General features: G+C 42.6%; 3 protein-coding genes across 3 annotated transcripts; 1 reads left to right on the top strand and 2 right to left on the bottom strand.

Moving 5' to 3' along the window:
• The first annotated feature begins 22,087 nt into the window (after nucleotides 1-22,087).
• On the top strand, nucleotides 22,088-37,482 carry LOC149322287 (uncharacterized). The gene is made up of 8 exons (XM_089538611.1): nucleotides 22,088-22,423; nucleotides 24,657-24,740; nucleotides 26,505-26,593; nucleotides 31,938-32,123; nucleotides 33,014-33,151; nucleotides 33,547-33,739; nucleotides 34,074-34,259; nucleotides 35,929-37,482. Exons 1-8 carry the CDS (start codon nucleotides 22,096-22,098, stop codon nucleotides 35,931-35,933), a joined length of 1,209 nt encoding a protein of 402 aa, XP_089394737.1. The 5' UTR covers nucleotides 22,088-22,095; the 3' UTR covers nucleotides 35,934-37,482.
• Nucleotides 35,640-43,326, bottom strand: LOC149322286 (transmembrane protein 235-like). Its single transcript, XM_089525549.1, has 4 exons — nucleotides 43,104-43,326; nucleotides 38,614-38,694; nucleotides 38,131-38,268; nucleotides 35,640-36,166 (listed from the first exon to the last, which is right to left on the bottom strand). Exons 1-4 carry the CDS (start codon nucleotides 43,324-43,326, stop codon nucleotides 35,934-35,936), a joined length of 675 nt encoding a protein of 224 aa, XP_089381675.1. The 3' UTR covers nucleotides 35,640-35,933.
• A 6,887-nt stretch (nucleotides 43,327-50,213) lies between these two features.
• Nucleotides 50,214-67,548, bottom strand: LOC149322285 (baculoviral IAP repeat-containing protein 5-like). Its single transcript, XM_089538622.1, has 4 exons — nucleotides 67,369-67,548; nucleotides 61,794-61,903; nucleotides 50,790-50,907; nucleotides 50,214-50,468 (listed from the first exon to the last, which is right to left on the bottom strand). The coding sequence occupies exons 1-4, from the start codon at nucleotides 67,480-67,482 to the stop codon at nucleotides 50,385-50,387; spliced, it is 426 nt and encodes a 141-aa protein (XP_089394748.1). The 5' UTR covers nucleotides 67,483-67,548; the 3' UTR covers nucleotides 50,214-50,384.
• Between the last annotated feature and the right edge of the window lie 4,025 nt (nucleotides 67,549-71,573).

Raw genomic sequence — 71,573 nt, 5'->3', positions numbered from 1 at the left:
CATTTTAGAAAACAGAATTTTCTTCTCCAGAGGCATTGGCTTGGCAATCTGCAAAACAAACTTCCTCTCTCATATCTGAATCACATGCTGTTTTAAGATTGAGGACTTTATCACATAAGCCTGTTATCTTGCAGCAATAACCGTTTTTTTTAAGGAAATGGAAACATATGAGAGGGTGCCGAAAAGTTCCCAATATCTGAGCATAATTTTGTCACTGTAGCTTAAAAGAGTGTTCTTTTGTATTGTAAATTACCCATTTCCAGAATCAATTTTGGGGGCGGGGTGGGGGCAGGGAGTCAGATCAGTGATAGATCCATGTCAACAAAAAGTGTGGAATTTTCAAGTGCTGAACTCCAAGCTGTCATGAAGTTCCTGTTCCTTCAGAAGACAACTCCAAAGAAATCCATGTGTGTATAATGCAAACATTGAATGACATATATCTATCATAACTGTGAAGGAGTGGTGCACCAACTTTCAGCTTGGAGATTTTGAGATCAAAATCTCCCGCCCCCAAAGATACAGCAAAGTCTGAGTGGCCTTCAACAGTGTCAGCTCCTGAAACTGTTGATTGTGTTCATGACCTGATTTTGGCAGATCAGCAAATTTCAGCTAAAATAGTTGCTAACACTAGAGATATCTCAGGAATGCATTGAGTTTAGAATTCATGAGTTGTTGGCTATGCCAAAGTTGTCAGCCAAGTGGGTGTCAATATATTTGAATGCTGACCAAAAGCAAAATCGAGTTGATAACTCCAAATTGATTTTGCAGCATTTTGAGCAATCTTGTGACAATATTTTGGAACTACACATCACTATTTATGAAACATGATTACATTACTATGATCCAGAGACCAAACATTTCTTGCAGTGGTGGCACCCAGTTTCTCTATGGCTGAAGAAATTCAAGGAATTCAGGACTCAGAGTTCAGCCAGAGAGGCTATGGCCACAGTTTTTTGGGATAAGGAATCTATTTTGATGACTTACTATCTTCAGAAGGGCCAAACAGTTGATGTAGAATATTACTTAGATTAAAGGGAAAATAGCAAAGAAAGCTGCACAAAGGTGTTCCCTTTATGCAGGGCAATGTACCTGCTTACAGGCAATGGGTATTTTGAAGAATTTGGGGCTTTAATGCATACATCATCCACTCTACTCAATAAATCTTGCTCCATTTGGATATTTCCACTCTCCAAACCTTAAAAAGAGTTTGAAAAGAAGGAAATTTAAAATTTTGAATGATTCAGAGGTGATAGCAGCAGCAGAGCAGTATTTCAGAGACCAGACGCAAGAATATTTTTGGAAGGGTTAAAGAAACCTGAGAAATGATGTGCCAAGTGTGTCAACCTTGGAGTGAATATGTGGAATAGGATGTAAGTTGCATGGCTTTAAGTCATTCCCTTCTTGGTTGGTCCAAGAACATCTGGAGGTATGCATCATTCCTTCTCTAGAGTGACTACAGAGGAACCAATTCAGTTTCAGATTCTGGTGCGAGGATAAAGAGCTTTAAATGTTTACCCTCTCCTGTGACCCTAATTCAGATGTGGGACCTAATACCTGCACATTTTTATTTCCCCCAAATGATTTATTTCTATCAATTACATTTTGCCAGTAAAACTGATACTGTAGGTGTGAAGGCTCTGATATGAATCACAACCTTGATGGAGGCAATTTAAAATACAGAGAGAAGCATTAGGTTCTCTGACTGAATTAGGTCTCCCTGTACTTACTCTAGAATGAGACAAACAAAGACACAGCTGTTGTCTACATCTTTAAAGTATCACTTAGTTTTGGCCCTTTACATTTGCAGCCTGTTGCTGAATCCCCTTGAGGAAGGTAATTTTGTTTTCTAAAATACACTGTGCCTTAATAAATGTAGGCATTTCTGAGAACTGTTTCTCCCCTGGATATTTGCTAGTGTGATATCCAGATGTAACACAGAATGGGACTGTGGTGGTTTCTGCAGTTGTAACAAAGAAAGAATTTGATTATTCAGTTAAAGTTGATTGCCACTAACTCGTAACATTAGGACTGTTAATAATGCAACTGCTGAAGACTCATTATCAGCTCACCATCACTGAATATCCCAAACTTATTATCTCTGGCATAATAATTTGTCCATTTTTTGATGAATTATTGAGTCTGTGCAGGAGGAGAACCTTTGGCTTTCTCAATGTTTTGGACTTCAGCTCCCATCAGCTCTACCTAATACAGCCATTGGTAACATAGAATGGGAGCTGAAATCCAAAATAATGTAGAAGTCCCACAGTTCTCCTCCCTTGACATACAGACTATTCTTTTATCACACATCTGCACTTGATGTGTGTGTAAAAAAAAAAATCCTCGATGATTGGATAGCAATGATACACAAGACCAGAGTTCCCTAGATATGGAAACTAATTTCGAGGTATAAGCTATGTCCTGAACTTATTCACATGGGACATTTTTTTAAGCAGAGGATTTTAAAATTTGCATATATTAAGATGAAGTATATACATCTAAAGGTTTAAAGGTCATGTAATAATTTTACTAGGAGTCAGCATGATATATATGTTTTGGGCATTGGACTAGGACTCTTGCAGACCAGAGTTTGAATCTCCACTCAGTCACAGAAACCCTCTTGGTGATCTTGGGCAGGTCACACATTCTCGACCTTAAAGGAACCTCTTCTGAATAAATCTTGCCAAGGAAACTCTATGATAGAATTGCCACAAGTCAGAGTTGACATGAAGGCACAAAACAACAATAATGTTGCAGATGGATTACTGACAAAAGAAGAGTTCAGCTTTAGCTGTGACAAGATGGACTCCTGTAGGTTTAATAAAAGAAAGGTAGAACCTTTTGGGCAGAATGTTTTTTGTTGTTGGCAATGGGGAAGGCTGAGAAGGACTAACTTAAGTGAGGTTACCACATTCTACATTGGAAAATGGTTGCACTTTTTGAAAATAGTATTGAAAGGGAGATTTGCAGAGGGTCCTGTTTTTCTTACCAACATTGTACAAAACAGAAATGGGGTTAAAGTGTCAACTAAATTAGGAAGGCAAGCCCTGGTTCACATGGAAATAGGGGTAGGTAGAAAGTCAACAATTCACTACTCTTGGCCGAATTTATTTATTTTTTTGCCCACCTTTTGGTCTATACTTTTTCAAACTGCAACTCTCCAAATTTTGCAGCCAGCATGGCCACACTGAGAATTGTAATCCAAAAATATTTATTTACCAAGCTCTGACACAGACACATAAAGTACAGCATGTTACTATTTCTGGCATTCCTGGGCTAAAGTTTGTGTGGCATTTGGGCTTGTGTGACATAACTCTCTGCATGCGGAGGCATGTGTCGATTGTGCTACATGATCCTCGGGCTGAATGACAATGTTGCACAGCAGAATAGGCAACTTATTGCACAACTGTAAGAGTACTACTGTCAGTTTCAGCAGGGCAGATGGATACCCATTGGCTGAGAACGTGCATCTGCATGGATCAAATGCCTGACTTCACTTCCATGAGCTTAAACTGACTGTGAATGTTGCACACTGAACAAAAATCCCTGGCTACTTGTGCATGCATAAAACACCAACAGGATTCTGGGTATGGTTTTCTTGAAGGAATGGTGTGGTGTGGTCAGAGACATAATAAATGTAATTGACTAAGTTATGCCTTACAGACAAAACGCAGAGCCACATATCCTCCAGCTGTCACAATTTTGCAGGGACAATCCTAATTAATTCTCTGTCATCTCAGTTTTTCAGCCGCTTTTAAAATGTCCGAATTTCTCTCTCCTCCTATATTCCACCTTTGTTGTCAGCTTAATTCAATTGCTATAAAGTGAGTTCGAAGTGCAAAAGCAGTACAGTCAGCCCTCCATATCCACAGATTTTTTTATCTATGGATTCAAGCATCCATGGCTTGAAAATATTTTAAAAATATGTAAATTCCCAAAAGCAAACCTTGATTTTGCCATTTTATGTTCTTCCTCATTGATAATTTTTGCCATCATGACCACACTCTGATGTTGCTTAGACATGCATGTCCCACATGTGTTGTCATCTGTGAAATATTAAAGGGTATAGAACCACCTTGCTAAAGCTAACTTGTATTCTGAATGCATCTCTTCATTCTAGTTGCCAGAGTGCGTGAGTGTGCCTCTGCATTCATTTCCTCCTTGCAGACTTCCCAAAGCCATCTCACTGGTCATTGAAGGCCTAGGAGGCTTGAATAGCAATAGCAATGGCATGTACATTTCTATACTGCTAATCAGTGAACTAGCACTTCCTAAGCGGTTTACAGTATGTAAGCCAATTGCCCCAAACAAGCTGGGTACTCATTTTACTGACCTACAAAACGATGGAAGGCTGAGTGGACCTTGGAGCCTTCCAGGATTGAACTTACAACATTGTAGCTGCAGGACTGGCATTTAACCACTGCACCACCAAGGCTCTTGTAGACAGAAGCCTTTGGTCTACTCCAGCAGGGCTTTTCTTAACTTCCTACTTAAGCTTTTATACAGTCAGCCCTTCACATTTGTGGCTTTGACTTTTGCAGATTTGATTATTCATGGATTTGATTAATATGTTCGCTCTAGGAAGCTCTGGGTTCTCCAGCATGACTCTGTGGTTAACTTCTACAAAAAGTCATGCTGGAGGACCTAGAGATTACTAGACAGAACACTTCTCTAGGCATTTGTAGGTCCTCCAGTGCAATTCTGTGGTCAGCTTCTGGCAGATGTTAACCACAGAGTTTCACTGGAAGACCTAGAGATTCCTAGAGAGGTGTTATCTCAGATAAATATACAGTGTTTTGTTTTGTTTTGTTTTGTTTTTTAATTTCTACTTTCACAAGTGTCCTGTGCCCCTAACCCCAGCAAATGCGGAGGGCCCGCTGTATTTAGATTTGTACTCGCCATCAGTACCATTCCTAATTGCAAACAAGAAAAAGCACCACTAGAGAGTTAGGAAAGCAGAATTGTTGAGAACAAGTCTAAACTGGGAGTTATTCCAGAACTGGAATTAAGAAGCAGATGAGGAGACGGCCTTGCTTTCTCCCACAAAATCCTCATGTGCGCTCAGGTACATAGTTGCTGCTGCTTCATCATGTAAACACCCACAAGGTGATCAACCCACATCCCTCCTCTCTGTCTCAACCTGCTAAGGGTTAAGGAAATGACAAATCCACCCCATCCCCCAGCACTATCCGCTATGCAGCCAGGGGAGGGGCTGTCGGGAAACCCAGATTTCTGCAGGGGTTTTACTGGAAAAGTTGTTGTGGCAGGTGGGAGGGGGTCGCCATAGCAACGCCAAAGGCATGAACAGGTTAGCGGGTGGCACACTATGGGGATCAGATTCATCAAAAACCAGGCCCAGCCCTCGGGGGCTGAGGAAAAAAGCAGCAATGTTTAATTTCTAAACACAGAGAGGTGTGATGGGAAAGCCAAGACTCTCTAGGGGTCTGGCTATGCTCACCCAGAGGGAAGGGAAAGGCATTCTGTACTACTCTTCATTAGTACTACTACTAGTACTGGTACAAGTCCCGCTAGTGAATATATGCTGGCGGGGGGGGGGGCACAACTGGATTATCAATGATGAAATTAGAGCAAATGCTACAAGGTTAGGGTTGCCAGAATGAAAAGTGGAGACCGCTCCTGTGTCTTTAATGGTTTCTTTTTAAAAGGTCTCCCTGTGCTCCACTATTCTGAAGAAGGAAGAGCCCTCCCTCCAATCCATCTGCCTTGGTCCAGGCCTTAGAGGGAGAGAAGAACCACTGGACCTCATCCCCTTTCCCTCCATCATTCTCTTCTCCTTTTGTTTCGTGTCTTTTAGATTGTAAGCCTGAGGGCAGGGAACTGTCTGATTAAAAATAATATTGTAAGCCACCCTGAGAGCCATTAGGGCTGAAGGGCGGGATATAAATACCTAAATAAATAAATAAATAAATAAAACTATCAGCCAGTCCCTAATATAATATAGGGACGTGGTGGCTTACTGGTTAAGATGCCAATTCTGATGATTGGAAGATCAGGAAGTTCAAGGCTCGAGTGCTGCATGATGAGGTGAGCTCCTGTTACTAGTCTCAGCTCCTGCCAATCTAGCAGTTTGCATGCATGCAAAAGCAAGTAGGTAAATAGGTATCACTTCAGCATTTGATGCAGTCATGCTGGTCACATGACCACCAAAGCAGTCCTCGGACAACACTGATTCTTCGGCTTAGTAATGGAGATGAGCACCACACCTTAGAGTTGGTTACGACTAGACATTCATGTCAAGGGATTACCTTTTCATCTCTAATATTCCATTTTTGGGTAAGGTCCTGGAGCACGTGGTGGTCTCTTTCTGGATTAGACAGATTATCTAGCTCCATTTCAATCTGTCTTCAGGCCTGGTTATGGAATGGAGACAGTTTTGGTCATTTTGGTGGAAGGTCTATGCAGGGAACTGGACAGGGTTGTGGTATCTCTGTTGGTTCTGCTGGACATCTTGGTGGTTTTTGATACCATTGACCATGGTATTGTTATAGATTATTGCTTATAGATTACTTTAAAACCAATCGTTGCCATAGCCGGATTGTTGCCGGATTGGCGCTTCCGGCTAGAGATGTTTGGATGCTCTGGCGCTCTTACGTCACAAGGCTGCACCCCGCGTGGACGGGACTGCAGTCTTATGACATAATGCAGCCTTATGACATTACATCATGAGGCTGTGCCTCATGTGGATGGGGCCGCAGCCTTATGACATTAGGGATCAGCGAATGTGGACACTGAGCCACACCAAGCCCTTATATTGCCACCGCCACGCCACTTCGCGCCAGTATGTACCAGCCTAAAGTGAAGCCAGTTTTTATAGTATTTTGAACAAAGAAAACTGCAAATCACATTTCATTGTTTACACTGAATTAAACATTTACACCCCTGTATTTTAATTGGATATTCACATATTACACCTAACATGTGTCACTATCCCTCGTGGGGTACCCATCAATTAATCTATTATCTTCATGTTTTGTTTCACTGTCCTCAAACTGTCTGTGCAGTACTTCCTTTTATTTGGGTTAAAATCTTAAGTTAGGAGCCATTTCCAAATTGTTTACATTCCAAAACAGAACATTTGACATGACCTAGAATAACAATCCTTTGCTCTCATTTCAGCACTATAATTTTCAGCTCCTGAGCATAAGTAAAATTCTGAATTTTAACCATTCTACCACAGTTTCTTTCTTGGAGGATCAAACTCAGAAGATGGTGCTGGAAGACTCCTGGTTGATGCCATGGCCATTGGCCTGTGGGGTCCCTCAAGTTTCTGTTAATTAACACCTACGTGAAATTGCTGGGAGAGATCATCCAAAGTTTTGAGGTGCTGATGACACCCAGCTTTATTTCTCCTTCCCAGCTGATTCCAAGGAAGCTGTCCAGGTAATGAACCAATGTCTGTTGTTAGTAAAAGACTGAATGAAGACAAACAAATTGCAACTTAATCCAGACAAGACAGAGGTGTTCCTAGTCAGTTGAAAGGCAGATCAGGGAATAAAGACTAAGCCTGTTCTGGATGGGGATACTCTCCCCATGAAATCTCAAGCTCACAGCTTGGGTGTTCTTCTGGATTCATTTTGTAGCCTAGATGCCCAGGTTTCAGCAATGGCCAGGGGTGCATTTGCACAATTAAAACTAGTATATCAGCTGCACTGTTCCTTGGGAGCAACACATGCTTTGATTACATCCCATTTGGACTACTGTAATGCACTTTACATGGAGCTGCCTTTGAAAACTGTTCAGAAACTTCAGCAGGTACAGAACACTGCAGCCAAAATTATAACCAGAGCCAATTATAGGGAACATGAAACTCCCTTGTTAAAACAACTTCCTTGGCTACCTGTTCATTTCTGGTCACAATTCAAAGTGTTAGTTATGACTTATAAAGCCCTATATGGCTTATATCCAAACTTTGAAAGAGCGTATCTCCCCATATGAAACTGCCAAAACCCTAAGATCTTCAGGGGAAGACTTTCTTTTGGTCTTGCAATAATCATAGGCTCACTTGGTGAGGACAAGATAGGGTTGCCATCCCTGAGGACCTCCAAACCGGGAAAAATGTAGGACAGGGTTGAAAAATGTAGGACCTTTTTTTTTAAAAAAATTAATTTAATTTCCTGGCCAGGAAATTAAAAAAAAAAAGGTCCTACATTTTTAAACCTTGCCCAAGGCCTGGCTGGGGCCTGGGAGACAGCATCTCCCAAGCCCCAGCATGGCCTCGGAGGACTCCGCGATCACGGAGCCGCTTCCAGGGCCTGACTGGGGCCTGGGAGACAGCCGCCTCCAGAACCTCGCTGGGGGGGGGGAATCCCGAGGGTGGGGCCAAACCGGGGCGGGACCGTGCAGACCCACCCCAAACCAGAAAGTCCCGCCCCCAGGCGGGATATGGCAACCCTAGGACAAGAGAGACGCTTCACAGTGGCTGGTCCTATCCTTTGGAACTCCCTCCCATGACAGGCTAGGCTGGCCCCCTTCCTGTTCTCCTTTCATCCACTGCCAATAACCTTTCTTTTCCAGCAGGTTTTAACATGTAGTTGTTCCCAGGGAGGCTTCTTATTGGGGTGTTTGCTTTTGCATGTTTTTTATTGGTTTTATATTTTTTTAACTTAGCGTGGTTGTAATGATTTTATATTTTTTGACTTGTTATATTAATGTAACATATTAATTGTTATTAAAAATGTACTGTTTTTAAAGTATTTTTTGTGAACCACCTTGGATCCAATTTGGAAGAAAGGTGGCATATTAAATAAATATATAGCATAAAGGAAATTCGCCAAGCATTGCTTATTATTTGGTTACATGACATACAACATCTGCTGAAATTCCTTATCCTACAAAAGCTTAAAGATACGGGGGCAGTCTCCTGTTTTCACTCTGGTAACCCTATGACCAGGGTCTTCAGTGGCGAACAGTATTGCCAATTTCCAGAATTTTCCCCAGAAATTGGAATTTTTGAAACTTTCCAGTGTCATTTCCAGGATTGGCCAAATTTCTGGGAAGATTCTGGGAATTCAAGTCTTCTGCCCAAATATTAAGGGGAATAAAAGCCTTTTCAGGAGAAATGGCCAAAATACCTTCCCAGGAAGTTCCCACCCCAAAAATGGCTGACATACCTCCCACCCCAGAAGCCACGTTCTCATTCCAGGATTTGGGGGCAATTCTAGGATTTGGCATTTGGGAGTTTTGACGAGGTTGATTGGCAACACTGGTAGCAAAGGGTCCTGCACTGCTTATGGCACTGTGCACATAGGTCTACACACATGCAAGCTTCTTATTCTGTGAGGTCCTTGTGAGATAAATGTTCCTGCGGAAAGGAGAGCTGTAGATGTCTTTTCTGCTGCTCTCCCCAGTGGCTGGTAGCATTTGTTGCTCCTTCTAAACCCATTTTCTAGCTGTAGATGAGTGAAGAGTAGAATGATCCATTGGAGTCATTGCCCCTGAGACTCTGGCCTTAGTGACACCCACTTGGACAAGCAGAATGTCCAGACGTACATTCTTCCTTCTCTCAGACCTGGAAGAGACGAAATCTGGGCCCAAGGAGGGCTCCTCTTGGGTTGGTAGTATTGCCAAATCTTATGGTATTTGTTGAAGCACAAAGTGGGCACTCAAACAGCACAGTTTGTACACCTGCATCAATTGGGCCCTGTTTTAGGAATTGTTCCATGACCCAACCACCTTAATCTTGCCAGAGGGTGGGGGGGTGTATCACGTCTTTGATGCAATATACATGTTAAGGAAAATGCAACATGGGATATACAGTGAAAGAAATAAAACATGTATGTGAGAGTCAGGATGACTCAGCAAAAGCAATTAGAAGCCACACAGGTGTAAAATGTAATGTAATTAGCAAGTCCTAAATGCCAAGGACAGAAATGCAAAGTGGATAATTGAACACACCTGAGAATTGTTAAGTGGACAAGGTGAAATGATGAAATCATTAATTGTGGGTTGAAACAAGAGAACCAATGAAAATGGTTGTACACGCCCACTGGGTGGAAACTGACAAGAGTGGGTGGTGTTTTCCAAGGGCTATAATAATTGCTATGAATCCCAATGTAATGTGTGGGTAGTAGTGAGGAGTACTAGAGTTGTTTGGAGTTGTGTTGGATAGTTTTGGAGCTGTATATAGTAGAATAAAGTAGATCTTTTATATAAGACTACTGAGTTGTCTGGTGTCTTGAGTGAAGATACAAGAGCCAGCTGGATCCTGAAGAAGTGGGAAGACTTCTGTGGAAGCAAGAGTGAGAAGGCTTGGAGAGTTTGTCAGGGTCTTCAGCCTATTCTCTGTAACTCTGCTGCTTTAGAGCAAAGCTTTAACCACTGGCCAAAACTGGTCAGCGCCGGTGCGTAACAAGGTGGTGAGTTTGAGCCAGAGGTGAAGAGCTACAACTCCCATCATCCCTGACAATACAACCACAGTAGTGCTGGAGGGAAATGAAATGCAAGAACTAAATGCTTTCTCATTTAATTTCCTCTGCCATTCATCCCTGTTGCATGCTAAAATATTATTTATTTATTTTTACTTACAGTATTTATACCTCGCCCTTCAGCCCTAAAGGCTCTCAGAGCGGCTTACAATTATTATTATTTTTAATTAGGCAGTTTCCTGCCCTTAGGCTTACAATCTAAAAAGACATGACCCAAAAGGAGAAGGGAATGGTGGTGGGGAAGGGGATCAGGTCCAGCAGTTCTTCTCTCCCTCCGAGGCCTGGACCAAAGCAGATGGACTGGACGGAGGGCTCTGCTTCTTAATCTAGGCCAGGCCTGATGGAGATGGACCTGCATCTCTTCCTCCATAGCCAGATGGACTGGAGGGAGGGCTCTGCTTCTTAGAAGGCACTTGGAAGGCAGAGGTCCAAGTAGCAGAAGAGCCAGCAGCTATATGAGTGCTCAGCCACTTCTCAGTACATTTTGAGTGCTGGGCCACAGCTGGATAGTGAAATCTCAACTCATATCACAGAGATGCTTTACTAGCTAGAAACAAAATGGGCAGCCTTCTTAATGTGTTGATCCTCTTCTCTGTTTGACTGGCAAAGGGCTTAACCATGACCTATCCTGAGATACTTCCAGAAAGCAAATTATGAACTTCTGGAAACTCCTTTCCAAATTAAGTTCTTCCAGTTCTGTGTATGAAAAAGTACAGATCCCACCTGTTGAGATGATCCCACATTTCATGAGAAAGTATGCATGTGTGATGATCTAACACAATCTACAAGTAAGATTTACACTTTCCTTTATGCTTCTATGGACAAGTACAAGAAGGCCAGGGGCTTCTTTTCAAGATTTTGACTGACTTGTTTTCAATATAAAATTTCAATTAAAATAATTAAATACCCACCCTGTTGTGCTTTATGAGATCAGGCAAGGGTTTTTTGTTGTTGTTTTTGTAAAAAAAACTCCATAAGTACATTTGGAATTCAATCTACATCAACCCATCTATGTTCCAGCTGGAATATTACCAAAAAGGCATGTAATTGTGCTAATGCAACACCTTTTCAATGCTATAAATCTGCTAAGATGACTGAGACCTACACAATCCATTTATGTTACAACACCAGTCTATTGCAGATTCAAGCTAAAGATGCCAATAGTTTTGAAGCATTTATTTATTTATATTTGCTTCCCAAAACTGAGATTTGAGATTAAAAACAGATACACTTAAATCAAAGAAGTCACAAGTTAAAACACAACTTTAAAAGTCTATAATACAGCATGCTCCAAAAATATATATATTTGGGGACGCCCTGTATTAAACCACAATTGAATTAAAGCACAATGATAAAAAGTTCAGAACATACTGTATATACTCATGTATAAGTCTAGAAATTTTTGTCAAAAAACTGACCCCAAAAACTTGAGTTGACTTATCCACGGGTCAATGTAAGTACTGTACTTTAACTCTTATTAAAAATAGGGCTATTCCCTGGTGAAAAGCAAGAGTGTAATTTGTCCTGGAAGCACTGACCCTCCTCTATTCTCTCATCTATCCTGCCTTTAATATGAGCACAAACAGTTATGCATGCTGGAATTTTGTACCTTCTTTGGCATTGTTTTCCTTGCTTCATCCTTTAGATCCTCTATGACATGCCCCTAAGTTTTACCCTCGACTTATCCATGGCTCATATCAAAATCCATAATTTTGGCCCCCAAGCCCACCCTCGACTTATACATGAGATTGACTTATAGTTGAGTATATATGGTAATTTCCGGGTATAAAAATTTTATGGGGAATAAAAACTTCCTGTTGGGTAATCCTTTCTGTTTATGGGGAATAAAACCTTCCCGGTCAGTCCTGTCCCTTTAGGCCCCCCCATCCCGGTCAGATCTTCCAAGAGGCTGATGGGAATCATAGTCCTATCCATCTGTTTGCCCATCTGAAGTAGAAGAACTTAGAACTACATCCCCAGCCAGCCAGGCCATGCATGAGGCCAGGCCCAGACCATCCATCATCATCACCCACCCTGTCCCTCAATCCAATCTATCACACTCAGAAGTCTTAGCGGGGTTAGCCAAATGCTGTTCACGTCCTCCTGATTGGCCAAAAATTCACTTGCTTCCATCCAGAATAGAAGAGAGATCTTGTAGCCCCTTTGAGACTCACTGCAAGAAAGGAGCTGGCAGCAGGAGCTTCCCTAGATTTCAGTCTGCTCCCTCAGATGCATTTGGATATAATACTATTAATACTAATAATAATATTTTTGTAGAGTAATCTTGTAGCCCCTTTGAGATTCACTGCAAGAAAGGAGATGGCAGAATGAGCTTTCCTAGACCTAAGTCCACTTCCTCAGGTGCATTTGGAAATAATAATAATAATAATAATAATAATAATAATAATAATAATTGTAGAGAGATCCTGTAGCCCCTTTGAGACTCCCTGAAAGAAAGGGGCTGGCAGTTAAAGAGGTGTCAAACTGCATTATTTCTGCAGTGTGGTTGCAGCCTAACATGTTTCTATTTGGCACAAAGCTTCCTGGACCCCATCATGCCAAATGAAATATCTTAAAAGTGAAGGATTGAAAGATTCTTTGGTTGGTTCAGTGGTAATTTTGAGTGTTGAAATAAATTACAATTATTTTTTATTCAATTATATTTACATTTATTTGCAAATGATCCGCCATATTAACATTATGGGGACTTTCTGGGGATTTTGACTGAACATTCCAGGTAATATTGAGGAATTCCAGGGATTTTGGTAAAACATGCCAGGGAATAGCTTCGAGGCTTGTTGGCAACACTGTACCATACAGTACATCAACAAGAGACTTGAAGGCATATACACAGATATCAACCAGTGCCTTTAGTTCAGGGCAGAATAGGGCTGGGTAATGAATGTACATACTTGTTACATGTAGGTTTGAAAATTTAAGGAAAAGACCTGAATGCTGCAAACTTTGATCAATAGTTGGAAAAACGGGATAGAAATAAACTATTATTATTATTATTATTGTTTAACTGAATCATTTTCTGTGTATCCTGAATTCATATGATCCTTCAAGATCAATTTTACTTGCATCTCTTAAAAATTGCCTTGTGCTGCTGTGCCATCTTTGCTGCTTTAGCAAAGCTGAGAAATGAGCATAAAGATGCTTCTAGACACAAATCTCCTAGTGCTAGCTATTCCAACTTCTCCTCCTTAATACATTGTTATGGTATGAAAAAGGATGGGGAAAATAGTGAGAAAATACTTCTGTATATTACTGGATGAAGATGCCATCCACCCACCCCCTTTGTAAAAACCCATGAATCCTGTTAATATAATTGCAAAGCCAAACCCTTATCAAGAAATACCCTCATACAGATGTTATGCTCCTATGGATTTTTTCTGCTTCTGACTCCCAATATGCTATAAAAGATATTTTTCCTGGACACATCCTGCAAGGCAGCGGAGAGCCTCCAATGTTTTTCAAGCTTGGCTCTATTGATTTAGCATTCCTCCATTTGATAAATACATCCCAGAGAAGTAATATGCCTGACATGCCCCCCTGCCTTGGGGTGGGATGGGGGTAGTGAGCTCTTCCTCCTCCTAATCAATAATTAAAGTAATATGCAAGATTCATCTTGGAGTTGCCAAGCCTCAGTTCCAGGAACTGCCTAGTTTCTTATGGAGAGGTGTGCTGTGTTTGCCAGTGAAATCAGCCAAACACAGCAGGGAAGACTTTCTTCCATCCTTTCCCTGTAAGGCTTCTTTTCTGTAAGGTGTTATTGGATTGGGAGGGTTGGGAACGAAGCCCATACAAATATGAATGTTCTCTCTTGTGCTTTAAAGCCAATGCACAAATCTCCTCAGTCTCTCTGTCTGTTTCTGTCACTCTGGTCTGTTCTGCAGACTGCACGGCATAAAATAACGAAGTTTGACATCGCTTTAATTGTCATGGTTCAGTGCTATAGAATCCTGGGATTGGTACTGCAGTTTGTGGTGGCACCAGAGCTCTCTGACAGAGGAGGCTAAATATCTCACAGAACTACAAACCCTAGAATTCCATAGAACTGAGCCATGGCAGTTAAAGCAGTGTCAAACTGCATTAATTCTGCAATGTAGATTAGACCTGTGACTACAATGTTACTGGATATATACTCCAAGCACATGTATGCACTGACATATATTCTGAAAATATACACATATAAACCTTGGCAGTGGAACATCTACACAAGCCTGTAGAGACGAGAATTAAAAATATACCATAACTGCATTAGGCTTAATCAGTACTATTGCAGAGCTTCTAATAGGGAGTCAGGTAGCTAATAAATGACAAACAGCCTGATACGTAATAATCCAATTAAACAAGTAAGTAAATGGACGAGATACACTTCCATGAATCAAACCAAACTATGCATTTCTCATAATTAGATAGTCTGGTCACCCATTGGTTGTTTTTACATTTGAGCCCATTCATGTTGCCGAGGCAATGTCAACAGAGGTTCCATACTTCAAATTGCATTTCAGCCTTTCCAGACCTGCTTGTCACAGTCCATAGTGGCTGGCGGTGATAGGAACTGTAGCCCAACACTGCTGGAAAAGGAGGAGCTGGAACTCTTTTCTGCTGTGCCTCAAGGAACAAAATACCTGAGGCGAGCCCTGTGATCCAGCAATAATCAACCCTGTATCCAAGATACATATTACCATTCCAGATCAAAGAAGTGACACTGAAAATATGGTGCTGGCTCCTAAACTTTCATTTGGAAACATTTTTCAACATTTACACCAGAAAATTTGTCGAGTGACTTTCAGTGACTCAGTGATTAAGCCATTCTGTAGTATTCACACACTAGTTCTTCCTGTATGATAGTGAGGTTTCCTGTCCACAGTATGAATGTTATAATCATGATGCTGTAAGAAAAGAGTAACGTGAACTTTGCGGGTCTCATGGGCATGAGATATGACTCGGCAGGTGTTCCCATATTGTGGATGGGAAAACTCACTCTTGTATAGAAAGAACATATGTGTGGGTATTGTGGAATGGCTTGATCATTCGCAGTGGCTGTGCACTTAGACAAATTTCCTGATTTAATGATCAGAAGATATTTTCAATTAAATATTTTAGGGGGATTTGTAGATATTTACTGTTTCCTTTTATTTATTCATTCCAAATGTTGATGTATGCTCTAAGTAGGAACAGGTACTGTATGTAATCATTGGTCATAGATAAAAAAAAATAAGCATTCCTCACACAATGATTACACTGGATAAATGCTTCCTGTACACTTGAGCATGAGCATATAAAACGTTAAAAATATAAGGAATGTCTTTCTCATCAGAAGAGTCTGACTCACTCAGCTTCATGTCTCCAACAGTTGTCAACCACAATATTCTGGGAAGCACACAAGCAAGGCATTGGGGAGTACCATTCTCCTATATTGTTCCATTCATAGAAATTATTATTTACAAGTGTGCTGCCTCTGGACATGGAGGTTCCATTAAGCTAGGGTGGACAAAGCTTTGGAAAAAGTATTATTTCCTAATTGTGACTGCGACTTGCCCTGAAATTATTTGCTTGCTTGTTCCATTTATATTCTGCCTTTCTGCTAGGGATGGAATGCAGGGTGGCTTCCATCATAATTTTATAAAACAATGAATGATAAAAAAAATACAATAAATTATGCACTGAAAGTAATTGTAAACTGATCATAATATTAAAATACAAAATTAAAATATTTTAAAATTTCTCAGTAATAATAAATAAAATACTAAGAAGTCTGCCTTGTCCAGTTAAAATATGTGTCCACACCAGTATGTATGCCAAGAAGGAGGAGACTCCTTTTTGTTTTCTGAGCAGCAAAGAAACAAAACAAAATAAATATCACAAAATGACATGTCATATTTGAGCAACCAATAGACTGTAGGTGAAGAGAGAGAAAACATTCTTTTCCAGCAATTACATTGCCAGTTAAACATATTTGGAGCCTGTTTGTGCAGCCAAGGTCCAAACACCCTGTCCAGAAAAAGAATGGTATATTGTATCTGGGAATTATACTGCATGTTTCCCGCATAAAATATTGCCCTTCGCTCAGAAAATGACATTTCCTCATTACAAAAAGATATGAGGCTACACGTGGAGATTGTAAACTATACTATAAATGGAAAATGCACCACACATTCAATTTACACACATACAGACATATCTACTGTGCTGCAAGACCTTGAGTTACTATCCTTTGTTTAATGCTTTTGTTGTTGATACTTGTCTTCACGTCATCCCCAACCCACAGTGAAGCTGTGGAAGAAACTCCTCCAAGACTCCCTGTCCTCCACTGTTCTGCTTAGATGCTGTACCTTTATGCCTGTGTCTTTCTTAATTGAGTTCATCCATCTAGCATGCTGTCTACTTCTCTTTCTACTTCCCTCCACCTTTTGTAGCATTATTGTTTTTTCCAGTGAGTTGTGCCTTCTCGTGATATACAACAGCCTCAATTTGATCATCTCGGATTCCAAGGGGATTTCTGGCTTTATCTGTCAAAGGACCCATTTGTTTGTCCACTGTGTCCTTAGCACTCTTCTCCAGCACCACATCTCAAATGACTTTATTTTCTTCTTATCCACTTTCTTCCCTGTCCAGCTCTTGCATCTGCACATGACTGATGGGGAATATAATGGTTTGGACAATTCTAACTTTAGTGCTTAGTTGTATATATTTACTCTATAGGATCTTGTCTCATTCTTTCATAGGTCTACCCATTTCTAATCTTCTGATTGCTTGACTGCAATTCCCTGTATGTTTGATCCAAGGTATGAGAACTCTTACTGTTTCAATTTCCTCATTGTCTTGGTTGAATTTGGGTCCTCCGTGGTCATTATTTTTGTTTTCTTTGTGTTCAGCACTAAGTTTGTCTTTGCAGTTTCTCCCTTGATCTTCTTTAACAATTGTTCTAAGTCTGTGATGTTTTCAGCTAGTAATATGGTGTCATCTACATATCTTAGATTGTTGATATTCCTTCTTCCTCTCTTTCCCTCTCCTTTTTTCGAATCTAAGCCTGCTCTTCGTATGATATATTCCACATACAAGAACAAGTAGTGTGATTGAATGCAGCCTTGCCTGACACCTTTGCCAACTGGGAACCATTCTGTTTCTCGATATTCTCTTCTAACAGTAGTCTCTTGTCCTAAGTATAGATTTCTCATCTGGACTGTCAGATGTAGTGGCACCCCCATGCCCTTAAGAGCCAGCCATACTTTCTCATGAACTATGCAGTTAAAGGCTTTGCTCTAGTCTATAAAGCATTATGCTGATTTTCTTCTGGAATTCCTTGGTGCACTCCATTAGCCATCGTATGTTTCCCTGGTGACTCTTCCTTTCCTGAACCCCACTTGCACCTCTGGAATCACTCTCTCCATGTATGGGTGGAGTCTATGTTGCAGAATTTTGAGCATAATTTTGCTTCCATGGAAAATTAATGCTATTGTCCTATTGTTGTTGCAGTCGTTTTCTCTCTTTTTTGTGAATGGGGATGTATATTCATCATTTCCAGTTTTGTTTTCCATATTTCTTAGCTTATATTAGTTAACACTAGAGTTGATTCTGTCTGTCTGGATTGGAACTGTTCGATTGGTATATCTGTTCCTGTTGATTTATTTTTTCCTATTTCTTTTATTGCTGCTTCTACCTCCACTTTTAGAATTTGGGGTTCATCTTCATATGGATCTTCTTCCCACGTGTCATTCGTCTTTTTCATCTTTTATATAACTCTTCTGTGCATTGCATTCAATGTCATTTTATTTCTTCCTATCTTGTAGAATGTTCATTTTATTATCATGGAGCATCCCAGATGATAATATTCTAATTCAAGCTCCCAAACTCCAGGGAAAAGCTGCAGAGCTAAGAGCTGAGGTATTACAAGACAATCCATCTATCCATTTTGTTCAGCACAAATTTTCCCCACACCAGGAATATATATATATATTTTAAAAAAGCATCCTTTTAATTTCTTAATTACTGGGAAAGAAGGTATATGAGGTGGTGGGATAGATCTTGTGGTGCAGTGATGACTGTGTTCCCAAGCCTGGGCCTAGTAACGGGAAGTGGCTATTCTCAGTGACAGTAAATCAGATCGGCAAGATTAGAGGACTCTTGCTGCCTAATCATGAGCCACTTGGGCAGGAGGACAACTTACTGGAATTGGGAGGAAATAAAAGCAATAAATAAAGCATGACTGTTAACATCTGGCCCTTGCCAAGGGGTGAGAAGTAGATGTAGGATTGGTTGTTTATGGTTCATTCCCTGACTTTACAGGGCTCAATGGTACAGAGAGCAAGAGGACACAACAGAGTAGCAGCCAATGAGTCTATGTGCTAAAGTCTGAGTGTGGGCAAGAGCGCACTTGCACACACACACACGTGTGTGTGTGTGTGTGTGTGTGTGTGTGTGTGTGTGTTTAAAGGGTCTGGGCATATGCACAACTAGGTCCAGGTACACAGTTGTGATTATACATGAATAATGTTGATGCCCCCTTTGCTTACATGTTATATACAAGCAAGTTCAGACAGGTTGAGTAGGTAAGAGGACACTTCCAAGCAGGACAAAAGAGACAATCATCACCCATTTGCATTGTGTTGATCTTGTCCCAGTGCCAAACGCCCTATAGATCTCAAGAACAAGGCATCATGCGTCAACCACAAAGAGAAGAAGGTTTATGGAGAGCTCATAAAACACATTTTATGCAGTTGTGCCAGGAGCCAGGGTCAGATCTGCTGTGAAGGCTTGTCACAGCAAGTGAGATTGGACCAGTCTTCCCAGCAACAGAGTTCACCTCTGTGACTTCCTTCCTGGTAGTGACTGGGTGGAGGAGCATTTTAAATACACATACACTCATCTTTTGTGTGCAAAATGGACCAAGTTAGCCTCTCATATCCAGAGATTAGGCAAGTCTGTGGATACTTTTCCCATAATCTTTTGGCAGGCTGCCCATTGGCAGTGGCTGAGCCATGGGGGAAGGCAAAGACCGTAGCTGGGAGCAGAAAGGCTGACTGAAAGAAAAAAGTACAGTTGGAAGCTGAGTAATGAAATTCTATCTCAGCTTGACCTCTTATTCCTCACCTCCAACTGCAACAAAGGCTACTTACACGGGACTGAATTTATTTGACAAGTTCTGTCTTTTATTTTTTTAGTTATAGTTATATTACTCTATAAAGGGCTACATAGATATATGCTGCTACAGAATTGTAACATCATTACTACCATATTAATACCACAAGTGATGGATCTCTGCCTTTAGAGTCAAGATAGATGTGAAGAAGATGTAGACAGAAGCAGAGACATATTACTTCACAGAAATTAGGGACTGGTGGAGATCCTCCCTACTGGCTTTGCTGGCTCAAGAGGATGTCTTGGCCGACAAAATAATATTGTCCAAAACCGTTTTTTGGAATTTGCTAATTTGCCAATATACCCTACAAGCTGTTCTATGTGTGGTGTACTGATTTGAGCATTGGACTATGACCCTGGAAACACAATCTCAGAGAACAGAAGATTTGCAGCTTATATTGTCAGCCATACTTCTTCAAGAACCACCCCCAGTAGAGTTTTCTGTATGGGGGTTGTTCAAATTTAATAATGAATTTTTAAATATAATAATTGTGTATATATAATTCACTGGTTTGTTATATTACAGCATAATTTGGACAATAATGGCTAAATAATTCCAAACTCATCCTGAACACACCCGATATTATCTCATTTTAAAAGCTAAGTAGTACCAGGCCTGGTTATTACATGGATGGAAAGCCACCAGAGAACACCACAGTTCTCCAGGTAGGGTGAGGAAAGCATCACGCCTGAAACCCTGGAGAGCCACTGCTGTCAACCAGAGTTGACCACACTGAGCTAAAGGAACCAATGGTCTGGTACAAGTCAGATTCTTATGTCCCTAGGAAAGATTTCTAGATGTAGCAATGGGCGGCTGGGTGCTAGGGCCATGCAGTTCAGCAGAAAAACACCAACCAATCTTTCTTTACAGCAAATATGCTAGTGAAATGTCTCGGGAGAAAGGGACATGGACAACAAAGTAGAGGTGGTATGCATATTCCAAATCCAGCACAGATTCAGTCCCTGGGGTGGAACACCTGCTAGGTAGTACTGTATATAGATGCTGGCTGGAGCACTTAAGAGTGACTGTTCAAAATAGCAATTTGTCCAAGTTTTTCCTCCACACCTAGTACACAAAATAGTTCCCTTCTACACTTCGGATGGTGGTGGTTAAAAAAGAAAGAAAACCCATTACAATAACAATAATGCAGGAAGAGCAAACAAGTGAGAGGAATCATGTTCCTCCCAGATTTCATATTCCCCTCCCCTCTGAAGACAGTAGGGAAGATTGGGTTCCCAGGATCTAATCCCAGTAGGTCAAACAAACCCAGGCTTTGAGGCCAAATATGAGTCTCTTGGGTTTCTATTCATCCTTGTAGGTCCTACATAGGATCAAGCTCCATCCTTGGTACAGCCTTCTCCCTTTCTAAAGGCTGAAAATACCAGCTGCTCACTGTTTCCCACATGGCCTATACTGGTCTGGTCCATTCACTTCCAGCATCTACCTGCTCTGTCATGACTCTAGTTGTTAGAGGATGACCAGATGTCCTACCCGCAAAGGAGGACAAAAGCCCACAAAATGTAGGGCATACAAGAAAAATGGAAGACATGACAAAATAAAAGCCAAAGACACTCATATAAATATCATTTCATGCTTAGACCTGCTCAAAATGTAGGACATTTTGAAACTCCTCCTGGACAGAAGGTTGATATGGATGACATGTTCTGGAAAATGAAAACAGCTGAGCAAACATGAGGATGAAGCAAGCAAGCTACTTATCGGGCATGCTTGCCCTGCTGAAGCTGTGGTGGCCCTCCCTTTTGTACCGTCCAGAGACAGGGGACAAGACTGAGGTATTGGGGTGCCAGTGGGGCACAAACCTTTCTAGCCATTCTGCAGGGAAAATAAAGACTGCATAGGCTTTGCACACATGTGCCCACATGCCCATCCTTGCTCCCTCGTTGGAGGCATTATGTGTAAACAGCTGGACTGTCTGGAGTGGGTGAGGAGGGCGAGGGCACCAGAACCACCCTCCAAGCTCCCTTTGCCAACCAGACACTGGCCAGGCTGACCAGCTGTCATAACTGCAAAGAAGGGCACCTCACTGGAAAATGTAGGATTTTCGAGAAAAATGTGGGGCATTCCCAAATGAAAGCTAAAAACAGTGGTATATATATATATATATATAGAGAGAGAGAGAGAGAGAGAGAGCGCTAAGAAGCATGAATTTGTAGGAGTGTTTTCAGCTTTTATGTACTGGAGGAATTAGCTTTTTGTTTTGTGTGTGTGTGTGTGTGTGTGTGTGATTCTTAGTGCTGCTCCCAATTCCTCCTGGAGAGAAGGAGGTTGAGATGTAGGACATATCCTAAAAAAGGAGGTCTAAGCCTGGTCTAGACCCTGCCTTCTCTTTCTCAGGCCTGCTTTTGTTCAGACTCAGAGCCTTCCAACCGGAAGTGCATCACACCCGGCTGGACTACGACTCCCAGGATGCCTCAAACCATGAAACCAGGCTCCCCGGTGCATGCTGGGGGTGGTAGTCCTTGCTCCCTGGGGAGGCGCGCGATGATGGGGCTGTGGGTGAGGCAGCGGAGGGCTCTCCCCTGGGGCTCCCTCGCCCGCTCCGCCTGGGCTCCGGATGAGGAGGGCGCAGCCTGGGCCGCCTTCTCGGGGCCCAAGCGCCGGTGGGGGCGGCCTGGCTCCCTGGCCCCCTCCTCGGCGCACCTTGCTGCGGGGGCTGCCGCCCGTGGCCCTGGGGCTCCCCGCGTGGCGGCGGCGATGGTGGTGGACCTGCGCAGCGACACCGTCTCCCGGCCCAGCCAGCGCATGAGGAGGGCCATGGCCGCGGCGGAGGTGGGCGACGACGACTACGGGGAGGACCCCACCGTCAACGGTGAGCCCTCCCCGGTCCCCGCCTCGGGCCCTCTCCTCCTCAGCCCCTGCCGCGATCCTGCAGTGCTTTCAGCCTTCTCTCTCCAGGAGGGATCCCAAAGCCCCACCCCCCACCCCCGTGAAGAAGCAGTGGAGATATACACTACGTGTGGGTGGGTGTATAGATGTGTGTATAGGTGCGTATGGGCTCTCATATCACCTCTTGGACGCATCCTACATTTCAGCCTTCTGTCCAGGAGGAATTCCAAAAAGTCCTCAGTTTTGAATAGAACTCAGAAGCATGCATTTTACGTCGATATGAGAGTTTTCACCTTTTCATTTGGGCATGTCCTACATTTTTCTTGAATGTCCTACATTTTGTGGCCGCCTTGTTCTCCTTTGCGGTCACTGGAGAGGGACAGACACAGTGTGTTGGGTAAAAAATGCTAAGAATACTTGTTGTGTGCCTTCAAGCTGTTTCCAACTTGGGCTTTTTTGGCAGGTTTTTATGGAGGGAGTTTGCCATTGCCAGTCTCTGAGGCTGAGAGAGTGTGACCCAGTGTCACCCTGTGGGTTTACAAGGTTGAGGCCCCAAGATCGCCCAGTGAGTTTCCATGGCTGAGCCAGGATTCAAAGCCAGGTCTGCTGAGCCATAGTCTAGTGCTCCAACCACTCTGTCACAGAGCGCTTCTGGATTTCTGCCTGGCACGCCCAAGAATGCAGACCCCCAAAGAGTCCCTTCCAACAGAGGTTTATGGAATTTGCTGTAGCAAACTCGTCCTAGACCCTTTTCAGGCAAATCCCAAATGACAGATTTCAGTTTCTTTTCATACAGATATAGTTATTATTAAGCAAATCATCCTCGTGTTAAGAGGACAGAGAAGGAGGCACTAATAGAGAAGTGACAACTACACCACGAAGGACCAGATGTTCTCTAACCCTCATGTAGGGCTAATCCATATCAATACTCAGGAGTACACAAAGCCTGGGGAAATTACCAGGAACTGAGGCATTCTGGAAGTCTTAGTCCAGGCTCTGGTATGTACAAGCTCCTAATGCCATGGAGCAAAGACGATGGGTGTGCACTGCATACTCAGGCCACCTGCAAGCCACAGGCACTTTGAGCCAGAGTAAACTTTGGCCAGGGAGTACTTTGCAACTGGAGGGAAGGGCAAAGAAAGAGCCATATTGAATATTTCATAAAAGACAGAATATGTACAGGTTGAGTCTCCCTTGTCCAGAATTCATAAATACAGTGGATCCTTGTTATACGCTGGGGTTTGGTTCCAAGATCCCCCGTGTATAACAAAATCCGTGTATGCTCAAGTCCCATTAAGTATAATGACATAGCAAAATGGTGTCCCTAATAAAAAATGGAACGTCAAGGTAAATTTATACTTTTTTGGAACATTTTCAATCCGTGTATGCTTAAATCCGTGTATAAAAAATCCGTGTATAAGAAGGGCTGGCTGTACTTCAAAAACCAAAGCTCTTTTCATGGATAGCTGATGATTTGCTTTCTGATGGTTCAGTGTATCCAGACTTGATTTCATGGGCAAAATTACTAAAAACCTTGTATAAAATTGCCCTCAAGTCAACTACAACTCATGGTGATCCATGATGAGACGGATCTCCAAGCCCCGCTGTCCTCCACTGCTTAGGTCCTATAGATTCAGGCCTCTGAACTCCCTGACTTAGTCTATCTATCTGACATGTAGTTTTCCTCTTTTTACTGCCCGCCACCCTTCTTAACATTGTCCTTTCTAATAAGTAATGCCTTCTCATGATATGTGGAATTGTCAGCTCAAGAGCCACTGGAGGGAGGTACTCTGCCCACCCCTGCTATGAAGGATAGATGGAGGGTATCCCTGTGGAGGGTTCTTTAACATTTTAGTGAGATTTAATACCATGTTTCTTACTCCTCTGAGCTGAAAAGCATAGCAATACAACATGTCCCAGGAGGAAAATTCAATCCATTGTTACTCCACGTACATTAGCCTTTGAAATATAGCCAAAATAGAGGGGAAAGTAAAATAAATCCACTACCAAGATAATGAGACTGTTCTTCGTTTAAAAAGAAAGAGCTCAATGATTATATATTTTGGCCAGAGAATCCCCAGGAAACTGGATTTGGAGGCTTTGATGCCCAAAGCTGCTGATCCTATGAAGAAGCCCACAGCTGTGATCTTGCTACCCCAATAAAATGTATCTGAACTTCTTGGCTCCCCCCTCTTCTGTTTTGTTTTCCCCTCCAGAGCTGCAGAGAGTGGTGGCTAAGCTCCTTGGAATGGAAGAAGCCCTCTTTGTTCCCACGGCCACCATGGCCAACCTCATTGCTGGTGAGTCTCACAACAGAGCTGTGGAATACTGTGGCCCACCAGGTGTTGGTGGACTGCAACTCCAATCATCCCTCATCTGACTAGGGCTGATGGGAGTTGTATACTCCTAATACCATCTGAAATGCTGCAGGACCCATCCCTTAGCATTTATTGCTATTGTGCTGTACTGGCAAAGAAAATGGTGATTTATAGTGTCAGTTCCACCAGTTCTGCTCCACTGGCTGCCAGTTTGTTTCCAGGCAAAATTGAAAGTGCTGGTTATGACCTATAAAGCCCTATATGGCTTCGGTCGATGCTATTTAGCAGGCTGTAAACCCCTCCATGAGCCATCCTGGGCTTTGAGATCATCAAAAGAGGCCCTTCTCTCCATCCCACCACCAGCACATGAGAGAGGGTCTTCTCAGTGGTTGCCCCTAGAGTCCAGAACTCCCTTCCTGGTGAGGCCAGAATGGCCCCTTCTTTGTTATCATTCTGCTGGTAGGGTAAGATAGGCTTCTAAAACAGAAGGTTTTAAAAGAACATCTTGGGGGTGTTGTACTGTTTTAAAATATATGCTTTTTAAATGCTTTTATCTTTTTAAATTATATCCTATTTTTAAAAAAACAAGTAATCAGTTTTAACATTATAATAGTTTAATTTTACAGTTGTCCCTCCACATTTGCAGCTTTGACTTTTGCGGATATGGTTATTCCCATACGTATTTGATTAATATATTCTTTCTAGGAATCCCTAGGTCTTCCAGCCTGACTCTGTGGCCAACTTTCACTAGAAGTTGTGCTGGACGATGTAGAGATTCCTAAAGAGAACACTTATTTGGGCATTTGTAAGTCCTCCAACCCAATTTTACAGCAGATGTTGGCCACAGACTTGCACTGGAGGACTTAAGTTCCCAGAGGTGTTCTTTCAGGTTAAAAAAACTGGTTTTCATTTGTGGTTTTCCCACTTTCACAGGGGTCCTTTGTCCCTAATCCCAGTGAATGTGGAGAGTCCACTTTATTTTGTCATTTTTGTATATTTTTAATTGTACTGTGCTTTTAAATGGTAGGCCACTCTCAGTTCCAATTTGGGGGGGAAAGCGGGATAAAATAAATATAATAACAACAACATAAGGGTTGTTAATTTTTTTTTTAAGTCTTTAAAGTACAATTGGTGTGTATGGCTCTGTTTAGAATAAAGACAGAAATGCAGGTCCCTGCATTAGGAGTTTATTCTAGCCTTAGAATCACTTGTCAAAAGGGCACTGGAAAACGACTGAGGTAAGTGTGAATGACTGCTCTCACTCAGATATGTTTCAAGAGAGGGGAAGGCACTAGCAGAAGTACAGGTTGAGTATCTTTTATCAGAAATGCCCGGGGTCAGAAGTGTTTTGGATTTTTTTTTTTTGGATTTTGGAATATTTGCTTATACATAAGGAGATATCTTGGTGATGGGACCTATGTCTAAACATGAAATTCATTTATTTTTTATATATACCTTATACACATAACCTGAAGGTAATTGTATACATAATATTTTAAAAAATAATGTTGTGCATGAAACAAAATTTGTGTACACTGACTTTGTCCATGTGGACAATTTTGGAGTATTTCAGAATTGCGGATAAGGGAGACCCAACCTGTATTGTGTCTGTGGAAACGGCCAAGAAAAGTCCATACTCATGTCTCCTATTCCATGACCATTAGTCTTACATTCCTCCCCACCACCACCTGCTGCCATTTCCTACACGGAATCTCCTCTTCTCATGGTTGTCCTTTCTTACCTTAGTCATGTGCCACTGTCACAGACGAGGGGCGCAGGTCCTGCTTGGGAAGAAGTCCCACATCCATGTTTTTGAACATGGAGGGGTTGCCCAGGTAAGTGGCACTGGGGGAAAGCCTACAATGCTTGCCTTCTCTTTTACCTGTCTTCTCTTAGCATATGGCCATGCCAGTGGAGGTTGGATGAGTTGTGGTATCCAGGGCATCACTGAGTCAAAGAATGGCTAATTCACCACAAGGGGTACAAGAGGCATTATTATACAGACTATTATACAAAAGAAACATAATTTAAATTTATTTTTGTTTGTTTTTGTCTTACATCTAAAAATGCCTCCAATGTGGGAGAGAACTCAAAAGAATAGTCAAATGTACATGCCATTCAGTACAGAGGTGGCATATATTAAGAACTTATTTAAACATGGCATAAAAAGACCACCATTACCTCTTAGATAATTTTTGGAATCTCATATTGCTGCCTAGGGCTAAGGTGTGGAAGACCCCAAGAAAAAAGCCAGTGTGATGTAGTGGTTAGCATGTTAGGCTATGCCTTGAAATAACCAAGTTCAAGTCTTCACTGTGCCATGAAACTCACTCGGGCCAGTTATTCTCTTAAACTGACCTACTTTACAGGGTTGGTGTGAAAAAAGAGGAAAGCCATGTTGCCTTGAACTTACTGAAGTAAAGGCAGAATATAAATGTACAATGATAGTAATAATAGGTAGTAATAGTAGTAATGATTAAAGAGTATTTGAAAGCTACTCAGAAGATCATGTGCTGTAGCTCTTCCAGGCACAGTGTCAAAGCTGAAAAATTATGCCTAAATTGTATCCAGAAAAAAGTACAGAATGAGTAGACTAATTAAACCATCTCAAGAGGCATATTTGGAATGAATTATGGTAAAGGCCTTCTACTTCTTGCAGCTGCAATAGCAAATGAAGTCATCAAAGCGACAAAAAGACTGAGTTTTCCAAAGCTTTTCCAGAATCTGAGGCTTATGGTAGAAGAGAAATAATGAGAATCCTGGTGATGTGCTTCCCCTAGTGGCCATTAGTAGAAGCTGCATCCTTCTTAAGCCATATAGTACAGTGGGTCCTTGGCGTCGGCTGGAGCTTGGTTCCAGGACTACCACCACCACCACCCCGTAGATACAAAAATCCATAGCTGCTCAAGTCCCATTATATATAATGACAAAGCAAAACCGTACCCCTTATATAAAATGACAAACTCAATATTTGCTTTTTGGAATTTGTATTTTAGTTAATATTTTCAAGCTGTGGATAGTTGAATCCATGGATAAAGAATCCGTGGATATGGAGGGCCAACTGTAGTTACATTAATCCAGGACTGCACTCACATGCATTTCTGTATACAAAATCAGAATAACGCATCTACGAAGCTACTTCTAATTAACTAATTAACTAATTAATTCCCAATGATTGGGCGGTATATAAATAAATCCTATTATTATTATAGAGCCAACTATAGAGCTTTGTAAATATTTGCTTTTTTTTTTGGGGGGGGGGGGGGTCCCTTATTCCTGAGCCAGCATAGTTTCAGTGTTGGTCTATGACTCTGGAGACCAGGGTTCAAACCTCTGCTCAGCCATGAAAAGCCATTGGGTAACCTTGGGCAAGTCACACTCTTTGCCTTAGAGAAAGGTAATGACAAACCCCCTCTGAATAAATTTTGCAGAGAAAAACCTGTGATAGGTTCACCTTAGAGGTGCCATAGGTTGGAAACACACAACAACAATGCCTGGAACTGCCTTCCAAAACATCCACATGAACCCCCCTGTTTCTGCAATACACTTTTTCCACTAAATGTTTTTGGAATAATCACACTTTCCCTTTGTTCACTTTCTTCCCTTTCACTGTTTCATATAATGCACTGAATTTTAGATTGTAGTTGCTTGAAGGAAAAGAACGACAACATTTATTTATAACACCCTTTTCACCAAAGAGCAGAAAATCAAACATATGTAATCAAAAACAAAACAATAAAGCACAACACTATAATATACTAAAATAATATATTATCAAAACAAAATCCTCAGCAGTCTCTACCTATCTCAGCCACCTTAGCACACTCAGCACCTTATTCCAGTGAACTGAAGAGGACTGTCTTCAACCCTTTGCAAAAATAGATAAGATTATCCTCTAGCTGGAGGTGCAAAGGAAGACTGTTTGACAACTGCAGAGCCAGATTCTGAAAGACTCACAGCCTTGACAGACCCGTACGCATTGGTGGAACCACAAATAATCCTTTGCCTGTAGATCTTGCATGCTTAGATGCTACATGTCAAGCTAGAGGAATTTAGACTCCTTCCCTCCTTTGTACTCTGTCAAGTGCCAGGCACACACTGGTGGCCAAAAAGAAATGAAGCAAGGTGACAGAAGCTTCCAAAGGTCCCACAACAATGCTAGCACATAGTTTCCTGAACATGCTGGAGAGAATATGCCAGCCATGATGTGCAGAAATCTCTGAAAAGTACCACTCTTGGGCAGGAAAGAGAGAAGACACCATCCTACAGTTAAGATATGAATATTTTATCAGTTTTCACACATCACTGCCACTCATGCCAGAAATAAGCTTGGGCTTTGAGACTCCCCCCCCCCCTCCTTTGTGGGTCATGTACACACTCTGGTAGATTTCCAAACCAATAGGTACAGTGCAGCTGCCGGGGTGGGGAGAACCCTACCATCCTCAATGCAATTGTTAAACAATGCTACTGTTAAATGGATTTGTAATTTGTTGACTGGCTGAACCCAAAGAGTGTTTAGCAATGGCTCCTCTCCATCCTGGAGAGAAGGGACCAGTGGAGTACCACAGGATTCTGTCCTGGGCCCAGTGTTATTCAACATCTTTATCAATAACTTAGATGAAAGAATAGGGACATGCTTATCAAATTTGCAGTTGACACCAAATTAGTAGGAATAGCTAATACCAGGATCAGTATTCAAAATTGCCTTAATAGATTAGAAAGCTGGGCCAAAGCTAACAAAATGAATTTCAACACAGAGAAATATATGGAAGTGCACTTAGGACAAAAAAAATGAAATGCCTAGGTATAGGATGGGGGATACCTGGCTTACTGAGACTACATGTGAAAGGGATCTAGTAGACCACAAGTTGAACATGAGTCAACAGTGTGGTGCAACAGCTAAAAAGGTCAATGCGATTTTAGCTGTATTAATAGAAGTCTAATGTCTAGATAAAGGGAAGTAATAGTGCCACTGTATTCTGTTTTGGTCAGGCCTCACCTGGAATACTGTGTCCAGTTCTGGGCACCACAATTTAGAAAGGATGTTGAGAAGCTGGAGCATGTCCAAAGAAGGGCAACCAAAATGGTGAAGGGTCTGGAAACCATGCCCTATGAGGAGAGACTTAGGGAGCTGGGTATTTTTAGCCTGGAGAAGAGAAAGTTAAGAGGTGATATGATAGCCTTGTTTAAATATTTGAAGGGATGTCATATTGAGGATGGAGCAAGTTTGTTTTCTGTTGCTCCAGAGAATAGGACCCGAAACAATGGATGCAAGCTAAATGAAAAGAGATTCCACCTAAACATTAGGAGGAACTTCCTGACAGTGAGAGCTGTTTGACAGTGGAACACACTCCCTTGGAGAGTAAGTGGAGCCTCCTTCCTTAGAGGACTTTAAATAGAGGCTGGATGGCCATCTGTCAGGGATGCTTTGATTGTAATTTCCTGCATGGCAGGATGAGGTTGGACTGGATGGCCCTTGTGGTCTATTCCAACTCTTATGATTCAGACAACTAAGCTTTCCCCCTTCATCTCTCCAAGGCATCTCCTTCTGGCATTCGGAGGGGACAGCAAGTGCCCTACATCCCTACCCCCCACCCTGCCTTTTTAAAAAACTATTGGACTTGTGTCTTAGGTAATGCCAGAGCCTTGGATACAGGGAACTATGGTTGCAGCTAGGTGACAGTACTGATCAATCCTAAATGTATTCTTATCTCCTCCCGACCCTTGCCAGAGATGCTTTACTGAACTTTTGCTGTTCTTTGCAACAAGTATACTGATGCCATGCCAACAAAAAGGTTTTGACTTTAGTTGACCCTGTCAAGGGATTTCTTCCTGTCTGACAACACTGACTGAAATATTATTTGCAGTTTTTGCATAAGGGGAAAAAGCTCCCATGTCGTTCTTCATAGACTCTCTTACTTTTCTTCCTCCTTTTGGTTATCCCTGGTTATGATAAATTTTGCACACATTGATCCTAAACTGATATCTGACTGTATGTCTCACTATTTGCAACAAGACTTGCTTCTACATTATGCATCTAGAATCAAGGTACCAGCCTCTATGACTTCTACTTTATAGAGAAAAAAAGAACAACACTGAAATTGCAAACAATATATGGGGTTGATGGTGCTTGTACTTCCACAAACAACATTTCCCCTCTTGACTCAGGCTTGCATCCTTCCGAGGTCGCTACAATGAGTACCCAGACTGTTGGGGGCAAATTAGCTTACTTGCTAATTAGCTTACTTGCTGTTCACCGCTATGATCTTTGGAATAGCGGTATATAAATAAAACAAATTAATTATTATTAATTATTACATTCTTATAATTGAATAACACTTAACACTTTTGAGTAGTCTTCACTCTGCTTCTTACTGGATCCCATCATAACTGACCTGTTCTCTGCACTCATAGCTCAGATTGTAGTCAGTTGAAGAAGGTACACAGAGAAACACAGGAATGAACACACAATACACATGGCTTGATCAGAACTGAAGTCTCTTTAGATTCAGATTCTATATTACTGCAACTAACTAGCAGCTTCTTAGAAGTCCACAGTCAGGACTGACATGATCTGTCTTACATGCAAGTCTTTGCTTTGTTTACATAGAAGTAAGTCCCATCTTGTACAATTGACTTAAGTATACAAGCACGGGAGGCAGTTGGGGTTCTGACACTCCAGATGCTGGCTGGATTGCAATGCCTATCATTCCTCACCATTGGCTATGCTGATTAGAGCTGATTGGAGATGTGATTGAGCAGCATCTGGAGAGCCACAACTTTCCCAGCCTAGGATTAAAGCTTTGGTCCTGCTTGTGCAGCAGCTGACCTAAAGATAGCAATTAGAGCCTCAAAATATCTGAAAGGGATATTTTCCTCACTAGCTTGTTATCTCAAATGTTCTGTTGTGTTCACAGGTACTGATTGTCTATAGGCCCAGATCACATAATTAGCATTATACCCAGGGTCACAGCTCACCAAAATAGGTCATAGGCCTGTGATTCTGCATACAAAATTTTGTTTTCTAGAGGTTTGTGGTAACTCTGGGCACCAAATGCTGCAACATAACATAGATGCCATCAAAGTTAACTTTATTTTCTTCTACCAAAAGGAATTTAACATCTGCAGACTCCACTTTCACTGTCATTGCCTCTTGCCACCCACTTTGCTCTGGAACAGGTGGCTGGAGTCCATTCAGAGCTATTGCAGGATCTGCCCAATGGGCTCTTCTGTCTTGATGAACTGGAGTGTAAGATCCAGCAGGCCCACAAAAGCCAGTATCATCCTCGCCCTGAGCTCATCTGCCTGGAGAATACGCACTGCTCAGCTGGAGGACGTGTGCTGCCCCTCATGTACCTGCGGGAAGTGAGTACTGTGAGCTCCCTCCCTCTACTTACTGCAAATGTTCATCTCAGTTCCTACCTGAATGGGCATCTTTTCCCATTGTGGGTTTTCTGAGAAGGGCATCAGCAATTGCAAGTGGCCTGCAACAAAAAATTGCCATTCATACACTATTCCTCCAAAACAGGAAACCTTTTGACTTAAAGATGTATTTTGAACTATAACCACCATAATCCTTCAGCATTGGCTTTCCTGGGTGGGGCTGGTGGGTGTTGTAGGCCAAAAGAGGGAGAGGCTTCCGCTGCTGCGCCCATAGCCACTTTTTTTGTCCTTCCAGGATGTTTGCTGGTGGCTGTCATTAAATTTCTTAGTCTTTTTCTCATCCCGGTTTCCTCTCCTTCTTCTTCAACTGACACATACTAAATCTGGGACGCTCATAGGTCCTTGTCAGACCAATTACATTTCTTTTAATTTACAAATTTATGCTGAAGTATGCTTAGGGAGTTTCCAAAGATGGAGAAACTACTACTCTTATTTTGGGGGTGGGGATCAGATTGGGCAAACACCCAAGCCTGCTCCTGGAAAGAATTATGATTCAACTACTAGCATGTTTCCCTATGCTATTAGAGAGAATTATGGTAATAAATTACAATAATGAACTGAAGTCTCAATAATGAATTCAGGCTCTCCTGGTTGGGTTCAGTCTTAGTAAGCAATCTCCTGCCTGGACATTTTGACGTCTCTGACTGTTCCCCAATTACAGTCCAGCATTGCCTCTTCACTGTTACGTCTGAACTAGAGCCACCCTTCCCTGATCTAAAATGTCCTATCTTGGGTCAGAATGCCCCTGGATTACCTTCCTCTGCCTCTTGCTCATCTTTCTTCAAGTGGTAACAGCCCCCTTCTCAACACAGGTGCACCAACTAGCCCAGCAGTATGGGTTGCGGATACACATGGATGGTGCCCGGGTGCTTAATGCTGCTGTTGCATTGGGGGTACCAGCAACTCGTATATCTCAGCATTGTGATTCCATCTCTTTGTGCCTCTCAAAGGTGAGGAGTTGCTAGTGGGGCTGTAAATATTGCAGAGGGCATGCAGGTGAAAGAGTACAAATGTAGCACCTATGAGGTTTTCATAACTATAAACTATGTCAGAACCCTATGACCATGTGTTGAGTACACCAAAATGGATGCTTTACCAGATCCCTCCTAGCCAATGGGGATGTAGGACTGCAGATCCCATGTTCCCTCACTATTAGCTGCACCAGTTAGGGCTGATGAGAGAAGCCCAGAACCCTTAGCAGGACACATGTTATCTATCCATGAACCGGCGGCGATTAGAGGAGATCGTTAAAGAACAACTGCACACTACAAGCAGAGTCACTCGGGTGAATTGTGAGGCGGGTGTTAGGCTATTATATGGTTCTTATTTCCTTTTTGCTCTACAGGGTGTGGGTGCACCAGCAGGTGCACTTCTAGCTGGATCCAAAGAGCTCATCTCAGAAGCCTGGCGTGTGCGCAAGCTCCTTGGAGGTGGGATGCGCCAGGCAGGGGTTCTGGCAGCAGCGGGGCTTGTTGGATTAAGCCAAATGGAGGAGACTCTGGAGAGGGACCATAGTAATGCCAGGTGCTTTGCCCAAGGTACCTATTTTTTGAGAATAGGATGGGGAGACATAGATTAACTTCTAGGTCACCTCAGAGCAATTAATTGAAACTGCTTTCATAGATACTGTGTACTACCTTGAGTACACTAACATGGCTGGAGAATAGATATCTTTTTGTTGGGTTGGGTTGGTAAAACCCATTTTATCAAGTTAGGCCCTGCTGTAAACTGGGGAGAACCTCTCTTTTTCTCTGCCTTTCTTCTTCATATTTCTCTCACAAGCACATTTTTTCATGTGGTAAATGCTAATGTTAAAGGCAAGGGATTCTCACAATGTCCCATCTTTCTGACTCCCATCATTTTTCCTCACAGGTGCCTCTGCTCTTAGTTCCTCTCTCTGCTCCATAAATCCAGCCACAGTGGAGACCAATATTGTCATGGTGACAGTGTTAACACCCGGGCTGACTCCTGTCAGGTTGTGTGAACTAATGGAGGCTGTGAGTGAAGAGGAGATTGCTGTCACAGGACAAGCCATTAGCGTGAGGCTCTTCCCATGGGGTGAGCACTGCCTTCGTGCTGTCTGGCACTGTGACGTCTCCCCTCATGACACACAACTTGCTGTGAACAAGTTGCGCTTTGTACTAGACAAGTATGAGCAGTAATATCCTATCGGGCTTCAGACCAGAAGTTAAGTTGGTGCTTGGCATGTCAATGTGGAATTAAGCCAGAGCATGCTGTTAAACTCAGTTATGCTAGTCTCAGATTTAGTTTTGCCAGTTGATCTGAAACTGAGACTGAAGTCTATATAAAACAGGGCATTGCAGTGGAAATGCAAATCTGGATGCCAACAAAAGGAAGACTTCAAGCACTACACACCACCTACAGGCTCAAACAAACATATTTGGCAACTCCTGCATTCCTTTTAATTCTGTTCCTGGCCACCTTACCTATTAGCCCATGATTCAAGACTGGTGTGCTTAGAAAAACACCATTCTTCATCCTATGATCTTAGGTGGAAATTAACAAAAGTCCAAGATGGAAATTGGTTTAACCTCTATCTTCACACTGCTCCATGTATTGTCCTCTGCAACAAAGGCATCTCTGTAGCATTCTATGTGCAGCATACCAGGAAAGTAGCCCAGTGCAGCTGGCCAGTCCCCTGCTATGGAGAGACAGTGGTGGGAGAGCCAGTTAACATCTAAGTGTGGAACTTTCCAGGATCCTTTCTCTCCAGACCCCAGGCGGTCTGCCAACAGCTTGCCTTCAATGAGCTACTGATATTTCACCACCTGGGACCAATTCTGCAAGAAGATGTGCCCTTCTTTTTCAGCCTCACCACCTCCCACTGATCACAGTGGAGAATGTTGTTACCCAAAAATACTCCACTCTTGCCAACAGGTCTTTTGTGAGGCACTGCAATGATTGTAGTGTTAGCTGGAGGCATCCCTTTCTTCAGCCCAGATGGTACTAGCACCCACTGTGCCTCTCTGTGTCTGAGAACTTCCAGAAGTGCTCTTGTTTCAGGAAAGCAGACAGAGCTAACAGGACCTTGGGACAGAGAGGCCATACAGACTGACTTGCTGCAGACAGTAGCAGTGGGCCTTCTGGAAAAATGATTAAACTATGTCAGCCATGCATAAACTCCCACTGCTTGTGCAACCTCCTTGATAGCTCCTCTCTGCAAGCATTGCACATATTGCTGATTGTCTCTTTCTAAAGGGAATCATCATTTCAAAAAGTAATGCTACATCTACTTACTGGAGCAATTTATTTCAAGATGTTCCAGGTGTGCCAAAGGAGGACAGACAGTAGGCCATGCTTTGAGGGGTACTATCTATGCATAGTGAGAGATAGGATGATGGGCTCTGGCCACCACAGTTCTTGGGAAAGGGACAGGGTGCCACTTGCTAATCTTTGTGCTGAAGAATGGAGTTGGCCCATCCCAGCACTCTGTGAAACCAAAAAGCACAGAGGGTAACTGTTAGGCCTTATGAGTAAGAGCTTCCCCCTGACATCACACCTCTATCTGCTAGTCACAACCCTGGCCCTGTAACTCCATATGATCATGGTGTGTGTGTTATCTTTGTGGAAGAAGAGGGAGCAGTGTCAGGATTTCTCATAAGGGACACGGAAGGTGCCACTGTGAGAGCGAAAGATTCCACTGCAAGCCTGGTAGCACTGTTAACAACTCTCCCCCAACCCCTGACCATCCTCCTACCCTTTCCAGGGTGATCAAATGGCCACTGAATGTGCATCCAGCTTCAGGTGGAGCTGCCGAGCAGCCAGGAGAAGCAGAAAACCAGCCAGTCCCTCGGTGCCAAAGGAGAGCCAGGCAAGAGCCAGCGACCAGCCAAAGGTAATGTGGACATGCTCGAAGCGCTCTTGGTCAAACATACGCACTGTCTCTGTGAATGCTGCTCCAGAGTAGCAGATGTAGATGCTAATTCCTGACAGTGTCAGCAGTGCTGGGTAGGAAAGAAAAGAGGAGTGGGAAAGAAAAAAAACGCATCAGAGGCAGTCCGGACAGCAGGCATTACTCTGAATAGAAAGCCTATTAACAGCCTGCATGGTGTAATGGTTTGAGTGTTGGACTACGACTCTGGAGAACAAGGCTTGAATCCCCACTCTGCCATGACAATAGCAGCTTTATTTATATACCGCTTCATACTGAACTAAGCAGTCTCTAAGCAGTTTACAACTGTAAGCTAATTACCCCCAACAAGCTGGGTACTCATTTTAGCGACCTCGGAAGGATGCAAGCCTGAGTCGAGCTTGAGTCCTGGCTAGTACTGAATTTACAACCTTATGGTTTTGAGTGAGTGACTGCAGTACAGGCATTTAACCACTGTGCCACCAGGGAAACCCAGGGGTGACCTTGGGTGAGTCACACTCTTTCAGTCTCAGAAAAAGGCAATGACAAACCTCCGCTGGATAAATCTTTCCAAGAAGACCCCATGATAGGGTCACCCTTAGTATAACTGTAAGTCAGAAATGACTTGAAGACACACAAAAACAAGAACAATCCCATAAATTACATTGATAAGTAAATGGAGCCTTGCTTGGCAGATATAGGACAACTGCTCTTACCATTAGGCAAAGTGAGGCATCCACCTTTAGCAGGTGGTTTGGATGCATAAAAGAGCAGCAAATTTTTAGATGTTTAAGTCATGTTCGTTTTACCTGAGAAGGGTTGACAGCTTTGAAACATATGTTCTATTTCCTGTGCACATGTGTTTCTTAGTTCAGGGTGTTTGGGTACTCTGGGAATACCTTTGATGCTGCAGCTACAAAATATTCTTGGGGACATGGTACATTTTTATATCCTGCATGCAGTACACTGGAATTCTCAAAGGGGTCAGGGAAAAAAACACAGATTAAGTCATTCAGTGCACCTTTTTTTTTTCCCCTAGATGAGGAGAGTTAATAAGTCTGCTTGCCCATCACCTATTTCAGAACTGTCTAACCTGGCCTGACAATGGCTCTTTGGGGTCTCAGGGTGAGCTCTTTCACATCAACCGATAACTGTTGTTTCTTAGATGATATGTCAGGGGTTGAATCTGGAACCCTGTATAAACTAATATTTCAGATAAACAATTTTGAGACTCAAGCCTGCCTTTAAAGATGTACAGTTTAAAAATAAAATCTCCTAGGTGGAGTTATCAAGGAAAAAAAATGAGAGAGAGAATGAAACAAGAAATTTGGGATTGAAATATATACAATATGTATTTTTAAGTCCTATTTTTGTAATGAATTTTATTGCTTTAATAAAATTAATTGCATATTTATGACTTAAGCATTTACAACTATTTGTAAATTTTTAGGACAATTTTACTTATTTGGCTTTATTTATAAGATTTAGGTTTTGTACTATTCCCTCAAAGTGGGCAAAGGGGAGGAAGGGGCTGCAAGGAGACTAGCCAAAGCAGCCTACAAAGGTTCCTGATACCAATAAACCAAAAGGGATGAAATGATAATCCCTGACCCCATAATGTAGGGCTGGGCAATTTGTGGCCCTCTAGATATTAGACTACAATTCCCATCATCCATCCACATTGGTTATGCTGGACTAGACACTGACAGAAGATGTGGTCCAACAGTATAAAGAGTCATACATCCTCCAATCCTGTCATCTTAGTCATACCTCTCTCCTCAAGTCTACACTGGCTGTCCAGGAGGAAAAAGAAAAGAAAAGCAATCAGGAATTGGTAATGAGACAAAATACCATTCCCATGGCAACAAGGATGTGGCTATCACACAAATAGCCACTAATTGGTACCTTTACACTTGGTTGGCTGTGGCCAGCTGGCAGCCGGAGCCAACTCGGGTTCTAGTAAATAACCCCCAGGAGCAGAAATTGGGCAAGTGCTCAGTGGCAATTTTGACCACTGGAGCACCACTCCAAGACCTTTCCAGCCTCAGGATCACTCACCACCCATCAGAAAATAGCAGCCTGTGAACTGAAGAAGGCAGGTGCTCCTAACTAATGATCCGATGATCCCACAGATCCAGCCAAAAACAATCAAGATGAGACTGAGCGGTAGGAGGACCACAAAGGCTCGGTGCATGCCTGGCAAAGAGACAGAAACAACAGATGTTGAGTTACAGAGGGCCAGAAAACATACCTGTTGTTTAGAGGCTAGACAAGTGGACTTGTCATTTCATCCTGAAATTAACTACTGTATTTTCTGTTGAGTGGAAAAGCAATCCCGCTATCTCCACTCTCACATGAAGGATGAAAGACAATCTCCAACCATAATTTGAGTTTATAGATGGTACCAGCCTTACTCAACCCTAATTTCCAACAAGTTGGTCCCACCAACAGAAGGCGTACGTCCAAATTCACCGTAACTATAAACTGAAGATTGCCACCACCTTCCAGAATCCCAAGCCCCATAAAATATTCTCTACTCACAGATAAGATGTTGGAGTGATGCTGGAACCTGCCAGCTCTCTGCACCAAATGGGTCAATCAAAGGCATGCAGGCATTCTGCCCTGAGGAGAGAACCACAGCATCAGAAGGGGAGACGCATAACTCACCCAGCCATGGAGGCAATACTCAACTGCTTCCTCTCCCTATTTAGCAGTGTGAATTCATGCAGTATATTCTGAAGCTCTGACACAAACACCTGTCCATAAAATCAGCTGGCACTGACCTACTATTGTCTCTCTTATGAGAGGGCAGTAAGCCCTCCGCATTCACTGGAGTTAGGAGCACAGGACCCCCATGAAAGTGGGGAAATGGCACAAAACAACTTTTTAAAAAGTTCTCTAGGAATCTCTAGGTTCTCCAGCAGAACCTCGTGGTCAACATCTGCCAGAATTTGACCACAGAATCATATTGGAGGACCTACAAATGCCTAGAGAAGTGTTCTCTCTAGCAATTTCTAGGTCCTGCAACACAACTGTATGGTCAACATCCTGCAGAATTTCCTGGAAGACCTAGTGATTCCTAGTGAGGACATATTAATCAAATCTGCAAATAATCAAAACCGCAAAAGTCAAAGCTGTAAATGTGGAGGACCAACTGCAATGCCTGAAGGCTTGTTTTTATTTTGGTCATTTACTTTTACACCTTATTCCATTATTTCTCAGAGTAACTTAATAATAATAATAATCATCATCATCATCATCTTTATTTCTACCCCGCCTTTTCACAATGTGATCAAGGCGGCTTACAGGTAAGAAGACAATAAAATACAAGTTAAAATATTACATATAAAAATTAAAACATCATCAGAGGAGTAGGGACGGGAAGCAAACAATCAAAATATCAGGGCAAAGATAAGACAACAACTTTAAGGTAGTTGGGGCAAAAGATAACAGGATTACTGAAGTGGGAATGCCAGCCGAAATAAGTGTGTTTTTAAATCTTTTTTAAAAGAAAGTAACGATGCAGAGGAACGAAGCTGTACAGGGAGCTTGTTCCACAAAGTGGGGGCAAAGATAGTAAAGGCCCTCTGTGAGGTCGTTACAAAACGAGACTTAGGGACCTCCAATAGGTTGGCCCCAGATGTTCTGAGTGTGCGAGGCAGACTATATGGGGAGAGGTGGTCCTCCAAGTACCCTGGACCCAAACTTAATTGATAGAGGACTCCCTTCTGCCTGTGTTAATGCCACAGCAGCTGATTCACCACCTTATTGTAGTGGAAGTCTCCATTTCAAACATGGGGGAGGAATGTTATGTGGGCCAGGGTGCACTCGGTAAGAAATCTGGCCCTCTTATTGGGCTGCAAGTTGCTAACCTTTAGTAGTCTGGAAGACCATTCTCTCTCCTACCTGAAAAGTGTTTCAAAATTGCAAGAACAAGGTAGGTGATCACATTCCATTATTTCTGCCCAAAACTGCACTTTGCAGGCTGCAAATTCAAGCCTTGCTTGCAGATGCGGAGAGAACGAGAGACACGGCAGGGCTCTGAGGCCAGAACAAGTCTAGCTTTCCTACTTTCTTTGTTATTTGCGCTGGGCTATTTCCACAGGAGTCCAGTCATCATACCACTGGGGAGCCCAGAACTCTTGCCAGGCATCAGAAGTGGCAATAAGTGTATTTGATGGTCTCTTTGACAGCCAGACAAGTTGTTTTAGCTTGCCTGTCTCCAACCAGGTGCAGCTGGCTTGAGGTTACACATTTCTGATTATCTTTGCCCTAACTCAGCTCAGCCTTCTGAGCTGATCTTCAGCCACAATGGCACCCTGAGCACTGGACTCAACTCTAGAGGCCAGGGTTCAAATCCAGGTTCAGGCATGTTAACTCACTGGGTGACCTTGGGCAACTCACACTCTCAGAGGATGGCTATGGCAACCCCCCCCCCCAGAAACCTTTTAAAAAATTATTTATTCATTGAAATACAAAAAATAAGACAACAATAAACCATTTCTACAGACTTCTACACACACATCACATCTACTACATCCACCTAAACCAAAATAAAACACAGACAAACCCACATTAAACCCAAAAAATGACTTCCTGAGTTCCTTCTAGACCTATTTCTTTGTAATAATTCAAGACTTTCCATTTACCCATAATAAATTCTTTACCTTACTTGGTTTATAACTCTTCATAATGCTAATCAAATATACCATATATGGCTGTTCAATTTAAATTCCAATTTAAATTATCTATATTTCTGTATTTTCACATTTCTTATTTTGAAAATTACATTACTTCAGCAATTACTTTTTCTTCCCATTCTTTTTGTAGAAAATTTACAAACGGTTCCCACTCTCTTTTACAATTCTCCCAGGACTTTCCTCTTAGTGAGGATGTTAGTTTATTAACATATAGTCCAAAACATTCATCAGTTGTTCCTTACAATTTGGAATTCCTTTCCCTTTCCCTTTGGAAGCATATAAAATTCATGCAGCAGTTATCAGATCAAATAAAAGTTTGCCATGTTTATTTTCTAATTTATCATTAGAAACCATAGCTAAAAAATATAGCTGAATTTCTGTTTTTTCTTGAGAATTCAGAATTTTGGAAATGAAATCATATATTTTACTACAATAAGTGTTGGCCAGTTTACAGTTCCACCACAAATGAAAAAAGTACCTGGTTCCTCAACACACTTCCAACATTTGATCCATGTGCTTTTCTATATCTTAGCTAATTTGGATGGTGTTAAGTACCATCTGTTTTGCATTTTTAAAGAGTTATCTCTTAAATTATAACTTAAAAGTACATTTTAATCTTTTTGATCAGGATTTCTCCCACTAATCTAATTGGATTAGATTAGTGGGAGAAATCCTGAGCCCATTTCACCATACTTGTTTTAATGGTTTCATCTTGCATTTCCAGTTTTAAGAAAAACTTATAGAAATATGAAATTTTCTGAAGTTATGATCTTATCGAAATCCTGATCTGCTGTTTCGATTCCTATTGCATTTATATCTTTCATAAATATTTCCCCGTGAAGAAACTTGCCAAGAAAAGCCTGTCATAGTGACGCTTTAGGGTTGCCATATGTCGACTAGAAGGCACACAGCACAGACATACACATTCTGAGTAGTTTCTTAACTGGAGCCAGTCTTTTGTTCCTCCTTCCCAGCTCCGTTACCACCACCAGGTTTTTCCTAGATCTCCTTGCACTCTCTTTTAAGGATGCTACATAAATGTGCCTGGAAAGCACCAGTGGGGTCTGGCACAGTGGGGATACTAGGAATAAGAACCTATCGTGGGGTTTTCTTGGCAAGTTTCTTCAGAGTGGGTTTGCCTTTGCCTTCCTCTCAGGTTGAGAGAGAGTGACTTGTCCAAAGTTATCCAGTGGACTTCCATGGCCGAGCTGGGATTTGAACCCTGGTCTCCAGAGTCATAGTAGTGTCGACACTCAAACTACTACACAATTCTGGCTCACTCTCTTGCTAGATTGGTCCTGAAATGTGCCACTGTCTTACTTCCAATCATTTTCCCTCAGTGAAAATAGCTTGAGTGTTGAGATGATGAATTATTATTATTGTTATTTTCTTATATCCCACCTTTCTCCCAACATTGGGACTCAAAGCAGCTAAGAACAAATTTAAAAACAGTAAGACCACAACTCTGGAGACCAAGGTTTGAATCCCGGCTCAGCCATATGAACCCACTGGGCGACCCCTTGGGTCGGTCACACTCTCTCAGCCTCAGAGGAAAGCAAAGGCAAACCACTTCTGAAGAAACTTGGCCAAGAAAACCCCATGATAGTTGCACCTTTTTGTGGTGGTGGTGGTTGTGTGCCTTCAAGTCCTTAGGCAAACCTGTCACAGGGTTTTCTTGGCAAGTTTCTTCAGAGGAAGCTTGTTTGCCATGGGCATCCCCTGAGGCTGGGATGGTCAGAAAGGACTTGGAGGACAGCACACTAACCCCCAGGGGACAGACTCCTCAGCACAGGGGCACAGGGCAGGGAAGTGGTGGCTGTTAAAAGAGCAAATGTCACACTCTCTCAGCCTCCTCAGGGGAAGAAGGCCATGGCAAAGCACCCCCTCTCAACACACCTGGCCAAGAAAAACAACAACAACAACAACATCCCATGCTAGGTTCTTGTGGTTGTGTGCCTTCAAGCCTTTCCCGACTTATCCTGGACAAACCTCCTCTGAACAAGCCTTGCCATGAAAAAACCACCCCCCTGAGAGGTTCCCCTTGTGCTTCTGGGCCTCCAGTCCTTCCCCAAATTACAAAGCAACCCCCTTTCCGGGGGAGGGGGGGTGTTCCTTGGCCAGATTTGTTCTGAGAGGCTGAGAGAGTGTGGCTCCTCCTCGCCCAAGGTCCCGGCGGGGTCTCCATCCTCACCCAAGTGGGCAAGCAAGCCCTGCCTAGCACCCAGCACTGCCAAGCCCTCTGCACGGCTGCCAGAAGCAGGCAAGGCAAGACACCCGCGCCGCCTGCCTTGGCCCCAGCAGTGGGCTGCCCCTGGCCCTGGCCTTGAATACCTTCGCAGAGGCGCCAGAGTCCGGAGTGCGAGTCCAGCTGCTGCTGCTGCTGGGCGTCCCAGGCGCTGCTGCTGCTGCTGCTGCTGCTGCTGCGGTTGCCGGGTGCCAGGTCCACGCGGAGCAAGTACCAGTAGTCGGTGGCCACGGCGGCGGCCAGGAGGACGAAGCTGCAGAGCCCGCTGAGGGCAGCCCCCAGGCAGAGCGGGCCAGGGGACACCCCCATCCCCGCCGTCCTTCCAGCATCTGCCCACTGCGCAGGCAGAGCAGAGCAGAGCAGAGCAGCAGAAACGCCCCCCGCCTTGCCTTGCCTTGCCTTGCCTTGCCTTGCCTTGCCTTGCCACTGGGTGAGCAGCCGTCCTCCTTTCCCAGGACGCGTCCTACATCGCCAGTGACGTCAGCAGGGAGGGTGCTGGGGGCTCCCACCCCACCAGGGGACACCCCCTGAAGAGTAGGGAGACACCACTGCCCCCCAGACACCTGTCCCTCTTGGAAAGGCTGAAGAGGTGGTGCCAGTGGGGCTGAGGCTCAGGGGGAGGAGAAAAGACAGGCCCCAGGGTTGGGGGGGGGGGTTGGTTGTTGAAATAAATAAATAATAGCAATAGCAAGCCCGTTTCTATACCACAGGGACGAAGGTGAAGATGCCCGTTCTGACCATCTGAGGCCCAAGTGCTGCATGATGGGGTGCGCTCCCACCCCTAGTCCCAGCTTCTGCCAACCTAGCAGTTTGAAAGCATGCAAATGCAAGGAGGTAGATAGGTACCACTCTGGTGGGAAGGTAGCCTTCGGTGGAGTCATCATGCGGACCACATGACCACCAGAGCAGTCCTCAGACAAGGCTGGCTCTTCGGCTTAGAAACGGAGATGAGCACCGTCCCCTACAGTTGGTTAGGACTAGACATCCATGTCAAGGGACTACCTTCACCTTTTAAGTGGTTTACAAAGTGTAAGGTAATTGCCCCCAACAAGCTCAACCTCAGAGGGATGCCAGGCTGAGTCAACCCTGAGCCCTGGCTGGGACTGAACTCACAACCTTGTGGTTTGTGAGCAAGTGGCTGCAGTACAGGCATTGAAGCACTGCGCCACCAGGGCTCATTATTAATTTAAAATTTGGAAATACAATTAAAATTTTATTCTTTAAGAAAAATGTGGGGGGGGGGGTACCAAATTTTCACTTCCGCCACATGAAACTATTCAAAGATATAGCCCATGTTCATCTGTAGAATCAGCATGGAGAGAGATCTTAGGGGCTACAAGATAGCCTTGGCCGAAGAGCAGGGTATAAATTATTATTATTATTATTATTATTATTATTATTATTATTACACATGAAACTATGTATATGTAAATGCATTGAGGCTGTGTGTATGATATTGTGATTTAAAGGTACAGTCAGCCCTCCATCTCAACAGATTAAAACATCCACAACTTGAAAATATTCAAAATGAGTACAGTCTGCCCTCCTTATGGGCAGATTTAGCCATCCAGGGAGGGCAAGCCCCTGTTTTGCTTAATGATGGCACATGTACATAGCTGCAATAGTGAGCACCACACCACCATTAATTTCAATGGTACTTGAGCATGCATGGATTTTGGTATCTGCAGGAGGGGGGTCTGGAATGGATCCCCCACAAATATGGACCTTTAAATCACAATATCATACATTCCAAATAGCCAACCTTGATTTTGCCATTTTATATAAGAGACAACATCCTACTATGCCATTGTATTTAATGGAACTTGAGCATCCACAGATTTTGGAATCTCGACTCAGGCTTGCGTCCTTCTGAGGCGGTGGCTAAAATGAATACCCAGATTGTTGGGGGCAATTAGCTTACACTTTGTAAACCGCTTAATTAGTGCTTAAGTGCACAATAAGTGGTATAGAAATGTACTTGCTATTGCTATTCAGCTTTGTCGCCCCCAGCTGTCAGCCGGCTCGCCCTGTCTCCATTTCAGAGTCCCTCAGGTTTCCAGAGATAACTGAAAAAGAACCCCCTCTTCCCTCTTTCTTTCTTCCCCTCCCCTCCAGAGGCCCATATTGTGTCCAGTTCTGGGCACCACAATTCAAGGGAGATACTGACAAGCTGGAAGGTGTCCAGAGGAGGGTGCCCCAAATGGTGAAAAGTCTAGAAACTATGCTCCTGAGGAGCGGCTTAGGGAACTGAGTATGCTTAGCCTGGAGAAGAGAAGGTTAAGAGGTGCTGTGATAGCCCTAGTTAAATATTTGAAAGGATGTCATGCTGAAGATGGAGCATGCTTGTTTTCTCCTGCTAAAGAGAATGGGGCTGCATCCGTACTTGCAAAATAATCTGGTTTGACACCACTTTAACTGTCATGGCTCCATGCAATGGAATTCTGGGAAATATAGTTTTGCTAGATATTTATCCTTCTGTCAGAGAGCTCTGGTGCCACAACAAACTACAACTCCCAGAATTCCATATCATGCAGTCATGGCAGTTAAAGTGATGTCAAACCAGATTGTTTCTGTATTCCAGATGTAGCCTAGAACTCTTCCAAGTCTACAATTCTATGATTCTATATTGATATTTGCTCCAATAATGGACTCCCCCACAAACCCTCACTTTCCCCCCTCCATTGCTGCACTTGGGCATCTGACTCTGGGAGACCAATCATGAAAAACCTATGAAAGACATATGAAAAGAGACAAGAGCAGAAGAGATAAAAATACTATTTCATTCCTAACAACTTTAGATGTTCATTTTGATATTTGTGGGCTGGCTAAGAGTGACTAGCTCAAGCTCATTCAGTGTGTTGAGCTTAACAGCTGAGTAAGGAATGTGAGTCTGTTCCCTTTGCTTGGATCCAATAGTCTAACAAGCCACAAGCCACACCAGCCCTTATTTAAGTCACAATTTGTGGCATAAAGTGCACAGATATGTCAGGGACAGGGTCCAAGTAACAAATTCAAATTTTAAGAAAAAGTCAATGATGGGTTGAAGTTGATGGCACTTAACTAATTTTATTTCATTTCTCAATCCAGTCCCACATCTTCAGTTGCTTCCCTTGATAGTTCTCTTTAGATGCATCATCTTTGTCAAAGGAAAGTATATTTTAATTGCTATACAGTACTTTATGACCAAGCCAAAATAACCACATATTCTTCCCTACTTTCCCCATTGTTCTGCAGTTTTCCCTCATCTTGCGAGCAACAACCCATGCAAATCAAGGATCACCCAGTCACAGCCCCACAGTTTGATGCCTGAGACAAAAAGCCCACCTCATCCCTGCCCAAATGGTAAACAACTAATCAATCATAGTTGACTATTCACTGACCTTTAATGGCATCTCAGAATGTGTTGAGGTGGAGCCCCTTGCTGGGCATACCAGTATTAGCTAGTCCCACCCAAGAAGGCAGCAGATTTCTCCCCTTCATGCTAGACAGAGCTATGGCACACTTTACAGAAAGTGTAGTTCAATTATTTCCACTATTCTATCTGCAATTACTCTGGAAGTTCATTATAGCTTCACCACAGAGAGAAAAGTGAGGACTTAAAACTTCTGGAAACGTGCATCTACATTGCTCGCTCACTGTCAGCACTCAGCAGGAAGGATTCTGACTTCCAGAGGCACAATTTAACAGAAATTGCTAGTTTATCCCGTCAGCTTTTCTGTGAACTTAGCTGTCTCCCTGTGTGATTAATCACCTACAGTGTCGGCAGCGCTATGAAGCCACCTTTCTCCAAACGGGATTATATACTAAGAAATCAACTCCAAGAAGATGTGGATGGACAGAGCAAGGAAAGGTCAGTCTCCTGAGGCTTTTTCTTCCTCCACAGTACAAAAGTGTTTCAAAAATGATAGAAACAGTGCTTACATTTTTTGATACTATCAAAAATGCTAGCATATTAGATGCCAGTATAATTAGTGACCACAAACAAAATTACCGCACTCCTCAAAACCACTTCTAATATCCCACTGTTATAAACAGGTTGCAGTTGTTTTATTATTAACTTAGTGTTGGCTGTTTTAATATTCTCAATTTTTCAGTGGGCATTTCAGTTCCCACATCAGATGGTCTTGTAGTTCCCACAAAAGTAGAGTGGGAAATGCACTTTTCCCCATCATAGCTGTGTTGCCTAGTTATTGTGGGTTCCTATTATCACAGTTATCTTGGTTTCATTGGTGATTGCTAAGTGTTCTTGAAAAACACAGGTTTGCTGGGATCTACCCAAAGGTTCCACATTCTACCAGTGGGTAGGAGGCATAGATAGGAGACAGGGCTAAAGGGAAGTAGATGAGACCTGATGCAATTCTCTTACACATTTGCAGATTTCCTCCAAACATATGAACCATAGCTCAATTTTATACATGAACAATAGAACCAGCATAGTGTAGTGGTTTGGGCATTGGACTAGGACACTGGACGACATAGGTTTGAAACCCCACTCAGCCATGGAATTCACTGTTTTGGTTGGTCTTAGCCAAGTCATACTCTCACAGCCTCAGAGGAAGGCAAAAGCAAGCCCCCTCTAAATAAATCTTGCCAAGAGAACCCCATGGTAGGGTCGCCTTAGGGCCACCATAAGTCAGGAATGATTTGCGGGTACAACAATAACCCAGGAATAAACTTCAGTGTTAGTATCTTCCCACACTGCACAGAACAGCTTGAATCTATACAACTAATCTAAGTTCTAGTCTACCTTCCTGTTTCCATCTTCAGCGGACCCAAATGTAGGGTGCAATTTTGTGCTCACCAAATCAAAAATATATTTTTGGTTACAAAGATTGACACATTGTTTCTTTCCTAGTCCATGTTAGGAACCATCAAAGATAGTAGTATAACTATGTGATGAATTTTGTATGCATTTCCTTTAGTGGCACTTTATCAAGAAAATTCTTTTAAAAGATAATGAAGCTAGTATCCATCATGATTTGTGGCAATGAATGTTATTACTTAAGTATACATTCTTGGGAAAGGCATACTCTGTCTTAGAGAGAGCCAAAGGCAATCCCTCTCCGAACAAATCTTTCCGAACAAATCTTGCCAAGAACAGATAGGTTTGCCTTAAAGTCGCCATAACTTAGAAACAACTTGAAGGCACACAGCAACAACACATTGCATGAAGTATTGCTTTGTTTACCCTGAATATGCTGACAATGTTTAATTAATGACTGCAAGGTACACTCTTCTGAGAAGAATAGTTATCTATTCACATCCTTTGAATCATTTGTAACTTCATTGTCCTACCTTCAGAAAATGGGGGGGGGGGGGTGTCATTTCAGAGGTCATTTCACAGTATAGGTGTATGTCCATTTAAGGAATCAGTAGATAAACAAATAGATGGCTGAGCTTTCTCTGATGTCCTTTTTGAGAAAAGATGACTGTTTGCACATCGCTGATTTACATAATGGTATTATAACACCTGATTTTTTGTTTTCCCATCTCTGCCTAATAGTTCCTAAGAATAAATTGATGCTTTCAGTGAGTTTTTTTCTATAAGTCCAAAATCTCCCTCCAAATTGGTTTCAGTCAAATTAGACTCCATCAGTATTTATAAGAATCCTGGAATCCACCAATATCTAGAAGAATCCTGGCTTGTAATGTGTGGTATAGTGGTTTGAGCAACAGACTGCAACTCTGGAGACCAGGATTTGAATCCACACTCAGACACGGGAACCCACTGAATAGGCTTGGGCAAGTCACACTTTAAGCCTCAGAGGGAGGCAAAGACAAACCCTCTCTGAACAAGTCTTGCCAAGAAAACCCCATGATAGGTTTGCCTTAAAAGAAATCCTGAACTCCACAGCCTCCTCGGGACCTCTGGAGGCTTTCAAAGGCAACAAAGCCAAAGATAAAACCTAGCGGAGTGAACCTATGCCCAGGCTTCTTCACACGTCCTGAACAGAATTAGAAAGGCATTGGACAACCACTTTGCAACCAGGCAATGTTGAAAATGAGCTACAGCTGGCAAAACTGACCAACATAGAAAGGTTATTAGTAACTTCATGGATCTTAGACTGCTTCAGGGTTGCAAGATATTTCACACTAAGTGCTTCATTAAGCAACCAGATACTAAAGGACTGAGGTAAAAAAAATGGAAATTATACCCCACTGATGAATTGGTTCTTCTGGAAGAAATTAAGATTTGTCCATGCTAGCCAGGCTGGTAGCTTGCTTTTTTGCCCTTTTCAAGTGGCAGATTTGAGAGGTAGCATGACAACTATCTTTGACTATCTGAGGGGTTGACATGTAAAAGATGGAGCAAATTTGTTTTCTGCTGCTTTAGAGACTGGAATAATAATAATAATAATAATAATAATAATAATAATAATAGGATTTATTTATATGCCGCCCAATCATTGGGAATCTGGGCAGCTTACAACAGAAGGCATAATAGACGGTTCCCTGCCCTCAGGCTTACAATCTAAAAAGACACGACACAAAAGGAGAAGGGAATGGTGGGGGATACAAACCAAAACACAGGAGATTCCACCTAAATGTTAGAAAGAACGTCTTCGTTGTAAGAACTGTTTGACAGTGGAATTGACTGCCCCAGAGGGCAGTGAACTTTCCTTTTTGGAGGTCTTTAAACAGGATGGATGGGCATCTTTCAGGAATGCTGTAGTACTCCTGCATGACAACACTTTGAAATGGAGAAGAGCACATCTCATTTAAGATGGTGGCTCTTTTCCACAAGTGTCAATGAAAATTCTTATGTTCCTCAGTTTCGTTGTGCTGCCTCATTCATACCACTTAGCCACACACTTCTAAAATCCCAAAAACCAATGCAAGCAGTCATGTATAAAATCTCCAGCCTGTTTCAGCGCTCTTACCCATCCTGGACCTTTTTCAGACCTAGACAAGTATGCCCAGATTTTCATACTTAGACAAGTATGCCCAAAGCAAAGATGGGCAGGAACAAGGGTTACTTCAGCCTTTCTGCTTCTGCATTCATCTTCTACCACTTCCTTGGTGTTTGTATATTTCATGTTGTCATTTACTACTGCAATACCAAAGCACTACAGATATTTTCATTTAGCCTTTAAGAGCAGTTAGACTGGAGATACTCTTCGGGAGAGAACAAGAAAGGTCCTTCAGGCATTACAATGTAGTCACAAACTCTAAGCAGGAAACTGTCACACAGCCAATATATTGAAAATCAGTAACATTTATTTAGGAAAAAATAAATGAAGAAAAATTCCAAAAGGAGAAACTCTCGAGTTCTTTCATGGAGCAATTGAGCTTCAACTTCTGTTGAAGCCCATCTGTACAGTCAGTAAGGAAATTAACTTACATCATAAGAAGGCATACAAAGAGCTTTACAAACACAGCAAACTGATTTCATTATGGATCTTAGCAGCAAATTCTTCTGTGTCGGTGATTTTCAGGTTAACTTGCTTTTTCTGGGGGGGAAAAGCCAAAGCAACTCTTATTAGAAAATAAAAAGGCAGGTTTCAGCTGTAGAAAGAACTATAAGGGAAGGGCTTTATTCCAAATAGGAATGGTCAGGGGCAACTTTGGAAGGCAAGGAAATAGTAAAAACACACCACAGCAGGGAAGAAGTGTCCTCTGAGTTACAAACAAATAGGTCTATATGCACAACACCACAAACTACTTGGAGTGGAAAAGACTGGTGTGCTACATAACTAATCTGAAATGGTAGGATAGACAGAAGAATAGGAACAGACTAGGTAAATCTGTGCTTCCCCGAAAGCCATACTTACAATTAGGTTGATATTTCTCTCTTTGCTAAGTTTTATTAGCTCTTGCACTGTCATGTCAGCCAAGTCTTTCTGAAGAGCAAGAAATGCACACTTGGGGGAGTGTTTCCGATGTTCTTCCCTAAAAATTAAGAAGAACTGTATTAGTTTGCTGAGTCTCAGAGAGGCAACCCTCCTGAGGCATAGATGTGGTGAGCTGTTAGTAAAAAGACCAAAACCACTGTCTTCTCATCTCATTCACTAGATGTGTTAGTTGGATTAGAGTACCACCAAGCCCCAAACTTCTTCCCATCAGTCTGGTATGTATGTGCTCATTCATGTCATTTGAATAAGCTAGCAGCTAAAAAGTCACCATGAAAACTGGAGAAGCCTTGCATTAACAGGGAGACCTGGGAGCAACAGGATATTCCATACACTACCAAATAACCTCTGTGTTTGCCCTTAAGGACAGAGGGTGGCACACAGGTAGTAAGTTTAATTTATTGGATGTAACTAGTATCTTGAAATCAACCTGAAAGATAAAGGGAACCAGTGCAAATACTGAAATGCCATGTATTTATTGATAACCCATCAGAAGACACGTTGAAAAGCAAAAAAACAGTGAAGAGACAAGCTGCACATGCACTGATAATCAACTGTTTATTAGTATGTGTGGGGTTTTTTTTAAAGCCCAATGCGTCTTGGCCTGAATGAGAAAAGCCTTCTTTAGGGTCTAGAAACAAACACAAACACACATATATTATAAGTACAGTTGGAGCCCCCACATTTGCAAATCTGACTTTTGTGGATTTGATTATTCACCGATTTGATTAATATGTTCTCTCCAGGAAACTCTAGGTCCTCCAGCATGACTCTGCCAAAGGTTGACTATAAAGTTACACTAGATGACCTAGAGCTTGCTACAGAAAACACTTCTTTAAGTATTTGTATGTCCTTCAATGCAATTCTATGGTCAGCTTCTGCCAGATGTTGGTCACAAAATTCCACAGGGGAACTCAGAGATTCCTAGATAGGTGTTCTCAGACTTAGGGTAATAAAAGAGTAGTGTTTTATCTGCAGGTTTTTTCCCACTTTCATGGGGGTCCCGTGCCCCATACCCCAGCGAATATGGAGGAAACACTATATTAAAAAGATAGGACAAAGCTCAATTAACTAATTCATTAAAAAAAAAATACATTATTTTACATACCCTCCAAAAGAAATCACTGAAGTTGAAAACACTCTCTAAAACACAGGCCCATATAGTATAAAGAGAACAGAATCTACGGCATTTCTTTACATATTCATAGCCCAGATATGCCTTGAAAATACATGACCAATGATATGTCTTGGAATGTGACACAGGTACATCTGATCCAATCTCTCCAGGTGATCACTCAACCCATTTATGCCACTGTATTTCAATCATGTGCATACATACAATCCATTAAAATCCTCCTCTGTTGCATTTAAATGAAAAACTGTAGTTCCAGATCTTAATTCAGTCCTAAAGGCACCAGGGACCTCAATTTTAGCATCCATTCTACCTCAAAGAATCATAGAATCGTAGAGTTGGAAGAGACCACAAGGGCCATCCAGTCCAACCCCCTGCCATGCAGGAAATCCAAATCAAAGCATCCCTGACAGATGGCCATCCATCTATCACCCTCCGAGGGAGTGCGTTCCACTGTCGAACAGCCCTTACTGTCAAGAAGTTCCTCCTAATGTTGAGGTGGAATCTCTTTTCCTGTAGCTTGCATCCATTGTTCCGGGTCCTGTTCTCTGGAGCAGCAGAAAATAAGCTTGCTCCCTCCTCGACATGACATCCCTTCAAATATTTAAACAGGGCTATCATATCACCTCTTAACCTTCTTTTTTCCAAGCTAAACATCCCCAGCTCCCTAAGTCGTTCCTCATAGGACATGGTTTCCACCATTTTAGTCGCCCTCTTCTGGACACGCTCCAGTTTCTCAATGTCCTTTCTTAATTGTGGCGCCCAGAACTAGACACAATATTACAGGTGGGGCCTGACCAAAGCAGAATACAGTGGCACTATTACTTCTCTTGATCTAGACCAGGGGTAGGCAACCTTTTTGAGCCGGGGGCCGGGTTGCTGTCCCTCAGACAACTGGGGGGCCGAAGCCAATAAATAAATAATTAAATAATTTTTAAAAATTTAAATATATAAATAAACCAGGACAAATGTATGACAAAATTTTCAAATGGAAGACACTTTAAAAAAAAAAAATGGAAGACACTTTTAAAAAAAAAAAATCAGCGAAAAAATTTGCTGATTTTAAAAAAATGTTAATATAAATGCATGTTTCTGAGGCTTCTATGGACAATTGCCCCCCAAAGGCCCCGGTGGCAATCGGCGGCAGGACCAGGCTGGGGCCGGTCCCAAGGCCTTGCCGGGCCGCATTCGGCCCGCGGGCCGCAGGTTGCCTACCCCTGATCTAGACACTATACTTCTATTGATGCAGCCTAAAATAGCATTGGCCTTTTTAACTGCCACATCACACTGTTGACTCATGTTCAACTTGTGGTCTACTTGAACTCCTAGATCCCTTTCACACATAGTTTCATTCAGCCAGGTGTCCCCAATCCTATATTTGTGCATTTTATTTTTCTGCCCTAAGTGCAGTACCGTACATTTCTCCGTGTTGAATTTCATTTTGTTAGCTTTGGCCCACCTTTCTAGTCTATTCAGGTCATTTTGAATTTTGATCCTGTCCTCTGGAGTATTAGCTACTCCTCCTAATTTGAAAAGGAGCCATTGCTGAGCACCCTTTGCGTTCGACCGGTCAACCAGTTACAAATCCATGTAACAGTTACCTTGTCTAGTCCACATTTTACAAGCTTGTTTGCAAGAATGTCATGGGAAACCTTGTCAAAGGCCTTACTGAAATCAAGATATACTATATCCACAGCATTCCCTTCATCTACCAAGCTGGTAATTTTATCAAAGAAAGAGATCAGATTTGTCTGGCATGACTTGTTTCTCTGAAACCCATGTTGACTTTTTGTGATTATGGCATTGCCTTCTAGATGTTCACAGACTCTCTGTTTAATGATCTGCTCCAGAATCTTTCCTGGTACTGATGTCAGACTAACTGGACGATAATTGTTGGGATCCTCTTTTTTCCCCTTTTTGAAGATGGGGACAATGTATGCCCTCTTCCAGTCTGCTGGGATTTCTCCTGTTTTCCAGGAGTTTTCAAAGATTATTGCCAATGGCTCCGATATTACATTTGCCAGTTCTTTTAATACCCTTGGATGAAGTTCATCTGATCCTGGAGAATTAAATTCATTTAGATTAACAAGGTATTCCTCTACTATCTCTTTACTTATTCTTAGCTGAAATTCCCCTATTCTGTCCTCTGCTCCATTATCCTCAGGTTGAGCACCCTTTGCCTTTTCTGAGAAGACTGAGGCAAAGAAGGTATTGAGTAATTCTGCCTTTTCTCTGTCCCATTAACATTTTGCCATCTTCTCAACGCAGTGGCCCTACTGTTTCCTCCTTCTTACTTTTGCTGCGGACATATCCAAAAAAGCCCTTTTTGTTGTTCTTAACCTCTCTAGCAAGTCTGAGTTCATTCTGTGCTTTAGCTTTTCTGACTTTACCCCTACACATAGGGGTGCCATAAGCCAGGACCTCCAAACCGGGACAAATGTAGGACACGTTTTTAATAAAAATGGAGGACACGCGAAAAAGATTGATGATTTTTAAAAAATGTTAATCTAGATGCATGTTTCTAAGGCATGATCAAAATGGAGGACATTTTGGCATTATTTCTAGACAGGTGGCAGAAATGGACTTCCCTTTCTGGCCATATTTATATATTTAATAATAAAAATAATGAAAAAGAAATAAAAAAACAAGACATGGGTGTATATATTTAATAATAAAAATAATGAAAAATAAATAAAAACAAGACAAGGGTGTATATAGTTAATAATAACTCCTGCTTTAGAGCCCTGCACACACGCAGGAAAGCCCTGGCCCTGGCGCGGGAGGCGCGATGGCGGCGCGGCTGCCGCCGAGAAGGAGGTGGGTTGGTGCCGTGGCCAGCCGCATTAGCAGCAATGGCCACAGGAGCGGGCCCCAGACTGGGACAAATGCATGGGTGGGGGCCAAACCGGGCCGTGACTGGGAGGGAGCCCCAAAAACGGGATTTTCCCAGCGGAAACCGGGATATGGCATCCCTACCTACACATGCCTGCTATTTCTTTGAATTCCTTTTTTGTAATTTCCCCCCTTTTCCATTTCTTATACATGCTCCGTTTAAAACCTAGCTCAGTTGAAAGTTCCTTAGTCATCCATCCTGGTTTCTTAAGACACCTCCCATTTTTCTTTCTCACTGGAACTGTTTGAAATTGTGCCCTCCGTATCTCCCTTTTGAAAAAGTCCCATCCGTCCTGAACTCCTTTATCTTTTAGTATTTCTGACCATGGAATCACCCTCAATACGTCTCTAAATTTACTGAAATTCGCTCTCCTCAGGTCTAGAATGTGTGTCTGACTATGCCTGACTTCTCCTTTCCACTGTATTACAAACTCCAGGAGAACATGGTCACTTCCACCTAATGATCCCACCACTTGCACCCCATTAACCAAGTCATCCTTGTTGATTAGGATCAGATCTAAAATAGCTGATCCCCTTTTTGCCTCTTCCACCTTTTGGACAATGAAATAGTCTTCCAGGCAAGTGAGGAATTTGCTAGACCTTGAGGATTTTGCTGAGTTTGACTTCCAGCAAATATCAGGATAGTTGAAGTCACCCACCACTACTACATCTCTCCTTTCTGAATGTGCGGTCATCTGTTCTAGAAAGGCATCATCCAATTCGTCAGTCTGACTTGGAGGTCTGTAATAGACTCCCACCATAACATCCTTGGTGTTTCCCTCCCCTTTAATTTTTATCCAGATGATCTCCACCTGGCTGTCAGTACTGATGTCCTGAATCTCTTCACTGGTGTAAATACAGTGGATCCTTGTTATACGCTGGGGTTTGGTTCCAAGATCCCCCGTGTATAACAAAATCCGTGTATGCTCAAGTCCCATTAAGTATAATGACATAGCAAAATGGTGTCCCTAATAAAAAATGGAACATCAAGGTAAATTTATACTTTTTTGGAACATTTTCAAACTGTGTATGCTTAAATCCGTGTATAAAAAATCCGTGTATAAGAAGGGCCGACTGTATCTCTGACATATAGTGCTATTCCTCCTCCTTTCCTGTTTGCCCTATTTCTCTTAAAAAGGTTATACCCCTCTATTTCCACATTCCAATTATGACACTCGTCCCACTAGGTTTCGGTGATGCCTATTATATCATATTTGCTTTGTTGTACTAGGAGTTCGAGTTCATTTTGCTTATTTCCCATGCTTTATGCATTAGTGTAGAGACATCGCAGGCCATGGGTCCATTTTACTTGCTGCCTGTGCAAGTTTTTTTGCCTCCCACTGTTGGGTCCTTGCACTTTTTTTCTTGTTTCCTATGTCAGTTTGACTATTTTCGCCATCCTTTTCGCCTTCCTTAATATTGTCTCCCTTCCCCTCAGAACTCAGTTTAAAGCCCTCCTGATCAAGTTTTTGAGACTGTTGGCAAAAACATTTCTTCCAACTGCTGTGAGATGCAACCCGTCCATTGCAAGAAGTCCCTCCTCGTGGAACCGCAGCCCATGATCGAAGAATCCAAATCGTTCTCGGCAGCACCATCTGCAGAGCCAGTTGTTCACATCTGCTATTTTCCTCTCCCTTCCTGGACCGTGCCCTTCGACTGGCAGAAGAGACAAGATGACAACCTGTACATCCATTCCTTTCAGCTTCCTACCAAGCGCCTCGTAATCCCTTTTGATGTTCTGAAGGCTGTGTCTTGCAGTATCATTGGTTCCCCCGTGGACCAAGAGGAAGGGGTATTGGTCAGTAGGCTTGACCAGTCTTGTCAGCCTCTCTGTCACATCACAGATCTTTGCCCCTGGGAGACAACACACCTCTCGAGACGTCTTGTCAGGCCTACAAATCACTGCTTCTGTACCCCTCAGCAAGGAGTCCCCCACTACGACCACACGCCTCCTCCGAGGCTTAGCAGCGACTGTTCCCTCGGGTGGAACTCTAAGGCTCCCCTGCTCTGTCCCTGAAGTCTGTCCATGCTGCTCTTCTTCATCTTCCTTGATAAGGGAAAGAGCTTCGAATTGATTCTCTAGCTGCAAGCTCCCAGAACAATCCCTTCTTGGCTTACTTCTCTGTGTGATATTCCTCCAGCTGTCTGCCTCCTGTGTATGGGAAGTAACCTCCTCCGCCCTAGCATCTTCCTCTGCGTGGTACTCATCCAAAATCGTTAGTTCTGTTGTGTCCAGGAAATCCTCTTGCTCCCTAATATGCTGAAGTGTAATCTGGACTCCAGCTGCTGCATTTTCTCCTCCAAGAGTGCTACCAACTTGCACTTGGTGCATGTGAAGTTCTCCACTTCTGTAGGCAAGAAGACAAACATCCCACAAGAGTTGCAGGTGACTGCAGCAGATCCCTCGGTGTCCATACTGCAAATCTTTAGTAATGACTGAAACAGGACTGTGGGGTTCCTCCTCAAATAATTCTGTGGTAAACACCAACGTTAAGGCCCCTGATGATGTGGCCTTTTCACCAGTCTGTGGAAGCGAGCTCAGTCTACTGGGAATACAACTTTATAGGAATGTCCTGGCTGCTATCTTATATTTAAAGGCAACCTCTTTTTTGTTTAAAATATATTCTTTGTTATTGTGAATTTTCTATTGCCCAAAGGTGGAAATCTGCTACAGAACGTTGCATTTCTTCAAAATGATCAACTAAAAGAGCTCCCACCCTTCTATTCTTCAGAATGGAGAGATGGATTTGGTTTTTGTTTACATCCTGGAATATTCTCTAATAAGTATCAGTGTTTGTGTATGATTTTCTGTTATGACTTTAGTGATGTGATTAAATGTCAGAGAACAGTGTGTCCGATTAGTTCGAAATCTGTTATTTTTGCAGCAGTTCCAGTCTAAATTTTTATATAAAACATTGTATTTTCAAATCTTCATTCAAACCCCCTGGGAATGAGAATAAAAATTCTCATTTTTATTATTTATCACCTCCAGTACTCAAAAGCTTATGTCAGTTATGTCAGTATTTCTCAATGAGAAATATAAGAATAGGGGCCCCTCTTTGAACAAATGGAACATGCAGCAACTGAAATATGCTTTTGAGTACTAGAGGTGATAAATAATAAAAATGTGAATTGATTAAAGAAGAAAGAGGTAGAGTGGGTTTTGAAATTTAAAAACTTAGTACCGGGGGTTTGAATAAAGATTTGGAAATACAATGTCTTATATAAAAATTTGAAATAAATGGCTAAAAAATTTCAATATTGCATTAGCTAGATGGAACAGAACTGAGTAACCTTGTAGATAGACTGCATTATGTATCTTCTCATTGGTTCTCTTCGATATTACTTCAAAAATCCATAAATATGAACTCATTGGTAGTCCTAGTCCCTTCATTCTAATACTCAGTGTCCATCTTGTTGAGAGTGCAGACTGCAACTCCAGATATCTTTGATAATAGGTATGTATATGATAATATGGATAATAGATATTTGATTTTTAAGAAATTGTGTTTTAAGAGATGATGTGTGTTGTTCCAGTACAACTATAATAAATGTACTTTTATTTATTTTATAATCAGCCCCTGAAGAAGGCCAATTTGTGGCAAGCCCAAAACGCACTGGGCTTTTTAAGATTATTATTATTATTATTATTAACCTTTATTTATGAAGCGCTGTAAATTTACACAGCGCTGTACATACAATCTTTTTAGTTAGACGAATTCCCTGCCCTCGGGCTTACAATCTAAAAAGACACGACACAAAAGGAGAAAGGAGTGGTGGAGGGAAAGGGTAAGAGGTCCAGCAGTTCCTCTCTACCTCCAAGGCCTGGACCAAGGTAGATGGACTGGAGGGAGGGCTTGGCTTCATAATGGATGGTTAATCTTCTTACAGGGAAAATACATACTCTCAAGTAGGATAATACATATACAGTACATAGCAATACAGGAAATGGTTTGATAAACAGGCACCAAAAGAACATCAAATAGTAAGCGACAATTATGCAATGCCTGGGAAGGCTTCTCTAAACAAGATGGTTTTCAACTCCGTTTTGAAGCTGGTTAAAGAAGTGATGGCTCTTGCTTGTGGGGGAAGAAGGTTCCAGGAGTGAGGGGCAGCAAGTGAAAAGGGGCGAATCCGGGATGGGGCAGAGGAAATCCTGGGCTGAGACAGCAGATCTTGACTATCAGAACGGAGGGCCCGAGTGGGAAGGTGAGGAGAAAGAAGGTCTGATAAGTAAGAAGGGGCCAGTCCATGGAGGGCTTTAAATGTCGACAACAGGAGCTTATACTGAATGCGGAAAGGGAGGGGGAGCCAGTGAAGGGATGCCAACACAGGAGAGATGTGGTCAGAGCGGTGGGTGGAAGTGATGATGCGTGCAGCTGAACGCTGAACAGAGATTAAAGGACGGAGGTGAGAAAGAGGAAGCCCAGCCAGGACGACGTTACAGTAATCGAGTCGTGAGACCACTAGGGCATGGACCAGGATCTTGGCAGTAGAGGCGGAGAGAAATGATCGGATTTTGGCAATATTGTACAAAAAGAATCTACAAGCCTTGGCTGTGGTCTGGATCTGAGGGATACACGACAGAGAAGAATCAAAGATAAAACCAAGACTGCGGGCTTGCTGGACTGGTTGAATAGAAATGTTGTCCACAGAGACAGAAAAGGAGTGTTGAAGGGTGGATTTAGGAGGAAAGACAAGAAGCTCCGTCTTGGACATGTTGAGCTTCAAACGTCGATGGCGCATCCACTGTGAAACAGCTATGAGGCAAGACGAAACTTGCTGTTCAAGCCTTGGAGAAAGGTCGGGGCGGAAAGATACAGCTGGGTGTCATTGGCATACAGATGGTAGGAAAAACCAAAAGAGCTGATGAGTTTTCCTAAGGACAGTGTGTAGAGAGAAAACAGAAGGGGACCCAGAACAGAGCCCTGGGGAACTCCAACAGATAAGTGAACAGGAGATGAAGTCTGACCACCTGCAACTACTGCAAAAGATCTGCCAGACAAGTAAGATCTAAACCAGTCAAGAACAGAGTCTGAGAACCCAAGGTCAGAAAGTATATCAACTAGAAGACAGTGATCAACAGTGTCGAAGGCAGCAGACAGATCAAGAAGCATGAGAACAGAGTAAAGGTCATTAGCCTTGGCCTGTAAAAGGTCATTCAAGATCTTAGTGAGAGCTGTCTCTGTAGAATGCCTTGGGCGGAAACCAGGCTGAAAGGGATCAAGAATGGAGTTGGCTTCAAGAAACTCAAGACAGCGTGAATAAACAACCCGTTCCTTTAACTCAGGGGTCGGCAACCTCCGGCCCGTGGGCCGGATGCGGCCCGCGGAGGCCTGCTGCCTGGCCCTGGCTTCTGTTGTCGCCGCTGCCACCGGTCACAGCTTTTCGCCGCTCTGGGCGCCGCCATTTTGGGCGAAAAAATGCCGGTGCCCAGAGCGGCGAAAAGCCGCAATGGATGGCCGCGGCGGCGGGCCTCTAGGAGGCCCGCTACCGTCTCTGGGGCCCTCCAGGAGGGCTCCCAGGGCGGCAGGGGGCCTCTGGGGGGCCCGCTGCCATCTCTGGGGCCCTCCAGGAGGGCTCAGAGGGCAGCAGGGGGCCTCTGGGGGGCCCTTTGTTGTCTCTGGGGCCCTCCAGGAGGGCTCCGAGGGCGGCAGGGGACCTCTGGAAGGCCCACTGGCATCTCTGGGGCCCTCCAGGAGGGCTCCGAGGGCAACAGGGGGCCTCTGGCAAGCCCGCTGCCGTCTCTGGGGCCCTCCAGGAGGGCTCCGAGGGCGGCAGGGGGTCTCTGGGGGGCCCGCTGCCGTCTCTGGGGCCCTCCAGGAGGGCTCCGAGGGCGGCAGGGGGCCTCTGGGGGGGCCCTTTGCTGTCGCTGGGGCCCTCCAGGGGGCCCTCCAGCGCTGGTGGCCCCCACCAGCTTTTTTGCCGGTCTCTGACGGGGCCTGGGGCCCCGTCAGGGGCCAGCAAAGATGGGGAGGCCTGGCCCCCAGAGGGTGGATGCTCCGCCCCCGGCATGTAGCCCCACCCCTGGAATGTGGAAGCTCCACCCCCAGCACACGACCCCGCCCCTGGAGAGTGGGAGCTCCACCCCCGGCACGTGGCCCCACCCCAGAGGGTTGAAGCTCCACCCCTGGCTTCAGCCCCCCCAGTCGCCTGAGGGACAGCAACCCCGGCTCAAAAAGGTTGCCTACCCCTGCTTTAACTCTTCAACTGTGAATACGTGCTTTTCAGTTTTTTATTCGGTTCCTGTTCTACATCAAAGCCACAGGTATGCCTCCTGGGACCTAAAAGAGGATCAAACCTGTCAGATCTGATGTATCAAGCAGGAACCATATCTTAGTGATGTCCAACACTTCCAGCCATCATGCTTTGATGTTTGTGCAGGTATAGGCACAGAACCTCTCTCTTGAAGAACACTAAACTTGGCAACTAATGTAGTTCTCAGGCCAAAGGCTTTCATAATAACAAAATGAAATTATTAAAATGATTGGCTTACATAGCAGCTAGGGGAATTCAACTTGATTAATGCCACACACACATACTGCAGTCCTGGAGGCTGGCACTAATTTAATCCATATACTTTGCAAATGCAAGTCATGCAACCCCACAAAATCTAAGCACATGCTTGCTTTGGGCAGTACCCCGATATGTTAAAAAATCAAACATTATATGCTATTGATAAGTAGTTTCACTTCCTCTGAAGTGGCTATATTAGGACAGCTTTTGGTTAAAAAAAGAATATGTGCACAATTCATCAGAAATATCTAACACCCTTTACTAAACCTGGCTCCATTTCCCTATAGTACTAGTCTGGAGTTACACTGTGCAGAACTGCCACTTTATAACAGTTGAGATACTTGTCTCAAGTATAATTGTTTGGATCAAAATTTCATGATACATACATCGGGTCATCTTCGGGCTCCCAACCCTCCAGCTCCTTAAAGCATATAAAGCATTGTACCACATCAGGTGCATTCTCAGTAGGACAGTGAATGAAGCCAGCTTCTGCCATCTGTATTGGGGCAAGAACAAGAGAAAAAGGAAAGTCAATAGAGGAAAATATTATTCAAATGGACATGCATTCCAGTCACACATCAAAGATTCCTGAACTGAAATGATGAAAAAGACTGCTTGGCCACAGATCACCATGGCTCAAAGTATCTCCTCTCTCCACATCTGTGAACATGTGGATGAGAGAAGGGATAAGAACAGCACTGTGTGCATGTACTGCCTCTGCTTCTAACCTCCATTCACTGATATGAAAGTTTATCTAATGCTTTCATGCATTGGGATTTCTCCAGGTAGTTAAAAAAAATCCTACTTTTTCAGGATTCTCAACTGAACAGAATGTATAGTTATATATAGGCATTCAAATATTCACATGAGGAAAGTATTAATGGCTTATTCAATTACTTTTAAAAAATTAGATTAACATTTCAATTATTTTAAACGTTTCATTTAAAAACAGGTTTCTCTGAAGTATCATTATATAAAGATAATTTTAAATAATCTAAATATAAGTATGCTGGCTTTATCACTGAACTCTAAACTGAATCATAGGCCCCAAACAGACAGGCCAAAATAAAGCTGCTTCGAGTCACTTTGGAGATATGCTGTTTAAATGATGCCTGCGTACTAATAGTCCAGAAGTTGCAGCAAAGTTGTGCTCCAGTCCTTAGGACTGGATCGTGGCTTTGGCGTGGCTTCCGGACTCTTAGGACACAAGCATCATTTAAACAGCATACCTCCAAAGTGACTCGAAGCAGCTTTATTTTGGCCTGTCTTTATGGGGGCCATAAAGAACCAATGTGGTGTAGTGGTTTGAGCAGTGGACTGGAAGATTTGTGTTCAAATCGCTGCTCAGCTATGAAAACCCAACTGGGTGACCTTGGGCAAGTCACTCTCTCTCAGCCTCAGAGGATGGCAATGGCAAGCCCTCTCTGAAGAAACTTGCCAAGAAAATCCTGTAATAGGGTCACATGATTTGTGAACAGATTTGTAAATACACTAAGAAATCAGTTTAATACCTGGTTTAAATCTGTGTTTTGGTCAGCCTTTTCTCTTGCTGATTTAAACTACTTTGGTCTGTTCAACAGCAATATACTCTATATACTCATGTACAAGTTCACCTCATGTATAAGTTAAGGGAAGGTTTCAGGGTAAAAATCATGGATTTTGATATGCCCCATGGATAAGTCCAGAGTAGAACCTAGGGGGCTATATCAAAGGATGGAAAGAGGAAAGCATCACATCTGTCCCTCCTTCTCCTTTTCTGGACCCTCCTAACCACCTAACACCGCTTTCCAGGTGCTGGAGGAGAGGTTTCAACATCAAATTGGGGAAGAATGGAAGTGGTGTTAAAAGAGGTGTTTTGATAGAGGTGGATAGATAAGGGGCAGAGCTTAGAAACATTACTGCTTTGGACTACACATCCTTGAATGGCTCACTAGCATGACTATTGGCCAGGCTAGCAAAGGTAGGAGGAAGGTTGTTGATGAAAGCCAAGGAGAGTAACCATACGAATGAGTGCTGGAATAAAGGAAACAGAGAAAGGGATGTGATGAACTCATCAAGGGCACTCTCATGAGGATGGTGGTTAGATAAGGTTGAAATGTGTGTATTGTCTAAGCAATGCCCTTCAGCACTCTCCTTTAGGCAAACAGGCCAGTCCCTCTGCCAGAGGATAAATGGACACAAATCAGACCTTAGGAATGGGAGTGCACAAAAACTGACTGCAGAAAACTTCAGTTTCCCTGGGCATTCTATCTCAGGCCTCAGAAGAGCAGTCCTTGAACAAAAAACTACAAAGGAAGATTGGAACAAGAAATAGCAAAATTGGAACCTACGCAAGACTGCAATCCATCAGCAATGGGTTGAACAGAGATAATGGTTTCCTGGCACACTACACACATTTCAACCTTATCTAACCCCCATCTTCATCACATCCCCTCTCTCTGTTTCCTACATTCCAGCACTCATTCATATGGTTACTCTACTTTTCTTGGCTGTCATCAACAACCTTCCTCTTGCCTTTGTCCCCCAAAGACCATCATTAAAACAGAACGTGTCACCTCAACTCTATACGCACAAGGTTTTGAATTTGAATTGACATTCTCACACACATAGTTCTGTCTCTGGATTCTCCACACCAAACACGCATCTGAGGAAACAGGCTGAAGTCTACGAAAGCTCATGCTACCAACTACTTTCTTCACATTAGTCTCAAAGGTGCTACAGGATCCCTTTCCAGACTACTGATTTTCCAGACCAGAACAGCTATGTCTTTGAATTCTAGATTACAAAGGCACACATGCTCTAGTCTTGAGGACTCTAATTTATAAGGTGGGAAAGGACAGTGACAACATTTTTATAAAATAAAGTGTTTAAATAAAGTCTTCATTGTGCTTCATAAACATCACTAATGGGATATCTCTGACCTGGTGCCAAACTCAGTAGGACCTGTGAACTTCTTCTGTAAGGGCTCTTCCCCTCCCAGAGATAAGAGAGTGGCTCTTCAAGAGGCTTGAAAAGTGCTTCAGTTCAATCAGGTGTCAGCATCACTCCCTCTTAAATCTTTCCCCGTTGTTACTAGTGCAAGGCGGGGGTCTAAAAGCAGTTTAGTCTGCTTCATTTCCACCATGCCTTGCAAAAGCCAAAGGTAAGTAAAGCTGGTTTGTAAATGAGCGTGTATATTCCATAAACTTGCAGCTCCATTTCAATCTTCTGTCCTGGACGTCCAAAATATCCTCCATTTGAAGCATTACTAAGAAGCACGAATTTATATTTATATTAGTGTTTTTAGCTTTTACTTTGTAATGCCCTACATTTTTTCTTGAATGCCTTAGATCTAATAGTGCACTGTCCTCCTTTGTGGTTATGACATCTGGTCACTGTGTGTTTGCTTGATCCTCACCTTACTACAGACCTGTGAGATAAGCCAGTATCAGGGGTGTGTATCAATAAGTCCTGGAATACTAAACTCTGTAACCTAGCCTTCCTCTGACAGGCTAGTCTTTTAAGGTGTTTCCACACAGTAGAAATAATGCAGTTGGTCACCACTTTGGACTACTATGGCTTCATCCTACAGAACGCTGGGATTTGTATTTTTAGCACTCTGACACAAAAGCCTGAAGAAAACCTTGTAAAATTACAAACCCCAGGATTCCATAGGATGGGGCTACAGCAGTTAAAGTGGTGTCAAACAGCATTATTTCTACAGTGCAGATGCACCCTCAGACAACCAATGGAAACGCCTCTCCTGATTTGCCAGCCTCCCTGCTGGGGATGGTGGAGTCACAATGACAAACTGCTTCCGTCCTGCTGTTAAAAGCCAAAGTGAGATGGCTATATTAACTAACATAACTGAAGACAAATGGAAAAACAATATTTGAAAATTGGAAAGAAGTTATTCTGAAATGGAAGGATAAATGAGGAAATTTAGCAACAATATATTTTGATACATAAAAATAAAGTGGAAGAAAAATGAAGATAAAGTAAGATAAAATAGCATATTAACCATTCAAACTCTTTTATTTTTATTATGAGTATAATTTATTTTAGTAAAAGAAGGAAGGAAAACATAATATATATGAAGGAAGCGCACCATAGGTAACCTAATACAGATGTGATAAATGGTATACAATTTACTGTCGCTAGAGGCACTTAACCAAACTATATGTATGGGTAAATACATATAGGCATGTGCACATGTGTGTGTGTGTGTATTCTGCATAATATACTGTGTGTGTATTATGCAGTGTATACACACACACAATAATGTATGATACACATAAAATAACATATATAAAATATACCACATATATTCAACTATAAATTGACCTCATGTATAAGTCAAGGGCAATTTTTGGGGCCACAATTATTAATTTTGATATGACCCGTAGATAAGTCAAGAGTAAAACCTAGGGGCATGTAACAAAGGATGTAAAAGATGAAGCAAAGGAAAACAGTGCCAAAGAACTTACAAAACTCCAGCGGGCAAAACTGTTTGTGCCCACCCTAGATGGATGGGATTAAGGGAGGGGGGTGCTTCCAGGATGGATTACACTTTTGCTTTTTACCAGGGGATGGTTCCTTTTTCATATAAGAGTTAAAGTAGAGTACTTCCATTGACCCATGGATATGCTGACTCAGGTTTTTTGGCTACATTTTTGACTAAAATTTCTAGACTTCTACATGAGTCTATACAGTATGCGTATCATGCATGTGTTTTATATATTTTGAACACTTAACTGATATTAAACCAAGATTAGAAGGAAAGGTATAAGAATAAATAAGTTGCCTGGGTTGGAAGAAATTGTTTTAATTGTATTAAATTTTATTTTTATAACAGATTAGACATATTTGTTATAGAAACAAATGATATTTCACTAAAGATGCTTCATGAAAAGATGATTTGTTAAGATATAATTACAGATGATAAAGTATGAGATAATACAGTATAACAAGATTTCATAATATAAAATGTATTTACTTTTAAGTGATGACACTTTTTCTGTAAACATTCATAAGAAATGCAACATTGTAGATACTAAGAAATATCAATAAAATATTAAAATAAAATAAAAATAAAATTGAAAAAGCTGGATTTAGAAAACATGTTTGCAGACAGACTATAAACCTCACTTTTGCTATAGTTCAGAATGATCTTCCATGTTTAGGAAGGGACTATCCTTTGGCATGAAGGACCTGTGAGCCAAACAAGTCGGCAGGCGCATCCGGATCATTTTAAGTTGTGAATTAAGATGCTGAATTTGTAGATTGCTTTGAAATGTGTATGTCTTACTTGTCCTTTTAAACTGTTGCCTGTTTTAATTAATGTGGTTTAATTGATGTTACTAATTTAAAAATAAAAGGTTTGAAAAAACACTGAGAAATTATACTAACTTATTTATGTGTTTTTTTAAACTTCCTTTATAGTTAGTACTAGCTTTCAAACAGACCTAAGTTCAACAAATATAGAACTCAAAGAGATAGGGCTGTTAGCCTTTAGAATCAGTGGAGAGAGATCTTGTAGCTCCTTTGAGACTCACTGAAAGGAAAGAGCTGGCAGCGTGAGCAGCCCACTTATTACTATTATTATTATTAAGCTTGATATGCATCTGAGGAAGTCGCCTGGAGCCTAGGAAATCTCATGCTGCCAACCTCTTTCTTTCGGCGGGTGAGTCCCAAAGGTGCTACAAGATCAACCCGGATAAATAAGTAGAGAGAGAGAGCTTATTAGACAAGAAAGCAGAGTGTGCATTGCTCATGCAAAGGCTAAAGAAGTAAAGTGAGAGATAGTCAGAAAAGGAAAAGGTTTGTGTGTGTTTTAAGGCCCCCGCGGTTTGTGTTTTGCATCATTTGTGAATGCAGTCTTTGGTAGGCTTTGGGAGGGTGGGTGGTGGTGGTTGTTGTTGTTTTGCGACCATATTATTACTGTTACTCTGATTCTTAGACCCCGGGCGCCCTCGCTCTCACCCTCTCTGGCGTGCAGAAGCAGTCGGAGACGAAGGGCCACTGGGAGAAGGTGGAGACCCGGTGCTCCTTCAGGTACAGCTCCAGCCTCGGAGGAACCTGCTTCTCCGCCACCATTTCCTCTTCCACCAATTTCAAACCGCGGCGGGAAGAACAGTCACTGCTAACGGCCGCAGCCCCAGAACCGCTAAGCACGACGGGAGCCCAGCTTCTGATTGACAGGCGCGGGCTTGGAAAGGAACGTTGAGGGCGAGGCCGTGAGGGAGGGAGCGCGGGGCGCGCTGGGAAGTGTAGTCCCTTATGTGTGGTGTGCTCCTTCAAGTAGTTTCTGACTTATGGCCACCGCGGCCCTGGGGTTTTCTTGGCAAGATATGTTCAGAGGAGGCTTGCCATTGCCTTCCCCTGAGGAGGCTGAGAGAGAGGGACTTTTGTTTCCATGGCAGAGCTGGGAATCAAACCCAGGCAGTGATACCTTTATTGGGACAACCAAAATACACAGTTACATGTTGCAAACTTTCAAAGTCACACTGGCTTCTTCTACCATCTGAACTAAGGCCAGAAACAGAAAATGCAGGCTGACTATGACTAACATCTTCCATTTCTTCCTCCTGTTTGCCTGAAGAAGAAGCCAGTGTGACTTCGAAAGCCTGCAACGTGCCATTGTGCATTCTGGTTGTCCCAATGGAGGTATCATGGCTTGGATGCTATTGGATTCCCTCTATGGCCAACAGGGCTGCCCCTAGATGTTTTCCTGTCTCCAAAGTCTTAACACTCAAATCGCTGCCCCACAATGGCAAGAGGAGAAAGGGGAAAGAAGTCATTTTGAAAGCTTTGCAGAAAAGGAAGCAGATCTTGGTTTGTTGTGGGTTTTTCGGGCTATGTGGCCATGTTCTGTAAGAGTTTATTCCTGACGTTTCGCCAGCATCTGTGGCTGGCATCTTCAGAGATGCTGGCGAAACGTCAGGAATAAACTCTTACAGAACATGGCCACATAGCCCGAAAAACCCACAAAAAAACTATGGATGCCGGCCATGAAAGCCTTCAACTTCATGAAGCAGGTCTTGTTGAAACAGGGTGGTCAGATGGGTCCTCACCACAAAGGAGGGCAAGGTGCTGTGAAATGGAGGACATTCAAGAAAAAATGGAGGCCATTGAGAGGGACTTAAACATGGCTGAACTTATGCTTTCTGCTTCTGTGCATAGCTTTTGCAAAAAGCAGTGATTTACAGTAGACTCATTGAAATGAACTAGAGAATAAAGTGCTTGGGCTACAATGGCACCCACCCTTTAGAAAGCATAAGTTCAGCCATGTTTATGTCCCTCTCACCATGACCAAAGAAAATGCAAAATCATGCTCTTTAGTCAAGCTCAGAATGGAGGGTATTTGGGGATTCTTCATAGACAGAAGGCTGAAACCAAATATATAGCTGTGTTAGTCTGAAGAATCAGTAGAGAGATCTTGTAGCACCTTTGAGACTAACTGAAAGAAAGAAGATGGCTGCAGGAGCTTTCCTAGACTACAGTCTGTTTTATATGCATCTGAGGAAGTAGCCTGTAGTCTCGGAAAGCTCATGCTGCCAATTTCTTTCTTTCAGTTAGTCTCCAAAGTGCTACAGATCTCTCTATGTACAGAAGGCTTAAATAAATGTCCTGGAAAAGGAGGAAGTCTGGTTGTGTTGGAAATCCCCTTTTTCACACCTCCTTGATGAGGTGGAGGAAATGGACTTTGTTCTGCAAAGTTGTACTTTTTCTAAAGGGCATTCTTTATGTTATCCTAACTTTTGTGTGTGTGTGTGTGTGTGTGTGTGTTTGAATTTCACATGGTTTCTGCTGCTTTGAACCATGTTCAAAACATGGTTTCTCTTCCTCTAAAAAGCCTGCCTCCCATTATGTGGGTTTCAATGAAATAAAGTGGAAGTTTCAGTGGAAGAGCCAATTGTAACATATTTTGCATCACAGGAGGGATTTTTTAAACCTTCTACAGACCAAAGCTTCTTCCAAAAGACATTAAAGGATTTTTTCCCATTATATTCCACTTTTCTTATAATTTCTGTTTTGGTTGCCAGACTTAGAAAGGGGGGGGGGGGGGATATCTGCTTTCTTTCATCCTTTTTTCTCTCTTTTACTCTTCACATTTGCTCAGGATTCTGGAGGCAGCTGTTGTTTAACTTGCCTTTAGTTTGTAGGCAAGCGCACACAGCTACAGAAGCATCCGCTGGAGTAGTACTCATTCTTTCTCCAACTCAAGATATACAGTTACACCTCAGATAGCATCATATAGCTCAGATAGCTCCTGGGCATTACTTCCTCAACAGAAAATTTGGTACCAGAGGTAGAAATAACATGGAAACAATAGAGGTAGGTTCCTACATCACAAAAACAGAAGAGCAAATCAGTACATTTGTTCAAAACCAACAATATGCACATGTGAAATAAAACAACCAAGTCAAGGTATGCCTTGAATAAGCAAACAAAAGCATCCTGAAACCTCTGGAGACAATTTGAATGATTCTCCCAAAATGTGTGGGGCTGATTTGCTGTTGTTACAGCCTCCACTTTTCTTATGCTTTCTATATTGGTGACCAGATCTGTCCTTTCTTTAACACATTGGGGATAGCTGCTGAGGCGAACTTACCTGTTGTCCCCTTTTCTCTCTGTTTTGCTGTTGATACAGCTCAGGGATTTTGGGTGTAGCTGCTATTTACCTTGTCTGCAGTAGCAGAAATGGAAACATATCTATAGTTGGATCAAGTTAGTGTCCCACTCCTTTCAGCTTATGTTTCATTGCAACTAAACTCTTATCAATCTATGTTTTGCCAGATCTTCCTATCCTCCCTGTGTTGATGCTGCTAAAACTTTGCAGCTAGACAGAGGATGAAGAAGAAAAGGAGATTGTTGGGATGCAGCAAGCCTTTGTAAAAGGAATTTCATTGTTAGAGCCTTTGTTAACTGAGATATACCTGTATTGTAAACAGGGTATTCGGAAAGACATTATAGAAAAGCTTTAAATAATATATATACAGCACAGAGCTGACACCTTTTCTTTTTCCTTTAAAATAAATTTTAAACAGTATCACAGCCAGAAATTCAACAAATCTAGCATGGATGTGACAAGATGACAAAAGCCACAATTCCACAGTGTCTACTTTACACTTCCTAATTACAAATGCCAACAAAGGGGTGGCAAATCAACTACAGAAAATTATGGCTGCTGCTTCTCCCCCAGCCCCCAGACACACACATTTTTTTCCTGCCCAAAGTGATCCTGTATCACTAGGTGGGGAGAGGTGTCATGTTGTGACACAGAGCTAAATTACCCAGCAGGAGAGCAGATGTCAGAAGCTGTAGGATTGCATTGCTGTCTGAACTAGTGAGGAGTTACTAATGGGTTGGATGAGCACTAACAAATTGAAATTTAATCTAGAGGAGATGGAAGGACTTTTAGAAAAGTTAGCAGAGCTGGTTCAAAACATTTTGGGGCCTGAGGCAAAGAACAAGATGGTACTTCTGCCACCTACACAACCAGCGCAGAACATCCTTCACTACATCTGAGGAGGAGGTTCAGTGGGGTTATAGTGCACATTATGTGATACATACTCTATCCATTCTGCATCCACTACCTGAGATGCTTGCCTCATGTGGCCAAGGGTAGGGATGGCCCTGACAGACTGTCTGGAATGAAGAGTTCATCGTGTGTTGGACAGATTAGACCTCCTCTAGACGTCATCTAGAGTCTTCCAGGTCCATGATGACTGGATAAACCATTGATGGCTACCATCAGAATGAGACTTTGCCCAGTTTAGACTGGCACATCAACTATATTTGTTTCTGAAAAAGACAGATTTGGCTGTTGGGCAAACACTTCACTGACTCCACAATTGGACTATTTTGGCATGCTGTATGTGAGGCTATTTTTAAAAAGTAGCCAGAAACTTCTGCTTCTTCAAAGTACAACAGTTAAGATCACAGGAACAATTCAAATTGCTGCTTTGGTCTTTAAAGTGGTGTATGATTTGATATCACTAAACTGTCTAAGCTAAGGCATCTCCTCATCATACGTTGCCTCAGTAATAAGATAATCCACAGAGGCTAAGCTCTTTTGGGATGAAGAAAGGAGCCTTTCTCTGTTGCCACACCCAGACTTTAAAACTCCCTCCCCAAGATCTGCTCCTTATAATCTACCACAGTATGAAAAAGTTTGGCCTCAA

Source organism: Sceloporus occidentalis, unplaced genomic scaffold (assembly GCF_023333645.1).
Source record: "Sceloporus occidentalis isolate IW3139 unplaced genomic scaffold, rSceOcc1.0.p SCAF_1, whole genome shotgun sequence".
Taxonomy (NCBI): domain Eukaryota; kingdom Metazoa; phylum Chordata; class Lepidosauria; order Squamata; family Phrynosomatidae; genus Sceloporus; species Sceloporus occidentalis.
This window is presented reverse-complemented; position numbering and strand designations above follow the sequence as displayed.

What these genes read in the sequence shown, in the direction of transcription:
- LOC149322287 (XM_089538611.1), top strand. Translation starts at nt 22,096, where the DNA reads ATGATGGGGCTGTGGGTGAGGCAGCGGAGGGCTCTCCCCTGGGGCTCC. An exon ending in TCTCTTTGTGCCTCTCAAAG is followed by an intron (nt 33,152 to 33,546) that starts GTGAGGAGTTGC and finishes TTTGCTCTACAG; the next exon opens with GGTGTGGGTGCACCAGCAGG. An exon ending in TGCCAGGTGCTTTGCCCAAG is followed by an intron (nt 33,740 to 34,073) that starts GTACCTATTTTT and finishes TTTTCCTCACAG; the next exon opens with GTGCCTCTGCTCTTAGTTCC.
- LOC149322285 (XM_089538622.1), bottom strand. Translation starts at nt 67,482, where the DNA reads ATGGTGGCGGAGAAGCAGGTTCCTCCGAGGCTGGAGCTGTACCTGAAG. An exon ending in GCTTCTGCACGCCAGAGAGG is followed by an intron (nt 61,904 to 67,368) that starts GTGAGAGCGAGG and finishes GCCCCAATACAG; the next exon opens with ATGGCAGAAGCTGGCTTCAT. An exon ending in GAGCCCGAAGATGACCCGAT is followed by an intron (nt 50,908 to 61,793) that starts GTATGTATCATG and finishes CTTAATTTTTAG; the next exon opens with GGAAGAACATCGGAAACACT.
- LOC149322286 (XM_089525549.1), bottom strand. Translation starts at nt 43,326, where the DNA reads ATGGGGGTGTCCCCTGGCCCGCTCTGCCTGGGGGCTGCCCTCAGCGGG. An exon ending in ATCACTCCAACATCTTATCT is followed by an intron (nt 38,269 to 38,613) that starts GTGAGTAGAGAA and finishes TCTCTTTGCCAG; the next exon opens with GCATGCACCGAGCCTTTGTG. An exon ending in CTGCTATTTTCTGATGGGTG is followed by an intron (nt 36,167 to 38,130) that starts GTGAGTGATCCT and finishes TTTCCTACCCAG; the next exon opens with CACTGCTGACACTGTCAGGA.